This window comes from Ornithorhynchus anatinus, chromosome 8 (assembly GCF_004115215.2).
Source record: "Ornithorhynchus anatinus isolate Pmale09 chromosome 8, mOrnAna1.pri.v4, whole genome shotgun sequence".
In the NCBI taxonomy this organism is placed as follows: domain Eukaryota; kingdom Metazoa; phylum Chordata; class Mammalia; order Monotremata; family Ornithorhynchidae; genus Ornithorhynchus; species Ornithorhynchus anatinus.
The window spans coordinates 52369849-52441239 of record NC_041735.1 but is presented as its reverse complement, the minus strand read 5'-3'; the positions used below and the strand labels follow the sequence as shown (position 1 = coordinate 52441239).

General features: G+C 45.9%; 2 protein-coding genes across 5 annotated transcripts in view; both read left to right on the top strand.

Moving 5' to 3' along the window:
* Nucleotides 1–4496, top strand: part of RPL14 (ribosomal protein L14) — a 9155-nt gene extending 4659 nt beyond the window's left edge. Inside the window, exons 3-6 of the mRNA XM_001509683.6 lie at nucleotides 478–572; nucleotides 2398–2497; nucleotides 2581–2634; nucleotides 4183–4496. Of these exons, the coding sequence (XP_001509733.2) occupies nucleotides 478–572; nucleotides 2398–2497; nucleotides 2581–2634; nucleotides 4183–4455 (522 nt within the window). The 3' untranslated portion in view covers nucleotides 4456–4496. The remainder of the gene's footprint in view (nucleotides 1–477; nucleotides 573–2397; nucleotides 2498–2580; nucleotides 2635–4182) is intronic.
* A 21287-nt stretch (nucleotides 4497–25783) lies between these two features.
* On the top strand, nucleotides 25784–68699 carry GASK1A (golgi associated kinase 1A). 4 transcript variants are annotated; one of them, XM_029071103.1, is made up of 6 exons: nucleotides 45457–45532; nucleotides 49047–49153; nucleotides 50755–52212; nucleotides 63870–63992; nucleotides 64790–64893; nucleotides 67886–68699. In XM_029071103.1, exons 3-6 carry the CDS (start codon nucleotides 50818–50820, stop codon nucleotides 68094–68096), a joined length of 1833 nt encoding a protein of 610 aa, XP_028926936.1. In that variant the 5' UTR covers nucleotides 45457–45532; nucleotides 49047–49153; nucleotides 50755–50817; the 3' UTR covers nucleotides 68097–68699. The 4 variants fall into 4 exon arrangements, with proteins under 4 accessions (XP_028926935.1, XP_028926933.1, XP_028926939.1 ...); XM_029071102.2 differs by lacking the exons at nucleotides 45457–45532; nucleotides 49047–49153 and adding an exon at nucleotides 25784–26376; XM_029071100.2 differs by lacking the exon at nucleotides 49047–49153 and having other exon boundaries at nucleotides 44678–45532.
* Nucleotides 68700–71391: the final 2692 nt, after the last annotated feature.

Sequence of the window (71391 nt, the reverse complement as noted above, 5' to 3'; positions counted from 1 at the left end):
AGGCCGGTTCTTACATCGATGTTGTATTAGTGCAGTTGGTGTTGAAATGAACAAGATAAAGGGTTTTTGGGGTGCCTCCTTTTAGCTTAATCATTCAAAACTGTGCAGAGCACCATCGATTAGGTACACTCAATAGTGAGTAGAGGACCAGTGCTCTTTTGGAATGAGATGGGGTGAAATTGCTTGGGGCATTCCTAAGGTGCCTTTCAATTCAAAGTGACCCACTTACCCAGTTAATGAGCTGCTCTAATTTGAAGAGTGGGTGATAGTGCTGCACATCCACCAGCCAATCAGTGGAATAAATTGAGTGCCTGCAATATGGAGAACACTCAACTAAGCACTTGGGGGGAAGAAATGAAATGCAGAGGATATAATTTCAACTTTTATTAACATGGCAATTGCCAATATTCATTGTTAATCTTGTGAATCTGTCCTTACTGCATATGAATGAATCTTATATGTCTTTGAATGTCGTAGGCTCTGGTTGATGGCCCCTGCAGTGGTGTGAGAAGACAGGCTTTGCCCTTCAAATGCATGCAACTCACTGACTTCGTTCTCAAATTTCCACACAGGTGATTTAATCTTTCTAGTTGAGCAGTCTATGGAAAAACTGCCATGCTGATTTTCGTACTATTATCCATCTGAAGTGTATTGGTTCTCGAGAAATTATAAAATGGATAAAAAGCAGTGCTTGAGGTCCTAGAAAATTTCCAGTGTGATCATTTATCCATTGGAAAATCCAGTTAATCAAATGAGGACTTTGTGCAGAGCACTGTAGTAAGCACTCGGGAGAGTCCAATACAGTTAGTAGACACTACCCATGTCCTTGAGGAGTTTACATGTGGTAAGCAGGTGGTGCTGATGAAACTGCGCTAGAAACTGGTTATGTTGGGTATATCAGCTACATTCGAGGACTGTAGCTTGGTTTCCCAAAAAATGCTGGTATTTTTTCTATATGTCATACCTGAGGTAGCAGGGGCAGAAATGAACAATAGTTTTTGCATCTGGTTCCAATGAATACCTTTGGTTGGGATCAGTCTGTGTGGTATGTGACCTTGAGAGGCTTTAGACTGATTTTCAAAGCTGCGCTTTGGTGATCTCTCGTGGGCTGTGTGTGTGCTTCCAGGTCACAGTCCTCAGTTTTTAGCAGTTCCTGCCATCAGGACTTTAGATGATGTTTACACCCTGTTGAGTTTAATCTCCCAAGGGATCAGAAGCAGTTTAACACAAGCTTCCAGGTTTATCTGACCCTCCAGCGTGGCTGCATAAAATAGATTGACTAAGGTCTCACCTGTACACAGCCTGATTTACTCATTTAGCTAGGGGAATGGCTCTGACATGGTGTCATTGATTTTAACCTTACTGACTGAGTCAACATCAAGCAATAGTCTGGGACTCTCGATGAAGTGTGGGGGCCCAGAAGTTATCCAGTAGCATCCAAGGGCAAAGCTTAATCATGGTGTCTCATGTCACAAAGAATGCTATTCTTCAGGTTAGTGAACCAGGGTAAAACTGGCGTAGTCTTGAAATCTTTGGCTGTTTTACTTTTGAACTAGCTTTGCTTGTGTCAGTAATATTCAGCTTTGCAGCAGGTTCAGCTACACCTCCCATCTTCAGTAAGAGAAAACTGTTAAAGCTACCAAGGATGTGATCAAGGATGTGGGTGTGGATTGTCCAAGGTTTTCCCCCTTTCCTCCTGTTGCTATCTGTTGGGTCAAATTTTTGGTTGTGGCCTGTCCCAGGGAGGGAGAGCAAAAACCATCAACTATTGTGACAACAGTTCTGCCAGAGGTGTGTTGGGTGTGGATAGAAGCAGAAACCATAGACTACTAGTTTGTGGCTTTATATTTAAAAGTCCAATGCCACTAATATTATTATGTGGGGGGAGATTACTCAGTGGTATAATAATTGTGGTATTTGGTAAACACTATGTGCCAGGTACTGTACCAAGTGCTAGGGTGGATACAAGCAAATCAGGTTGGTCACAGTGCCTGTCCCACATGGGGCTCACAGTCTTAACCCCCATTTTACAGATCAGGTATCTGAGGCACAGAGAAGTGAAGTGACTTGCCATGGTCAAACAGCAGACAAGTGGTGGAGCCAGGGTTAGAACCCATGACTTTCTGACTCCTAAGTTCGTGCTCTATCTGCTATGCCATTTGTAAAGCACTGTAATAAGTATTCGGGAGAGTACAGTACAACAGAGTTAGCGGGCATGTTTCCTGCCCACAGTGAGCTCAGCTTCTAGAAGGGATGAGCCTCCATCTGCCAGTCGGGTGTGCCCATTTGGAAACCAACCATGGTCAGTTATCTCCACAGCAGTGAGAAGGCTAGCACATTGGGCTTGATGAAAACATGGGCCCATATGGATATTAATCTCTTTGGCTTAACTTTCAGTGCTCGTCAGAAGTATGTACGAGCTGCTTGGGAGAAGGAAAATATTAATGAGAAATGGACAGCTACGAGATGGGCCAAGAAGATTGAAGCCCGAGAAAGAGTATGGTTTTTTTTCTAATTTTTAAGCTGACTAGTTTCAACATTTTGAAGTTAAGGAAAACTTAGCTTTTGTTTTTTCAACAGAAAGCCAAGATGACAGACTTTGATCGTTTCAAGGTCATGAAGGCAAAGAAAATGGTAAGTGGTCAAATCTTACGCTCTTTGATCTGATAATTTCCAAAGTTGTGAATATAGTGGAATATTTTGTAGTTTCATTAGAGAAAAGCAAAGCTGTCAAACTCACTGTTACCTCATCTGGAAGACTGAAGTCAGTCAGTGGCATTATTGTTGCCCATTCACCTCTGCATCAAATAAACTCCTTACCGTTGACTTTAAAGCACTGTCACCTTGCCCCCTTCGCCTTGCTACTATCCTACAACCCAGTCAACACACTGCTCCACTAACGCCAACGTATTCACTGTACCTGTATCTCATCACCAACCTCTCGCTCACGTCCTGCTTCTGGCTTGGAACGCCTAGAACGCCTCTCCTTTTTCACCTCTGACAATTACTCTCCCTGACTGAGCCCCCATTTCCTTTGTCCCTCCTCCCTCCCCATCACCCCGACTCCTTCCCTTTGCTCTACCCCCCCACCGCCCCACAGCACTTATGTATACATGTATGTATTTATTATATTTTATTAATGAGGTGTCTATATCTATAATTCTATTTATATTGATGCCTGTGTACTGGTTTTGTTGTCTTTCTCCCCCCTTCTAGACTGCAAACCCTTTAGGTAGGGAATTTCTCTCTTTGTTGCCAAATTGTACTTTCCAAGTGCCTTGTATAGTGCTCTGCAACATTAAGCATTCAATAAATATGATTGAATGAATGAATGCCTTCAAAGCCTTGTTGAAGGCACATCTCCAGGAGGGCCTTCCCTGATTAAGCCCTTATTTCTTCTTTTCCCACTCCCTTCTGCATCGTCATAACTTGTGTTTATTCACTACCCTTGCTCCTAGCCCCACAGCGTTTATGAACATAACTGTAATTTACATTAGTCTCTCCCTCTAGACTAAGCTCATTGTGGGCAGGCAGTGTGTCTGTTATATTGTTATACTCTCCCAAACACATAGTATAGCCCCTGCACACAGTAAGCACTTAATAAATACGATTGATTGATTACTGTGATGTGGAGTACTATATTAAGTGCTTGGGAGAGTACAACAGAGTTGAACATTCCCTGCCCACAAGGAACTCACAGTCTCAGGCAAGGACAGGCATTAATATAAATAAATAAATTACAGACATAAGTGTTGCACGGCTGTGGGTGCTTAAAGGGTATAGAATGAAAAGGAATGGAAAGGAAATCACGGAATAGCTCAGTGAATCCCTAAAACTGGGTCTTACCCTATGGAACGGATCAGACACCTTAAGTCATTTATTCATAACAGACCGGTCACTTGTACCGGATCAAACTGGAAAATAGACATTTGTAATGATTCCCAATTTGAGTATTTTCACTGAATGAAATAAGAATGTTCCCCAAGCTCCACCATGTCACATACTTCTGCGGCTGGAAGAGAGAGTAGCTGCAAGCATTAGAAGCAATGGGTTCGTGATGTTTGACTGAATTTATGGGCATTTGGTGTTGGAAGGGAAAGATGAGATTCACCAGGAGCATTTGTGTCAACTTTAGTGCTGTCTTATATATAACCAGGTGCCTTTGTTTTTCCACTATTCCAGAGGAACAGAATCATCAAGCATGAAGTTAAGAAGCTCCAAAAGGGACCTTCTAAGAGAGCAGCTGCCAAGAGAGCAGCTGCCAAGAAGGCATCTGCCAAGGAGGCCCCTGTCCAGAAGGCCCCTGTCCAGAAGACACCTGTCAAGAAGGCACCTGCCCAGAAAGCACCTGCCCAGAAAGCACCTGCCCAGAAAGCACCTGCCCAGAAGGCCCCCGCCAAGAAGGCCCCTGCCAAGAAGGCCCCTGTCAAAAAGGCCCCTGTCAAGAAGGCCTAAGGAGCTTTCATGAATCAAATAAAATTCCAGTTTGATATGTAGCAAGCATCTCCCTTTTCCTTTATCTCTTCAAAAAACACTTTTCTTTGCTAGGGAACTCGATCCAAAAAATACGTCAGTCAACGGGCTGCATCCTTGTCTCTACAAGCAGTCGCTTCGATACATTTGAAATGTTCTTGGAGCTACACTAAAACCCTTCAAAGAGAATGAAGTGTTCCCTGTCGGTCTATCAGTGTCCAAGGTGTATTCAATCAGTAGCATTTATTGAACGTCATCTGTGTGCAGAGCACCGAACTAGGCACTTGGGGGACTGCAATGGTATAAATATGTTTTATATTCTGATGGAGGAGTTTATATCGGCAAGCTTACGTGATCAACCATATCCCTTGTGATCTTCCCCATCACTAGAAATCCAGAGTTATCGAGCCAGTACATGCAGAACACCACTGAGGTAGTGCTTGGAAATTAAATGCAATTCTGTTTGGAAGGAATGATCTATATTATCTAGACTGTAAGCTCGCTGTGGGCAGGGAATGTGTTTACCAACTCAACTCTCCCAAACAATTAGTATAATGCTCCACACACACAATAAGGGCTCAATAAATAACATTGGTTGACTTTAATGTGAAAGCTAGTTCCATTTTCACCGCCAAGAGACAGAACCTGAATTTGTGTAAAATGATGTGTCCGAAGTGAGCCACAAGGTGGAGGTCTTGGTCGCACTGGGTTTAATTCCTTTAAAATGAGCTTGCTCTGTGATAGTTCCAACACAGTACATTTGGAATATTCTTGGTTATTACCCTCCCCCAAATCTTGGGAAGTAATGAAGTGGAACCTCATTAATCCCGGCTCCACCACCTGCATGTTATGTGGCCTTGGGTGAGCCGCTTTACCGCTGTGCCTCAGATTCCTCATCTGTAATGGGATGAAAACAGCCCAGTATGGGACAGGGACTGTGTCCAACCCGATTTGCTTGTATCTATCTCAGCGCTTAGTCCAGTCCCTGGCACAGTGTAAGCCCTTAACAAATACCATAGTAATAACTTGGTAGTAACGATCATTTGGTGGAGAGAATGGGATTCAGGCTGAGGGAAAAAGTGGTAGGTTAATGTGCACTGTTGGATTTACCATTTGTACCATAAAGTGGTTTGGCCTCTGATAGAGTAAAATCTTAGAGACAGTGATGATTTAGTCATGGTCACATAGCGAATTCTTGCCTTGACCTTTTTTTGCTCTTAAGTGTTGGACTGGAAAAAGTGTCAAGATGAAGTAGCACTTGGAAAATGAACTGAGTCCATTTTATCCCATTATCTGTCCAACCAACCTGGAAGAAGTGTTTCTTTTTAAAATTGGGAAACTAAAATCTACCAGTTAGCCCAAGGGAGGTCTGGCAAGAATAGGGGTGGGCAGGAGGGCTTGTGTTCAAAATCAAGATTAAGTGCCAAAGTAACTGATTCTAATCCAACCATCAGTCGGTTGGTGATGAAATGAGGTTCATCTCAGAAAACATGAGTTAGACACGGGTGCTGTTTTATGTTGACAGAATAAAAGGCACCCTGACAGGAAACTTCAAAAATACAGCCAATCAGTATTTTTTCCCTACATAATACTGACCACAGAGTAGAAAAGAGCAGACGTTTGTCTAGTTTTTAAAGGCATTTATCCTAAAAATCTTGTGATTTGGGGAATCAAACAAATATACAGACGGTCCTTCAAAACCATGAGTCAAGAATGAGGCACTTGATACATTGGAATATCCCTAGTTCAATGTTTCTCTTGTTTGTGACACTAGGAGGTTAGCAACGTTCAAACTCAGTAACTGGCAGGGACATTAAATAATTTGGTTATACTTCCTATTATTTTGGTCCAGTCTTTACCTATCACTAATAATTTTTTTATGACGTTTAAATGTTTACTATGTGTCAGGCACTCTTCTAAGCTCTGGGATAGATACAAGGTGATCAGGTTGGACACAGTCCATGTCCAACATGGGGCTCAGCCTTCAGAGGGAAGCAGTGTGGCCTAGCGGACCGATCACGGGCCTGGAAGTCAGAGTACCTGGGTTCTAATTCCGAATCCACCACTTGTCTGCCGAGTAACCTTGTACACTTAACTTTTCTCTGCCTCAGTTCCCTTACCTGTAAAATGGGGATTCAATACCTATTCCCCCTTCTACTTAGACTGTGGATACCTAATTATCTTGTATCTATTCTAGTGCTTACTTAGTACAGGGTTTGATACATAAGTGCTTAAAAAATACTATTAGTATCATTATCATTCCCACTTTACAGATGAGGTAACAGGCCTAGAGAAGTGACTTGCACAAGGTCACAGAGCAGGCAAGTGGTGGAGCCGGGGTTAGAACCCAGGTCCTGACTCCCAGGTCTGTGATCTATCCATTAGGCCATGCTACTCTCTGTGGAATCAGATTGTGGAAGCGCTGTGCCAACCACTGTACTAATTGGATCAGACCCACTTCCCTGTCTCACACAGGGCCCAAAATCAAAGAAAAGGCAGGAGAAGGTATTGAATCCCCATTTTCCAGAGGGAACTGAGGCACGGAGAACTTAAGTGGCTTGCCCAAGATCACGAAGCAGGCAAGTGGCGGAGCCAGGATTAGAACCTTTATTCTCTTTCCACTAGGCCATGCTGCCTCTCGTAGGTCTAGTAGGAAGAAAGGAGACTCTTCATTAATTTGAAAAATTCACTTACTTTAATGTGTTTATGAATTACCGAAAGAAGCAGCATGGCTCAGTGGAAAGAGCACGGGCTTTGGAGTCAGAGGTCATGGGTTCGAATCCCGGCTCGGCCACTTGTCAGCTGTGTGACTTTGGGCAAGTCACTTAACTTCTCAGTGCCTCAGTTACCTCATCTGTAAAATGGGGATTAAGACTGTGAACCCCACGTGGGACCACCTGATTCCCCTGTGTCCACCCCAGCGCTTAGCACAGTGCTCGGCACATAGTAAGCGCTTAAATACCAACATTATTACCATGCCGATCTCAAAACACAAAAATGCATCTCCAACAATTGTCCGGGCCTTGAAAAACTACTTCCACTTCTCTCAAGCATCAGAGCTTCATGGAAAGCTGAACAAATTACCAGTATCTCCCATTAGGTCTGAGTATTTATCCTCAATGACATAGGTTTTAGTGAAAGTCGTAAGGTAAATTCTTTTCTCATCAGATCAAATGACCTAGTTTCTTATGGTGTGATTGTTTCCCCCAAAGTCTCGAGGCCTGAAAATATTTATTTGTGTGATTTTATTGCTGTAAGTATCTGTGTGTGTGTGTTTCACTGCTAAGTGTTGCCAGGAAAAACTGAGGTGATCATCAATCGTACTGTTTACTATGTGCAGAGCACTGTACTAAGCACTTGGGAGAGGCGGTAGTCACAGTAATGGTTCTCACCTCAGAAGCCACTGTCTCATGACTTCTGACAGAGGAGGAGTGGGGCATGGAAGGGAAGAGAGGATTTGGCACTTCACCGCTAATAATAATGCTGGCCTTGAGGAGTGTCATCTCTCTTAGAACTTCTATTTGTTTAGGAAAGGAAATGATAAGAAGGAACTATCACCGATGAGATTAAGGAGGCAAATTTACCTCCCAGCCTGACTTGACATTTCTGAGTTTACTTGACAAGAGTTGGTGAATTGAAATAGACATAATACTTCTTGGCCCCTTTGACTTGTGCTCCTTGAAGATTCAAGACCACACGTATAAAGATTTGGAGGGGTTGAAGTGCAGCAAAATGGGTTTTGTAGGCTTCTTCAGCACCGTTTCTTCTGAACCATAGTATATTCCCCACGTTCCACTCCCACGGTGCATTACAAGCAATGGTAAATCCAGCCGGCGCTGAAGAAGCAGGTCGGGGTCCTAAGCTCAGGCTTTCAGAGGCACCCCGAAATGTCCCCTCCTACACTGAGTCTATGACAGGGCCGAATCTTAGAGATTATCCATCTCGTCTTCCAGCTCTCGTGCGATGATAGCGATGTGGTTGTTGCCATGGTGATGGCCTGAGGGTGAGGTGTTTCGGGGGGCGGTTTCCCAACCTAGGCAGGCTTCGTCTTCTTTGCCAAGTTCTGGTCTGTGACCTGGGTGTGGGGAGTAGCGGAGGATCATTACCTCCAATCAATCAATCAAACAATGGTATTTATAGAGTGCTTTACTATTTGCAGAGCATTGTACTAAGCGCTAGGGAAAGTACAGTACAGCAGAATTACAGACTCATTCCCTGCCCATAATGAGTTTACAGTCTAGAGACTCTAATCTTTAACTCTCCTGGCATTCCCCAACTTTTGCACACCCCCTATTCGTGCCACTTTGAGGCCCATTTAGCAGCATGGCTCAGTGGAAAGAGCACGGGTTTGAGAGTCAGAGGTCCTGAGTTCTAATGCCGACTCCGCTGCTTGTCAGCTCTGCGACTTTGGGCAAGTCACTTCACTTCTCTGTGCCTCAGTTATCTCATCTGTAAAATGGGGATCAAGACTGTGAACCCCACATGGGACAACCTGCTCACCTTGTATCCCCCCAGCACTTGGAACAGTGCTTTGCACATAGTAAGCACTTAACAAATACCATTATTATTATTATTATTATTATTATTTAGCAGACTAGCTTCAGATGACTCTTCTGCCACAAACTGAAGTAAATGTTTTCAGTCCAGAAGATAGAGGAGTTTAAATCTTCAATGGCCGAGACTACTCTTCCCGAACCAAACCCCTCTAGAGCCTGCCAGCAGTTATGTTGCCAATAATAATAATAATAATAATAATAATACTAGTATTTGTTGAGTGCATTTCCTATGTGCCAGGCACTGAACTAAGCACTGGGGTGAACACAAGCAAACTGTGCTTTATCCAGTACATCATGTTGCTTCTCACACGAAGCTGCCAATGCTTGAAGCACATGTTAATATCCCTCCTGATACTAAAGAAAGTGTAGCTACAGTCAGTCAATGGTATTTACTGAGTGCTTTTTATGTTCTAAGCTTGGGAAAGTACAATACCGTAGAACTGGTAGACTTGATTCTTGCCCACAGGGAGCTTAGAGTCTAGAGTGGGAGACAGACATTAAAATAAATTGCAGAAATGGGAAATGGTAGGGTTTAAGAATATGTACAGAAGTGGTGTGGGGCTGAGGGTGGGGTGAATTTCAAAATGCTTAAAGGGTACAGATTGGAGTGCATAGGCGACTCAGAGAGGAGGGCAGACTTCTGAGCTCATATCTATAATTTATATGAATGTGTGTCTTCCCGTCTATACTGTAAGCTCATTGAGGGCAGGGAATGCGTCTGTTTATTGTTTTATTGTACTCTCCCAAGCTCTTAGTACAGTACTTTGCAAATAGTAAGCACTCAAAAAATATGATTGAATGCATTAATGAAGGATTGGAAACTTGAAGACCTGATGTCCAGTCTTGGCTATGATGCTAATGCGGAAGTTGGAGTGTCTCTCTCTCTGCGCTCCAGTTTTTCAAGCTGTAAAATGGAGGTGAAAACAATCCAGAGCTACTGTAGGGTCTAGTATACTGATGATATGCCAAATAGGATTATAGAATTATGCCCATTTTTGTTAGTTTGACCCAAAGCTGTAGTCTGGGCCTGCATCCCTCTAAGGTGCCTTTTCAGGACAATAGACCTACAATTCTGCTTCTGTTGAGGTGAGCAACAAGATTTATTGACCCAAGAGATAAATATGGTTAGCGCAAGGGACGATAAATCTTGATGCTCACTGAAAGCAGCAGTCAATATCTGTCTTGTTGCATGCGCTCCAAATCTTTTCTCTCGACATACTGGGCCAGGCAGGTCTAAAAATGTGACAATTACAGCTCAGGGTGTGTTTGAGTCGCATGTGGGCCTTGTATATGGGGGTGGGGGGAGAGAAAGAGAGAGAGAGAATGTGTGTTATGTGTGTGTGCACGCTCTGTCTGTGCAACAGGGACATTTGCAGCTAATTTTATAAAGTGAGCCGGAGGTCAGCACATACCCGCCGCAGCCCACTCTCCACTCCTGCAGTAGTGAGGGGCAGATGAGCTCCATGTCTAATTCTCAAACCTTATTTCAGCCAGTCGTTTCAGTCAGCCTCCCTGCCTAGGAAAATACTCCCTGCCAAACTCTTTAACAAGTAGCAATATGGACTGCTTTGTGTCTTCCCCTCCTCCATGCTACTGTCCATCCTCTGGCATAGGTTCTAGAGAGAGCAGTGACATGACCAAAAGGCTAGCATTCCTCAGGAAAATAAAGAACAAAGGTGGAAAATGTGTGATGAGGACGGCAGAAAGCAGAGTCTTTTTTCAACCTGTCCACTCCAGCCCTTTTTCCAAGACTGACATTTTTTAATGGTATTTGTTAAGCGCTTATTATGTGCCAGGCACTGAACTAAGCGCAGGGGTAGATATACGCTAATCAGGTCGGACACTGATCTAGCATGGCAGAGAATAGTGGACGGGATACCCAGATGCCTGGGTTCTGTTCTCAGTTCTGCCAGTGACTGGTAGGGTGACTGGCTTAAGGTCGTGGCTCGGTGGAAAGAGCCTGGGCTTGGGAGTCAGAGGTCATGGGTTCGAAACTCAGCTCCGCCGCTTGCCAACTGTGAGACTTTGGGCAAGTCAGTTAACTTCTCTGTGCCTCAGTCCCCTCATCTGGAAAATGGGGATTAAGACTGGGAGCCCCACGTGGGACAAGCTGATCACCTTGTCTCCCCCCCAGTGCTTAGAACAGTGCTTTGCACATAGTAAGCGCTTAACAAATACCACCATTTTTATTATTATTATTATTATTATTATTACCGTTAGCCCAGTAAGAGCAGCTGGGCAAGTACCATGGTGTAGTGAATAGAGCACAGGCCTGCGAGTCAGAAGGTCATGGGTTCTAATCCCGGCTCTGCTATTTGTCTTCTGAGTGATGTTGGGCAAGTCACTTTACTTCTCAGGGCCTCAGTTACCTCATCTGTACAATGAGGATTAAGACTGTGAGTCCCATGTGGGGCATGGACTGTGTCCAGCCTAATTAGCTAGAAGTGTCAGTGTGAGACAGGTGGTGGTCCAATGTAATTTGGATTGGCCCAGGAAGCCTGGGGTCTCTGGTTGACATCGAGAAGATTGGCAGGGAACGAGAACTACCCCCCACACCAAACCCTGCTCCCTGAGCAGCATGGCGTAGTGGATAGAGCGCAGGCCTTGAAGTCAGAAGGTCGTGGCTCTAATCCTGGCTCTGCCACTTGTCTGCTGTGTGTCCTTGGCAAGTTACTTAACTTCTCTGTGCCTCAGTTACCTCATCTGTAATAATAATAATAATTATGGTGCTTGTTAAGCACTTACTGTGTGCCAAGCAGTGTTCTAAACACTGGGGTAGGCATTCTTAATCCTCATTTTACAGATGAGTTAACAGAGGCACAGAGCAGTTGTGACTTGCCAAGTTAAGTGACTTGCCCAAGGTCACACAGCAGATATGTGGTGGAGTCAGGATTAGAACCCAGGTTCTTCTGACTCCCAGGCCTGTGCTTTATCCACTAAGCCATGGGGATCAGAACTGTGAGCCCCATGCGGGACAGGGACTGTGTCTAACCTGATTAGCTTGTATCTACCCCAGCACTTAGGACAGTGCCTGGCACATAGTAAGCACTTAACAAATACCCTAATGATTATTATTATTATCTTGTTATGGGGCTCTCTCTGGAGTTTATTAGTCTTTTTGATCAACTTCAGACATAGAGCTGAGAGATACATTGCACTCCCTCTCTTTATCCTGCCTAGAGCCATTGTATTTCTTACTCTCTTTGGAAGGAACGGGTTTGAAAATGTACTGTGCTGTATTGTACTCTCCCAAGCACTTAGTACAGTGCTCTGCACACAGTAAATGCTCAATAAATAAAATGGAATGAAAACGCCAGTCACCAAGACACTCCGTACAAGGCCCAGCTGTCTTTGGTAGGTTCTGTCTTGGAGAGCTGGAGTCAGGACACTTAGAATGCATCTGAGTGAAGATTTTCCTCAACGAGACTGCCGAAGGATGGATCGTCCCGTTTGTCAGTGTCAGGGTCTGTGTCTCCTGTCTGAGGCACAGAAAGCGTTTTTCCGAAGGAAAAGAAAAAGCGAGACAAGGCCACGTTTCAGCTCAGCAGCTGACGGGAAGCTTAGGTGGATGGCCTTCTTCCAAACCACAGTTTGGAAGAGCAACAGATAACTTAGTCATTTCACTCACATATTTTATGTAAATGCTTTGACTATTAATGTATATATATTCCCCCTTAGTTCATGCATAATCCCCCAGCTTGTATTCAGGGGGAATCCACTGTGGATTCTGATTATTAGATGACAAGCAGACCTCACATTTAGCACTGCTACTTACAAGCGAAGGGATCCAGTAGTTAGACTCCCTTGTCCTTCTCGACAACTGAAACCACACACTGAAACCACACATTCACACCCCCTACCCCCCGCCTTGCTGTGTGACCCTGGGAAGTCAGTTCCCGGTTCTCTCCCTCAGTTTCCCCCTGCTGATTAAGGTAGTGATGAAGCTGTGTACTGAGGCCTCCAGAGGCTAACTGGGGATGAATGGGCCGCTATTTGCCAAGGGTTCTGAGGATCCCAGGAGGGAGGTAGACTGAACGAGTGTCTATCCAAGCTTATGGGTCAAATCCCAGCAGTGTCGGGAGACTGGTTGGAGTTGGGGAGAGAGAGGAGGTTTCAATCTTAGCTTCAAGCCTGGTCTTGTGCACCGATAAGCATTCAAGTCAGTATCTCTGGAATTTGAGAAGCTGTTGACACTCCAAAGAGAACCGGGGAAAGAAGCCAGTGGAAAAAACTGAGCCACAATTCATATTCAAGGTTTAAAAAAGGATCCATGCACTGGTAGATGAAATCTCAAATGTGTGTGGGGGGGGGAAGGATTCTTTTAAAAATAAACCCAATGATTCTGCCTGATTATAATACTTTTTCCACTTTTTCTTTAATACTTTCTTTTCCCTCCTCCCTATCGCTCGGAGATAGATTAACCACATACCTTTCCACCCTGATGTGCCAAAGAGAGAGTGGGGATGGAGTCAGGTCTCTTCTCCTCCCCGGAAGTGGGCCTGACCAGACAGGACTGGAGGAAGGGGCGGAGGAGTTGGGGCCACGGCATTCTTGGAGTTGAGTCAGTTTGGGTGCCCTCTGTGTGCTCTGTTCTCATCTCCTTTTAACCTTGGTGTGTAGTATTGAGTACTTATTGTGTGTGGAGCACTGTACTAAGCACTTGGAAGAGGACAGTCATAATAATTGTGCTATTTTTTAAGGGCTCAATATGTTCCAGGCACTGTACTAAGTGGGGGTAGATACAAGGAAATGGGGTTGGACACAGTCCCTGTCCCATGTAGGGCTCACAGTCTCAATCCCCACTTTACGGTTGAGGTGACTGAGGCCCAGAGAAGTGAAGTGACTTGCCCAAGGTCACACAGCAGACAAGTGGTAGAACTGGGATTAGAACTCAGATCCTTCTGATTCCCAGGCCCGTGGTCTATTCACTAGGCCATGCTGTTTCTCCAATACAACAGAGTTAGTAGAAACATTCTCTGTTAAAGGAGCTTATAGTCTAGGGATTCCTGGGCCCCTGACGAATCAAAAGCACCCACCCCGACAGCTGCCTTCATTCTCATTCCCCTGGAGAGGAGGAGGAGGGCCACATGTTTGGCCTAGTTTCCAGAAGTGCAGCATGGATCAGCTAGTGACAGCCCAGCCCGCACACTCCACTCCTCTGCTGCTAATCTTCTCACTGTGCCTCGTTCTCGCTTGTCCCGCCATTGACCCCTGGCCCACATCCTACCTCTGGCCTGGAATGCCCTCCCTCCCTCCTCACTCCCACCAAACTAGCACACTTCCCCACTTCAGAGCCCTACTGAAAGCTCACCTCCTCCAGGAGGTCTTTCCAGACTGAGCCCCCTTATCCCTCCACTCCTCTTGTCCTCCCCATTGCCCCGACTCCCTCCCTCTGCTCTACCCCCCTCCCTGCCCTAAAGCACTTGTGTATACATGTACATATTTATTATTCTATTTATTTTATTAATGATATACATCTATCTATAATTCCATTTATTCATTCAATAGTATTTATTGAGTGCTTACTACATGCAGAGCACTGTACTAAGTGCTTGGAATGTACAGTTCGGCAACAGATAGAGACAATCCCTGCCCAGTGACGGGCTCACAGTCTAAACGGGGGAGCCAGACAACATATTGATGCTATTAATGCCCGTCTACTTGTTTTGTTGTCTGTCTCCCCGCTTCTAGACTGTGAGCCCGTTGTTGGGTAGGAATTGTCTCTATTGCCAAATGAATAAATGAATGAGTAGTTGGGGATGGAGTAACTGTGGCCACAGCTGGATCCTGCCAGGGAGGGCCTCTCTACGGGAGCTGTGGAAGAAGTGGAATCAGCCTGCAGTTGAGGGTCATTTCTAATGGGCTCACAGAGCTCTTTGCTCAAAGCAGAGTTACTTGGCTACCTTTGCCTCAGGGTTACTGTGTACTCTGCCCCACTAGGCTAATACTGGCAGCCTAGAGGGAGCAGGGAGCAGTGTGGCCTAGTGAATAGAGCACGGACCTGGGAGTCAGAAGGACCTGGGTTCTAATCTGCACTCTACCACTTGTCTACCGTGTGATCTTGGGCTAGTGAGTTTACTTCTTTGCGCCTCAGTTCCCTTATTTGTAAAATGGGGAGTAAGACTGTGAGCCCTATGTGGGGTAGTGACTGTGTCCAACCTGATTAGCTTGTATCTACCCCAGAACTTAGAACAGTGCCTGGCACACAGTAAGTGCTTAACAAATGCTACAATTATTATTATTATCGTTATTTTTAGAGCAGCCAGACTGTCGCAGGGCCCTAGCAGTTGGGGAGAAGGTTGGGGGGGGTGGGGTGCACCCTTAAATCCTCTCCTATCTCCCCACTATTCACAATGGGCAGTAGTGGAAATTGAAGTCACCCCTCTCCTACTAGTAGTTCTATCCCAGAGGCCCTGGTGCCCGCTTTTTTTTTTTAAATGGTATTTGTTAAGCACTTACTACATACCGAACACTGTTCTAAGCACTGGGGTAGGTACAAGTTAATTAGGATGGACACAGTCCCTGTTGCGCACGGGGCTCACAATCTAAGTAGGAGGAAGAACAGGTATTTAATCCCTATTTTACAGTTGAGGAAACTGAAAAGTTAAGTGACTTGCCCAAGGTCACGCAGCAAGCAATTGGCAGAGCTGGGATTAGAACCCAGGTCCTCTGACTCCCAAACCCGTGCTCTTTCCACCAGGCCATGCTACTTCCCATGTTGCTTCTTCTCCTCTTCTCCCTCAATCAATCAACTGGCATCTATTGAGTGCTTACCGTCCGTGCAGAGCACTGGATTAAGGGCTTGGGAGAGTATGTGACAGTTGAGTTGGCAGCCCTCAAGATGCTTACAGCCTGTCATTTCTGCAGCAACTGTCCTAGAGGGATCCCAGGTGTTTAGTACAGTGCTCTGCACACAAGTCCTCAATAAATACCACTGACTGAGGGATGAGGCCTGGTTCAGTCCAGAGTGTTTGTTCTCCTTTGGGTGGTGGGCAGTCCTAGGCTCTGCATCTCAGGGGGTCTCACCCCTCCCAGCGAGCAGGATTCCAGGTGTTACGGCTGTGTGGAACAGCATGGGAAGGAGGAAACAAGGGACACTAGGGGCCAGGATTCGGGGAAGTATCTTTTCCCACCAATTCCCTGCCCCTCCATTTGAAGACAGATGTTTGGAAGGTGTGGAGAGGACCCTCGGGTGTGTAGCTTAAGGCAATCATACTAAGTGCTGGGGTAGATATAGGATAATCAGGTCCTACTAAATGCTGGACTAGATACAGGAAAATCAGGTCCTACCTGGGGTTCACAGTCTAGGATGGGGAATAGGTAATAATAATAATAATGTTGGTATTTGTTAAGCACTTACTATGTGCAGAGCACTGTTCTAAGTGCTGGGGTAGATACAGGGTAATCAGGTTGTCCCACGTGAGGCTCACAGTCTTAATCACCATTTTACAGATTAGGTAACTGAGGCACAGAGAAGTCAAGTGACTTGCCCTCAGTCACACAGCTGACAAGTGGCGTAGCTGGGATTCGAACCCCTGACCTCTGACTCACAAGCCTGTGCTCTTTCCACTGAGCCACGCTATTTTTGATTCCCCATTTTGTACATGAGGAAACTGAGGCACGGAGAAGTTAAGTGCCTTACCCAAGGACACACAGTAGACAATGGCGGAGCAGGGATTAGAACCCAGGTCACTGCTCTTTCCACTAGGCCATGCTGCTTCTCTACTTAACAGATCATCAGAGTTGTAAAACTCTGGGAGACTGACTGCGCCTCACCTATCCCAGGGTGCTTAGCATTATGCACACTGTATCTGGATGCCCATAACAATCTCGATGATGATCTCATCTCCAAATCCCTTTGGAAACATTCAGGATGAAATGTAAAATGCCATTAGTCATTATGTGGGGAGTCTCTCCCTGAAATTTTTAAACACAATTTTCTTTACACAGCTCTGGAAAACTTCTGAAAATGCAATCCAGATGTTTGATTCACAGGAGCCAGCTGAGGGTAAGACACATGAAATGGGAAGTAGGGAGTGGGGAAGGAGAAAGCAGAAGAAACTAAGCTAGAAATGCAAAGAATAGCGACGTAATGGGGATGGGAAACAAATGCCAGAGGACTTAAAACCCTCTACACCAGTGAGTCTAGAGACCAATCTGAGCTATAGGAGGAAATCTGTCCAAAGGCACTTAGTCAAAATAATAATAATAAAAAAATAATAATAATTATGGTCCCTGTTAAGTGCTTACTATGTGCCAAGCACTGTTCTAAGCACTCAGTTAGATGCAAGTTAATTAATTTGGACACAGTCCCTGTCCTGCATGGGGTCACACTGTTCATCCCCTTTTTACAGATGAGGTAAATGAGGCCCAGAGAAGTGAAGTGATTTGCCCATGTTCACACAGCAGACATGTGGCAGAAGTGGCATGAGAACCCAAGTCCTTCTGACTTCCAGGCCTGTGCTCTATCCACGGAGGGTTACAGATCCAAGTGCATAAGATGACGTAGAGGGAGAGGGCGTAGGGGAAATGAAGATGATGATGATGGTATTTGTTAAGCACTTACTATGTGCTAAACACTTTTCTAAGTGCTGGGGAAATGAGGGCTTAGTCAGGGAAGACCTCTTGGAAGAGATGTGATTTTAGTAAGGTTTCAAAGGTGGGTCTGTGGTCTATAAAGGGGTAGGGAGACAAATGTTCCCTAATACCCCTGCAGTGTTCAAGCAGTGTGGCTCAGTGGAAAGAGCGCGGTCTTGAGAGTCAGAGGTCATGGGTTCTAATCCAGGCTCCGCCATTTGGCAGCTGTGTGGCTTTGGGCAAGTCACTTAACTTCTCTGGGCCTCAGTTACCTCATCTGTAAAATGGGGATTGAGACTGTGAGCCCCACATGGGACAGGGACTGTGTCCAACCCAATCTGCTTGTATCCACCCCAGCATTTAGTACAGTGCCTTAACAAATACCGTAATTATTAAATACCATAATCATCCAAAACGTGAAGGAAAAACCACCCTTAATTGGAGAACTGACCGGATCTGACCATTAGATTGTAAGCTTCTTTAGGGCAGGAAGCCTATCTTTTACTTCTGTTGAATGTTCCCACTTGCCTAGTGCAGGGCTCTACACCCTAGAGTCAGTCAGTAAATGAAGCTGATGACGATGAAGACTTAGTTCAACTCCGCAGGCGTTATGGAATTGTTTGAGTACTCTGGTTTTCAGACCCTCAAGCCCCTGGTTAGTCTTGGAGTAGGCATTCTGCTCAGAGATAAAAATCCCATGGCAGAATGCAGAATAATGAATGCTACAATAATAATAATAATGTTGGTATTTGTTAAGCGCTTACTATGTGCAGAGCACTGTTCTAAGCGCTGGGGTAGATAGAGGGTAGATAGAGAAGCAGCGTGGCGCAGTGAGAAGCAGCGTGGCGCAGTGGAAAGAGCACGGGCTTTGGAGTCAGGGCTCATGAGTTCAAATCCCAGCTCTGCCACTTGTCAGCTGTGTGACTGTGGGCAAGTCACTTAACTTCTCTGTGCCTCAGTTCCCTCATCTGTAAAATGGGGATTAAGACTGTGAGCCCTACGTGGGACAACCTGATTCCCCTGTGTCTACACCAGCGCTTAGAACAGTGCTCTGCACATAGTAAGCGCTTAACAAATACCAACATTATTATTATTAGGGTAATCAGGGATACAGGGTAATCAGGTTGACCCACGTGTGGCTCACAGTTAATCCCCATTTTACAGATGAGGGAACTGAGGCACAGAGAAGTGAAGTGACGCCCACAGTCACACTGCTGACAAGTGGCAGGACCGGGATTCGAACCCAAGATCTCTGACTCCCAAGCCCAGGTTCTTTCCGCTGAGCCACGTCAAAGGATTTGGGGTTCCCGGATGCATTAGTAGAGATGGAAAGTTCCTGTTTCCACAAATGAGACTCGCTCAGTTTGGATTACAGCAGAGTCAGAGCAAGAGGGCTTTTAAAGCATCACACTTTCTTTAGGGAAGACTTAGTTTGCCTCAGTGAAACACCAGGTGTCAGTTTCCAGCAGTTAATGGTCACGCGCAATTGCTGCCTTTTCCCGCTAAGTAAATTTAAACCAGAGGCAGTGGGTAGGTTGCTTGGGAACCTCCTATTCGGCTGGACTAATTCTTTCTTTTCATAAGTGTATGTGTGTTAGAATTTTAATCAGAGACAACAGCGATCGGTGGGTGTAAAATTAGCACATTTGGGGGATTTGTGGGTCTTACGGCAGATTTTATAGCATCCTCTAAAGTCTAGTCTTTCATTAAAACAACAACAACAAGGCTTAGCCCTTCGGATTGGGAATATTACAATAAGAATGTAAATGTACTAAATGTCTTCAAATGTTAAGTGTAAATTTCTTTGGTCTAGTGCCCAAAAGACTGAACTAATAGCACTAAAGGGAAATCTGAACTGTCCCCATTCATATCAATGGGGTGTTAACTCTGCCATCTAATTACAACAGTTTAGTTCTAATTTAAATCCCATTAACTCTTTTATTTCCAAGAGTCTTAAGGAGACATCTAGGAGCATTCTTATTCATGCAACTTGGTCCAGCCGATTCATTTCAAAAGCTTTTCGCCGAGAGAGAGGAAATAACGGGTGTGGATTAGAACTAGGGTCTCCTGACTCCCAGGCTTTCCATCAGATCACCCTGGATGGTCTCACTATTCTTTCTCCATTCTTTCTCCTTTACTCTATCAGGGAATTTAATCATCCAGGACATTTCCCACTTCTGAGCATCCCCAGAGGAGCCCTGGGAATTAGCCAGTCAGGGTACAGAGGGACAACCGGGAAGCCAGGGAAGCAGCATGGCCCAGTGAATAGATTACAGGGCTGGGAATCAAAAGGAAAAGGACCTGGGTTCTAATCCTGACTCCTCCTCTTGTCTGCTGTATGATCTTTGGCAAATCACTTCACTTCTCTGTGCCTCAGTTATTTCATCTATAAAATGGGGATTAAGACTGTGAGCCCCATGTGGGACAGGGACTGTGTCCAACCTGATTATCCTGTATTTCAGTGCTTAGTACAGTGCCTGGCACATAGTACGTGCTTAACAAATACCATACAAAAAAACCCAGAGTGGCCTAGGGAAAAGAGCAGGGGCCTGGGAGTCAGAGGATCTGGTTCTAATGCTGGCTCTACCACTTCAGTCAATAAATCAATATTATTTATTGAATGCTTACTATGCACATAGCACTGTACTAAGCACTAGGAGGAGCACAGTACAACATAATTGGCAGACACAGTCTCCACCCACCATGAATTTATAGTTTAGAGGGGGAGACACACATGACTATAAATACATGATTTACAACATATCATTTAAAGATTCGTATATAAGTGCTGTGGGGTTGAGGGTAGGGTGAAAGCAAATGCCCAAAGGTCACAGATCTTGTCACAGCCATTTGCTTGCTGTGTGACCTTGAGCAAGCTACTTAACTTCTCTCTGCCTCAGTTCCCTCATCTGTAAAATGGGGATTAAATCCTACTCCTTTTTAATAATAATGTTGGTATTTGTTAAGCGCTTACTATGTGCCGAGCACTGTTCTAAGCGCTGGGGTAGACACAGGGGAATCAGGTTGTCCCACGTGGGGCGCACAGTCTTAATCCCCATTTTACAGATGAGGTAACTGAGGCACCGAGAAGTTAAGTGACTTGCCCAAAGTCACACAGCTGACAAGTGGTAGAGCCGGGGTTCGAACCCATGACCTCTGACTCCAAAGCCCGTGCTCTTTCCAGTGAGCCACTCTGCTTCCCTGTAAGCCCTATGCAGAACAAGGACTTTGTTAAACCTGATAACTTTGTATCTACTCAAAGCTTAGAACAGTGCTTGGCACATAGTAAGCACTTACAAATACTCTTAACAACCATTAATAACAAATCCCCAGGGACTGTCTCTTCCAAATGATCTCTTTCTCCCGTCTCCGCATTCATTCATTCATTCATTCGTATTTATTGAGTGCTTACTGTGTGCAAAGCACTGTACTAAGCATTTGGAAAGTATAATTCGGCAACAAATAGAGACAACCCCTACCCAACAATGGGCTCACAGGTATAGCTAAGTAGAGTTTAGGCTGAAGCATCGGAATGTTGGTAACTTTTTGGCTTAGAGTCACCACTGACTTATCCAATACAGAAAGAGTGGGATCACTGTGTCATTGATATGTTCCACATACTGCCCGGAATTATTTAGCTTAAGGTCTGTATTCTTTCATTCTGTGGGAAACAGGATCTAACAACTCATTTATTTAACATCTATATTTAATACTTTTCCAGTTGTCTGCATGTCCCTGGTATATATATGTCAGGATTTGTAAACTCCGAGAAGTCAGAGCCTTTGTCCAGAATAAAAGCTGCAGACTGCATATAGCAAATTTCTCCTTTTTCACTTCAAATATTCTCTTTGCTGGCCTTGGAGACCTTAGGAAGAGAAAACAAAGCTTGGGGTTGTTTAAACCTGTCTTTTCACAATATCAAGCACACAGAGTGGTTTAATAAATGACTTTGCTTTTTATGTTCCAAAGCACTGTGTTAAGTGCTGGGATAGATCCATGATAATTAGATCAGGCTTAGTCCCTGTCCCAACCCAGGTTTACAATCTAAGAGGCTGAGAGAGCAGAGAGTATCCTTATTTTATACCTGAGGAAACTGAGGCATAGAGTAAGTGAGTAGATCAAAGTCACAGAGCAGCCTAGTGGCAAATCTGGGATTAGAACCTGGTTCTCCTAACTGCCAGTCCCATCAATGTTGTTATTTTTATGGATCTGCTTATCAACCCAGGAGAACCAGATTGCCCTCACACAGATTGGGAGGATTGGGTCTTTTTACCTTCTTTTCTTGAGATTTCAATACAGGTGACTCTAGGTTAGGAGGGCTTGGACAGTTCAGAGGAGATTCTTGGGAGTGTGAAGTGTCTTTCAGAGGACACGCTTTCTTGAATGAATCCCAGGGCCTTGCTCGGCCTTATGTAAGGTTTTAATGGGGCTCTTCCCTCGCCTCCCTTCCTGGGTCTTTTGGCAGGAAAGCTATAGATATGGCATCTTCTCCTAAGAGCTGTGCTTAGGGCACTTTTGGGCAAGCCTACTGTTCCTTGCTAGCAGCTTCCACATCTCCCAGCTGAGCAGTAGTTTTGAGGGAAAAGTAGGAAAGGGGTTTCTATTAAACAGTGGTGGAGTCACATGTTCACCCCCACCACTTTACTCCAAACATCCTGTGCTTTGCATGTGCTCAACCCGGCCTGGACAATAACAGGGTTAAGATCACCATGTCTAATCCTGCCAGTGGATGTGACATCTGTTGCAAGCACTTCACAGGGCAGGGTTGTGGGGGAAACCACACCTCAGCTCACCTACCTCCTACCTCACCTCGCTATTCTCCTACTACAACCCAGCCCTCACACTTCACTCCTCTAATGCTTACCTTCTCGCTGTACCTCCGTCTCGTCTATCTCACCTATGACTTTTCACCAACGTCCCGCATCTGGCCTGAAATGTCCTTCCTCCTCATATCCAACAAGACAATTACTCTTTCACCCTTCAAAGCCTTACTGAAGGCCCATCTCCTCCAAGCGGCCTTCCCTTTCTGAGCCCTCCTTTCCCTTCTCCCTCTCCCTTCTGTTTCACCCTGACTTGCTCCCTTTATTCATCCTCCTCCCAGCCCCTCCGCACTTATATACATAGCTGTAATTTATTTATTTACATTACGGTCTGCCTTCCCTTCTAGATTGTAAGCTTGATGTGGGCAGGGAATGTGTCTGTGATATTGTAATATTGTACTCTCCCGAGCGCTTAGTATAATGCTCTGCACACAGTAAGCACTCAGTAAATACAATTGACTGACAGACTGACCACATCCTAATAGTAAGAATGTTCCTTGTGCTGAGTCAGCGCAACCTCTACCAGTACTGAGCCAGTGGGGTTACTACCAGCAGAGCCTTCCCTTTTCTCTAGAAATAGGAGTTGAAGTTAGTGCCAGAAAGTGATCCGATCTTGCTCCCTGGGACTGGGAGACCACTCAATCAATCAATGGTATTTATTGAGAACCAGCATAGCCTAATGGATAGTGCATGGGCCTGGGATCAGAACGACCTGTGTTCTAATCTGGCTCTGCCACTTGCCTGCTATGTGACTTTGGATAAGTAACTTAACTTCTCTGTGCCTCAGTTCCCTCATCTGTAAAATGGGGATTAATTCTGTAAGCCCCATGTAGAACATAGACTCTGTACAATCTGACTAGCTTGAATCTACCCCAGAGTTTAGAACAGTGACTGGAACATAGCAAATGCTTAAGAAATATCATTAAAAAAATGAGTACTTACTGTGTGCAGAGCACTCTACTAAGTGCCTGGGAGGGTATAATACAGAGTTTTCAGACACATTCCCTGTCCATAATGAGTTTCTAGCCTGTATTTTGCTTTTCTTCTTCCTCTCTCCTTTTGAGCTTCCCCACCATCTGTTAAATTCTACCAATTGAATTGTCCATCCTTAATGCTCCTCTTCCACTGATTTCCTGTTTTTGTGTTACCATTCCTTGGTGCTGGCATCTTTTTTTCAGTGACTAATGTCAAATAAAGTGAGCTATTTGGTGAGCACGCCCAGTTAGTTGTTCCACTTGCGGGACTGGAGGCTGGATTTTTGCTAATTTGATTTTGCTGGAGATCCAGTGACCCTTTAGGTCTTAGGGATGTCCTACTTTCTGCTGCTGACTATTTTTCCAAGGGGACACATTTTCAAGATGGGGGTCCAAAGCGCTACCTGGTCCACTGGGGAACCAAAAGATCAATTTGCATATTTTTCTTCTAAAAAAGCAATTGTGCTGCTAACTGCCTTTGTCCTTGCAAATTCAAGGATATTGTTGCTCCTGCACATGGAAACACAAACTGTTCCAGTTTCAGTAGGTGAACAATGGAGTCCTGAACTCAGATGACCTAAGTACTGTCTTAAAATCTGTAAAGCCCAACAGAAGGAGTTTCTGACATATGTTCCGAACAGACCAGACAGCAGCCCCCTCAGAGCTAGGAACGGTATTTGGAATGATCTTGATCCTAATTGAATCATTATGAGTTTGCAATTTCCATATGGAATACATCCTCTTTAGATCTGAATACTAGGCAAGGCAGCCTGTGGGGAGGAAAGGAGAAAGTTTGAGCAACAAATTATTAGTCTATTAAATATTGATTGTAATAAATAGTTAATGAATGAATGATGGTAGAGCAGCTTGAAATGCAATGTGCCATATAATTGCTAAAGAATCATCATCAATATTCTATTAATAATTAACTCCTCAACTCCCCCGTTAGTGAATCGAGGAATGGTAGAAGGAGGTGGATGGAGCCCTTAGCTGTTACAGCAGTACAAGCCAGAGGCTGTTTTAATTCTTTGCCTTCACTTTGGAGGCAGCTAACCTGGCAGTTACAACCAGGCAGCTACTAAGGGGTTAAGCAATTGACTGGAAACTCAGGTTGAAGGTGGGTGGCAGGTGGGAAGGGAAGGAGTTAATGCAAAGCTAACTGCCACTACCTGGTTGTGCGGCTCTGAATAGTTTACCCTCTCTGGGCCTCAGTTTCCCCAGCTTTCATATGAGGCAGGCACAATGTCAGATTACTTAAAGACCCGCTGATGGAGGGCCAGTACTCCGAGGGGGGAGCCCACGAGAGGGGGAGAGGGTACTATGCTGACAGAGGAAAACGTCTGGCAGTAAGTAGGGAATCAGTGTTCGTCCAAGTTGGAACTTTAAAGGAGATATTGCTTGAGGGTCCGAACCACGGGCAGAGTTGAAGAATTCCTGTGTTCTGTTCCAAACTCTCCTGCTCACTAAGTGGTAAGATTTGGTGCAAAAGCGTCATTTCTCTGGGACTCTCTCTCTTCATCTGCAAAAGGGGGATGGAATGAGACAGAGGGAGAAGGTTCAGAATCACGAGTTAGTGACTCTTTTCCTTTTTAAAGTGATGGGGTAGTTATTCAGGACAAAAAAAAAAACAGCAAAAGGAGGGTTAATGAGATGATGTGTGTAAGGAACTCGGTGAGATCCTGTGATAAACAGTGCCGGTATTCAGATTAGTACTTTACACTTCAATCACTTCCAGCAAGAGAAAAGCCTCAGCTTTTATTTTTTTGGAAAGAAAAAAATGGCACATCTTCAGCTTAGTCCTTCCTAACCCAAAAATAGAGCAAAAAAAATTTTCTCCAACTTTCCCCAAAAATTCACATTTGGGCTGAGACCAGAGAGGACGTTTCAGCACAAAAGAAGAATTGTCTTACAGAAACTTTGCCAGCAACAGAGAGCAGGGAACGAGAAGAGACCATCTCCCCGCGTCAAGGCTTTTACCCATATAATGTATGAATAAACATTTTGATAATATTTTGAAAACTGGATCTATTTTTTTTTCCTGATACTTTTCAGGCTTCTGTGCTTGAGAACTGTTTGGCTCTCCTGATCTAGTCACTGACTTCTGCAATTCCTCCTGCCTTCTGGTATGTGAGACTTTCGCTACGCCAGGTCTCGACGGTGTCTTGGGGTATCGGTCAGGCGAGCTTCTAATCCCTTTTACCTGCATTATCCTGCTCTGCAACTCTCCCTGAGCAAGAGCACCAGACCGGGCTCTTATTGTGAAATGAAAGGGCTGCCCTTCCTCCTCCTCCTCTCTCCCCCCCAGCTCTCCTCACCCTCCCTATCCACCAACCCCCCCCATTACCCACAGAGTCCCTCCTCTCCCTTCTCTCTCCTTAAGGAGAGGTTGGTCTGAGCTGCTGCATTCTTTGAAAACGAGCAGCTCAACTCTGCCAGTCTCTCGCAAGTCGTGGAAATACACTCGCTCGCGTTGCATCGTTAGCCCTGAAGTGGCCGGTTGCGCTCACTGCCACGAGTTCTCCTGAACGTAGCTCACCAAGAACTCTAGGAAGGAAAAGACAGACAGACACGCACAAACACACACACACGCACTATGCGATGTTGAGGACTGTTTGGTCCAGTAGGCTGACAACTCACCTGGGAGAGTTTGTGGATGCCTCAATCCCCTTGGAAGGTGTGAACGGAACCATCTCTCTTTCTGGGAGCCAGGAGCTGCAGCAGCAGGTAATGGGGAGAATCTTTCAAGTGGGTCAAAGCACCAGTTTTTAACTGAGGAAGGACGGAAAAAGAGAGAAGGATAGAGACTGGAGAAGCTGTCAACCTCTTAAATAACTGTTGACCCCGAACTCTGAGCATGAACTCTGTTGCCTGACGCTGCCAAAGAGGTGCGGAAGCCCAGAGGACCGGGTCTCCTCAACATGTGCCCAGAAAGTGGCTGAGGAGAAAGGAGGTGTCCGATTGCTCGGCCAAGGAATGGTATGATTTATATGTCTCCTTTCTAAGACTCGGGGAAAAGAAGTGGGTTGGTCCTTTGAGTATATGCACTGGGGACCCTAATGGGTGACCAAGCATGTCAAAATGCCCCTATCTGCCTCAGGCCAGCTGAAGATTCTTCTGTCTTATAGGATATCCTCCATCTGACTTGGAACTCCCTCTCCCTTCATATCCCACAGACCGCCACTCTCCCCCTTCTTCATACCTCCTCCAAGGAGCCTTCCTTGACTAACCTCTCATCTCCTCACCCTATGGTGTAGTAGAGCATAGGCCTGGGAGTCAGAAGGTCATGGGTTCTAATCCCAGCTCTGCCACGGGTCTGCTGTGTGACCTTAGACAAGTCACTTCACTTCTCTGTGCCTCAGTTACTTCAACTGCAAAATGGGGATTGAGACTGTGAGCCCCATGTGAGACAGGGATGGTAACAAACCCAATTTGCTTGTATCCACCCCAGTGCTTAATACACTGCCTGGCACGTAGTAAGCGCTTAACAAATATCATTATTATTATTACTCCGCATCGCCTATGTCCTTATGTCAATATCCTTTGAGCACTTTGACAGTCACCCCCCAACACCCTGCCCCACCATAACCCTATACTCTGCTGCCTCCCTTTTCTATAACTTATTTTAAGTCTGTGTCCCCCACTAGATTGTAAACTCCTTCTGGGCAGGGATCATGTCTACCCGTTGTATTGTACTCTACTCTCCCAGTTCCCTGCCAATTGTAAGCACTCAGTAAATACCATAGATATACTAATTGATTGATTTGGATAGCTAACTTTGAGACAAATAAAATCCAAGTGGGAGGTGGAGTACAATCAAGAAACACTGAGGAAATGAAAATAAGATCCCAGACTTTAGTTAATGTTCTTTCTGCTGCTACTACTGAAGAATTACCATAATCATTTTTATACATTTCCACTGAGGTTGACTGTTACAACAAATATTTATGGTAGCCCATTTAAAGAGACTCCATCTTCACTAAACAGATGCTGTTTAAAATGGGCCTGCCTTTAGGTAGGAACCAGCCTGGTTGGTTTCCCCAGGGTGGAGGGTAAAACAGTGATTCATTCTGAATACTACCTCTGTATGGCTGTGCCTGTTAAAAAAAACACACAGTAATATGGCCTAGTGGATAGAGCAAGGGCCTGGTAATCAGAAGGGCCTGGGTTCTAATCCTGATTCAGCCATTTGTCTGCTGTGTGACCTCAAGCAAGTCATTTTACTTCTCTGTGTCTCAGTTACCTTACCTGTAAAATGGGGATTAAGACTGTGAGCCCCATGTGAGGACATGGACTGTGTCCAACTTGATTAACTTGTATCTACTCCACTGCTTAGTACAATGCGTGGATCTTAACAAAAACTATCTTTATTATAATTTAATCCCCATTTTACAGATGAGGGAACGGAGACATGGAGTGACTTGCCCAAGGTTGCACCACAGGCATGTGGCAGATCTGGGATTAGAACCCAGGTCCTCTGACTCTTAGGGCCATTCTCTTTCCACTAGGGCACGCTCCTTCTCCCAGAGAAGAAAAAAAATAAACCAGCAAAGCCGGGGAAAGAGTTGGTTAGGCTGCTTGTTTATCTGTCTTTATCCGTTCCTCTCCCCAGAGCTACTTTATCTTCCTTCAGAACTGCTAAGGAGAAAGAAGCGGGGGTGAAGAGGACCAGATGGGGAATAGCAAAGCCAGTCAGGTTTACAATGAGCGTTTCCTTGCGCCGGAGCTGGAGCCTAAGCAGCGCCAATAGAGAGCTGGAGATATGGCAGGTAGCCCAGGCCTGAGCTTTTTAAAGGTGAGTTGGAAAGGACCTAAGTTCTCAACCGAGAGTGTGTTGGTAAGCAGCTATGCCTCTGAGGCTTGCAGAGAGAGGGGCTATAACCCAGTCACAGCAAGCAGATAGATGATGCTGTTCGTGGCCCAGATTTAGAAGTGCTATTGGCAACAAAAGCGTTTTCTTAGCATCAGCCAGGCAGGGCTTCCAGCAGGAAACTCTCCGAGTTCTAGTCTGCTTTGAGAGGGAAAAAAAGAGTGAGGCACTTCAAAATGATAGGATTTTCTGGCCATCCAGAAGGACTCAATGGATCCATGTTGGTTTAGTTTTCAGAGAAATGGTCAGTGGGAGACAACAATGCTTGATGTGATGGAGTGAGGTTTCTGAGAGTCAATAAATCCCGAGTCCTATCCTCTTCTTTCACATGGATATCTTCCTAGGATGGAACGTGGGCAGGGGACAAGGCAGGGTCATGGGTGAACCCCACAAAACGGCGTCTCTGGAACACACTTGGAAGAGCCTTTCAAAGGCCAGAGCAGCTCATCCCATCAGCCCCACTCATTACTTACTTTTTGGAAATCAATAATCATAGTAATAATGTTGGTATTTGTTAAGCTCTTACTATGTGCAGAGCACTGTTCTAAGCACTAGGGTAGATACAGGATAATCAGGTTGTCCCATATGAGGCTCGCAGTCTTAATCCCCATTTTACAGATGAGGTAACTGAGGCACAGAGAAGTGAAGTGACTTGCCCACAGTCACACAGCTGACAAGTGGCAGAGCCAGGATTCGAACCCCTGACCTCTGACTCCCAAGCCCATGCTCTTTCCATTGAGCCACACTGCAATTGATCTGTTCCACTCATTTACACCCTCCTTTCCTCTCCTCCCTTCCTCTCCCCCATAATTTGTCAGGTCATTTGCCAATGAAGTAGCTAAAGACAGCATGCTTAGTAAAGCCATCGTTACTGGGGTGTGGTCTCCATACCTCTAGCCTTGTATGAGGACAGCTGTGTTTGTGTGTGGGGGATTTAAAGAGGAAATCTTCACCTCAGGGCTTAGCACAGTGCCTGGCACATAGTAAGCACTTAATAAATACCACAATTAGTCCAATGTATGTGTTTTGTGCAGAGCACTGTGCTAAGTGCCGGGGTGAGTCCAATACAATAGCATTGGTAGACACTTTCCATGCCCACAAGGAGCTTAGAGAAGGAAACAGACATTAAAATAAAGTGCAGATAGGTACCTATGTCCTGTGGGGCTGAGGGTGGGGTGAATAAAGCATGCCAATTAAAGTGAAAATCCAAGTGAAAATCGTAATAACAGTGATAAGAAGCTCTATTCTTAAATTTCTCCATCTCCCAGCCCCGGTTGACATTCCCCATTGTCGTGCAGGGGAGAGCCTCCCAGGACACCCAGCCCCTTCTGCCGACCTCTGATGCCACCTTCTCCCTGCCCTTCCTGGCTTGACCCGAGACTCTGTCACCAGGCGAGCCGGGCCCTCTATGAGTGATTGCAGGACACGGAAATGTAAAGCTGCAATTTCCCCTCCTACTTCCCTCTGGAGTTCAGACAGATTTACTTCTACCTACTCCAGCACTTGGAACAGTGCTTGACACATAGTAAGAGCTTAAAAATACCATAAGAAAAAAAGAGAGTGATATTTGGTAGTATTCCAGCAAGCACTAGATATGGCTGATAATCTCAGAATGAAACTCTGGATGCTTTTTGGTAGACAGCACTCTGCTCACTCCCAGGTATCCCCTAGTTTGTTAGCCATTCTGGAAATCTGGGCCTTTGGGAGGCTTTGGCCTATTGTGGGTAATATTTTGATCTGATTATTAAAACATTTCTGCCCTCATTCATTCAATAGTATTTATTCATTCATTCAGTAGTATTTATTGATGCCTTACTATGTGCAGAGCACTGTACTAAGCGCTTGGAATGAACAAGTCGGCAACAGATAGAGACAGTCCCTGCCGTTTGATGGGCTTACAGTCTAATCGGGGGAGACGGACAGACAAGAACAATGGCAGTAAATAGAGTCAAGGGGAAGAACATCTCATAAAAACAATGGCAACTAAATAGAATCAAGAGGTAACTGAGGCACAGAGAAGTTAAGTGACTTGCCCACAGTCACACAGCTGACCAGTGGCAGAGGCGGGATTCGAACCCATGACCTCTGACTCCGAAGCCCAGGCTCTTTCCATTGAGCTACGCTGCTTCTCTATAACATGAGTGTAACATTCAGACTCTGCCCCTCAAGACTCCAGACCCAGAAGAGTAAATAAGTTATTTTAATCTGAAAGTCCAGATGGGTGGGAAGGTCTAGTGGACTGTGGGGATGTGAATAAGGTTTGTTTTCTGGTCCAGGTCAGGAAGGAAGCCTGGAATCTGTGTGTTCCCCATGGTTGTGGGAAATAATAATAATAATTATGGTATTTGTTAAGCGCTTACTATGTGCAGAGCACTGTTCTAAGTGCTGGGGTAGATACAGGGTAGTCAGATTGTCCCATGTGGGGCTCACATTTTTTAATTCCCATTTTTACAGATGAGGTAACTGAGGCACAGAGAAGTTAAGTGACTTGCCCAAGGTCACAGAGCAGACAAGTGGCGGAGTCGGGATTAGAACCCTCGACCTTTGACTCCCAAGCCCGTGCTCTTTCCACTAAGCCACTCTGGGAAAGAACCCCCCACTTCCTGCACTCTCTTGCTGGAGTACATTACTGTTTTTAAAGTGCTTTCCAGTTGCTCTCTAGGGCTGAGATTTGGGATGGATAAAAAAGCAGAATCTATTTTCTTTGGAGAATCTTAGGGATGGAAGTGTAGGGTCTAAATCTGTAACCAGGGTGATGTATGCACTGCCATCAGCTGTGGGGACGCCCCTATGGTAGAGGGACTGGCTTTCTGCCCAAATCCATAGGTCTGCCTGTGCATCCTAGTTCAGCCTTGACTACCTTTTGGTTCCCGCCCCTCCCGGCCCTTCCCCTCAGTTGATCTGGACTGATACCGGGGCTGAGGACATTTCTGGAAAAAGCCCATCCAAGGTTGAAAGTTCTGAAAGTCCCATTGAGAGTTTGATTGCTGGATTGGTGCAAGAGTGGGAAAGAATTTGACTTTAGCAGGTGGCCAGGGAAGAGGCATGTTTGCTCACTGGAAGCAAAAGCCTTCAGAAGGAAAACAGCAACAGCCCACAAGTAAACAGCTTCGGCCCAGCCCCAGGCCTTTTCTACCTAGAAGGAGTCCAGGCTCTCCTGTTGGCTTCCTCAAGTAGGAACCCTCATTCCTGGATGTTTAATACCCTCCTTTCCTCTCTACCCTCCTCCCCCCAACCCCACAACCCTCATGGCTTCCTCTTCTCTTCACTGCTCCCATCAGCCAGGACGAAGTATAGTCACACACACACAAACAGCCAGCCTCCACTTGTCAGGCCTTTCTCCTTACACAAACCCTGAGCTGGACAGGATCTTCAGAGGTCATTCAGTTCCACCTCCTGTCTTCAGGCAGCATTTACCACCAAAAGGACTGTGAGCCTCACGTGAGACATAGGTGAGTTCAACCCTATTAGCTTGTATCTGCCCCAGCACTCAGTATAATGCCTGGCACACAGTAAGGGCTTAACAGATACCATTAAAAAGAATTCCAAAACCTTCTTCTAATGGGCAGAAAATTGTTTTGTTGATGGTTTGTTCCATTTTCCAGCAGCAGATAGTTAGCTACAGACCTCCATTTGGAAAAGAACCCAATTCTTCAAGAATTTTCTAAGATAAATTCCTTTGAAATTCCTTAGATTGCTAATTCCCTAAAAACCCTAGATGCAAGTAAACAGGATCTATAAATTTCAACTTATCTGTCATATTCTACTTGGCTGTTCGTCCTCTTGTGCCCACTCTTGTACTGCTAGTTCTAGTTTTGAGAGCACAGCTGACAGTTTTATCTTGCAGTTTTCGGTTAAAAAAACATTAGAAGCCTCTCCCTTTTAATACCATTTGTTATTAGGTTGCCCCCTTCAACCTAATAAAAGAAAGCATTTTTCTTTATCCTCCCCTTGCGCTTGACATATGTGAAGAATGTTTTTCTATTTTCCTTATGTCCTCATGTCTCATGCACTTAGCCTCTCTCTTTCTCTCTTTTGTTTTAATGGCATTTGTTAAGTGCTTATTATGTGCCAGGCACTGTACTAAGAGCTGTGATAGTTACAAGCAAATCAGGTTGGACACAATCCATGTCCCACATGGGGCTCCCAGTCTTTATCCCCATTTTATAGATGCAGTAACTGAGTCATAGAGAAATTAAGTGACTTGCCCTAGGTCATCAGCAGACAAGTGGTGGAGCTGGAGTTAGAACCCAGGCCCTTCTGACTATTAGTCCCATGCTCTATTCACACTGCTTCTCTCTCTCTCTCTCCCCACCTGCTTTTCCCAAGGTGATCCTCAGCCAGAACTTAGGTTTAGAGGTCCTTCATCAAATCAGCCCTGAGTTTTTTCTGCAGTTCTATCCTCCCACTCCCTTATTCTCTTAGGGGACAGGAATTTCTGTCCCCTGTGGCAGGAGAAGGATTCCGGTAGATGGAAGGCGTCTCTACCTTTTGTCTTCCAATAATAAGAAACAGCACCTTGTGACTAAAGAGAGTGAGACAGTCTTGTGGGAGCTGGTCATGCTACACAGTCAGCCAGACAGATAGTCAGAGGGCTAGTCAATCAGCTAGCCAGAGGGCCAGCTACCCAGCCAGCCAGTGAACTAGTCAGCCAGCCGACCACTGGGCCAGTCAACCAGCTAGTCAGCGGGCCAGTCAATCAAATGGGGATTAAGACTGTGAGCCCCATGTGGGACAACCTGATCACCTTGTAACCCCCCCCAGCACTTAGAACAGTGCTTTGCACATAGTAAATGCTTAACAAATACCATTATTATTATTATTATTATTATTATGTCTTCGAGTTTTAGATTTCAAGGTGCGGATGGGAATACATGAGGATGACTGTTAGGGTAAGAAAGCCACACTGGCTTCTGGGATTGATGCTGTAGTATGCAAGCGCCGGCCATATAATGTCTGGATGAATTTTTTTTTCTTCTATGAATCACCCATTTGAATATTCATTCCCCAAAGGCTGCAAAATTTATGAGAGCATTAAGTTTTGGGGGAGGGGAGGGAGAGCCATACAAGTCTCCCTTTCCAGGACAAAGTCACTAAATTTCTTGGTCAACAGAGGCAGCACAGTGTGGAGTTTCCTCATGGGACAGCTTCCACCTCCTCAGGGCTACCTGTGGTCAGGCAACTGAATAGTCCTCTCATGACAAGGTCAGGATGTGGTTCTGGGGTCACACATTCAACGATTTTTCTGTGTAATTCCAAAGTGCATTTTTTCATCCAGTTGCAACCCTATTCTCCTTCTACAGTCTTGCCCTGGTGCTTTGCTTACATTTATGATTTGCTGGGATCCCTGAAGACTTTAAACTCTTTGTTATCAGGGATCGGGTATACCAACTCTTTTGTACTGTATGTTCTCAAGTGCTTAGTACAGTGCTCTGCACACAGTAAGCGCTCAATAAATCCCATTGATTGAGTGGTAACTGCAGCTTGCTCTACGTACTATCATTGCTTATAATAGTGATTCTTGAAACTTGGGATTGATTTTTCTCGGAAATTTTGTGGCCCTGCTCACTCAAGATGATTTTGCCAACCGGATGATTTCACCCTGCCAGGGCTGTCCTCTTGGACTGGTTCAAATCAAGTGGCAGGGACTTCCACTCTTCATTCACATTTCCTCTACTCCTTTTGTAAACCCGTGGTGGGCAGAGAGAGTTTTGGGATGGGGATAGAGAACTTTGCCCATTGTCCACTGTTCTACTCTTTTTAAAAAAATGGTATTTGATTAACAATAATTATAGTACTTTTTAAGCATTTACTACCAGTAGATACAAGGTAATCAGGTTAGACAAAGTCCATGTCCCACATGAGGCTCATAGTCTTAATCCGCATTTTACAGATGAGGAAACTGAGACACAAAGAGGTTAGGTGATTTACCCAACATCACACAGCAGACAAGTGGAAGAACTGGGATTAGAATCCAAATCCTTCTGACTCACAGGCCTGTGCTCTGTCCACTAGGTTATGCTGCTTCTCTGTAAATGCTTACTATGTGCCAAGCAATGTATTAAGTGCTGGGGTAGATACAAGCTAATCAGGTTGGATACAGTCCATGTCCCACATGAGACTCACAATCTAATCCCCATTTTGCAGATCAATCAATCATATTTGTTGAGTGCTTACTATGTGCTTAACAAGGTACTAAGAGGTTAGGAGAGTACAATACAACAGAATTAGCAGAAATGTTCCCTGCCCATAATGAGCTTAGAGTCTAGAAGGGGAGGTAGACATTAACATGAATAAATTAGTAATTTATAATATATAATTTAAAGACATGTACATAAGTGCTCCCCTCTTAGGATTGCACCTAGTGTGTTTGCAATACTCTGCCAGTCTCCCCTATGGAGTCAAGCAGGGGCATATCCATTCCATTCTTAGCTTGGGCAGTGGTTAGCGAATTGAAGGCAATCTGTTACAAGTCAAAATTCACCTGTGCTGGGCAGTAGCAGCAAGGGAGAGAGTTGAGGGCGGAAACTTAAATTTAATGTGTGGAAGAAGGTAATGGTAAACCACTTCCATATTTTTACCAAGAAAACTCTGGATATACTACCAGAATGATTGTGGATAGAGAGTGGGGTGTTCTGGGAAAGATGTGTCCATGGACTCACTAAGAGTCAGAGACAGCACCATAAGAGAAGATGTAAGTGTTATGGGGTTGGGGCTGGGGCGAATATAAAATATAAAATGTCACCGATTGAAGTACATAAAGGGAGACTGAACTGGGGAAAAGAGGGCTTAATCGAAGCGGATCTCTTAGAGAAGATGTGACCTTAATAACGCTTTGAAGGTGAAGAGAGTGGTGGTCTGGCTCATATGGAAAAGGAGGGAGTTCCAGACTAGGGGGAGGATGTGGGAAAGGGGTTGGCAGTGAGGTAGATGCAATCAGGGCACAGTGAATAAATTGGCACTAGAGGAGTGGAGTGTGCAGGCAGGGCTGTAGTAGATTAATGAGGTGAAGTAGGATGGGGCAAGCTGATTGAGTGCTTTAAAGATGAGGGAACTGAGGCACAGAGAAGTAAAATGACTTCCCCCAAGGTCACAGAGCAGGCAAGCTACAGAGCTGGGATTAGAACCCATGTCCTCTGACTCCCAGGCCTGTGATCTTTCCACATGCTGCTTCTCTAGAGAAATGGAACACAGTCTCCCTGAGAGGAAAGGCAGGTGGCTGACTTCGAATCCCCCTTGGATGGACAGAAAAATAGTGTTGTTGTGCAACCTTGGGCAAGTCACTTAGCTTCTCTCTGCCTCAGTTTCCTCATATGTAAAATGGAAATTCCATGTCTGTTCCCCCCCTACTTAGTCTGTGAGCCCCATGTGGGACAGAGACTGTTCCAACCTAATTAATGTCTATCTATCCCAGAGCTTAAAACAGTGTTGGACACATAGTAGGAACTTAACAAATACAATAATAATATTAATAATAACAATAATAATAATAAGGAGCTTAGATGCCTGGGTAGATGGCAGTAGAGTCTATTAAAGTTAGAAAAGAAATGTTTTCTTTGCTCGCCAGCACTAGGCAGGGGATCATCACTTTCAACATCTGCTGCTTCAGGGCCAGACGGGCTCAGAAATCATTTCTGGGGAATCAGTAGACTGGCCCCTTAAAACACTTCAAGGGATGTGGGGAGGGAGAAAGGACTTCAGAAGCAGCGTGATCTAGTGGCTAGAGCACCGGCCTGGATTCTAATTCTGGCTCCGCCACTTGTCTGCTGTGTGACTTTGGGCAAGTCACTTCACTTCTCGGGGCTTCAGTTACCTCATCTGTAAAACAGGGATTAACTACAGTGCCTGGCACATACTAAGCACTTAACAAATATCATTGAAAATGAAAAAGGAGGGGAAGCTCCCCAGGTCTGGATACCACTCACCTGCCACTTTACTGGCTTGGAGTGATCCCTTAGCTTGAGCTATGACTTGTGGAAGCTTCATAATAACTCTGTCCTCCCCATCCTTCCTATCACTATAGATAATTAGATAATACCACCATCATCCCTATCTCACTAGCCCAAAACCTTGTTGTAATCCTCCCTTCATACAGCTCTCCCATATAACTCACATATTCAATCTGTCACCAAATCTGGTGGTTCTATCTTCCCAACCGCTAAAATCCACCCTTTCCTCTCTACCCAAACTGCTACTATGCTGATCCAAACTTACCCTATTCCGCCTTGATTACCACATCAGCCTTCTGGCTGACCTCCGTGCCTCCTGTCTCTCCCCACTTCAGTCCATACTTCACTCTGTTGCCCCGATCGTTTTTCCAAAAAAAATATTCGGTCCATGTCTCCCTACTCCTCAATTACCTCTGGTGCTTGCCCATCCACCCATCTGCATCAGATACTCCTTACCATTGGCTTTAAAGCACTCAATCAGCTTGGCCCCCCCTACCTAACTTCACTAATTTCCTACTATAACCAGGCAGCACACTTCGTTCCTCTAGCACCCGCTTGCTCACTGTTCCTCCATCTCATCTATCTTGCTGCCGACCTCTTCCCCAAGTCCTCCCTCTAGCTGGGAACTCCCTCCCCTGCCATATATGCCAAACCACTCTTTTCCCACCTTCCAAACCTTATTAAGGTCACATCTAGAGAAGCAGCGTGATACAGTGGAAAGAGCCCGGGCTTGGGAGTCAGAGTTCATAGGTTTGAATCCCGGCTCTGCCGCTTGCCAGTTGTGTGACTTTGGGCAAGTCACTTAATTTCTCTGTGCCTCAGTTACCTCATCTGTAAAATGGGGATTAAAAAACTGTGAGCCCCACGGGGGACAACCTGATCACCTTGTATCCCCCAGCGCTTAGAACAGTGCTTTGCACATAGTAAGCACTTAACAAATACCACCATTTATTTTATTTTTATCTCCAAGAGACTTTCCCCGATTAAGTCCTCTTCTCCCTGACTCCCTCTGTCTTCTATGTGGTCTGTGCACTTAGATCTGTACCCTCTGAGCACTTGATATTCAGCCCACCTTTATCCCCTGAGCACTTGATATTCAGCCCACCTTTATCCCCTGAGCACTTATTAACATATCTATAATTTATTTATATTAATGTCTGTTCCTCCCTCTAGACTGTAAGCTCATCGTGGGCAGGGAATGTGTCTACCAACTCTATTGTACTCCCCCAAGCTCTTAATACCATGATCCACACACAGTAAGCACTTAATAAATACTATCACTTGCTTGATTGATTGATTGATAAGCTATGCTGCTTCTCTATCAGTGAGAACCATTGCACATTCACTTCTGACCTTCATAACCAGAAGCTGCTTCGTCAAGAAGGTTCTCGCTGGTCTTCAACTCAGATTAGTCCTTTCAGCCACTGGTCCTCTGGGATCTTCTGGCTGCTCTGAAATCAACCAGCCAGTCAATCAGTGGTATTTATTGAGTGCTTAGTGGGTGAAGAGTACCGTACTAAGCGCCGGTCCCGTCTGACCCTAAGACGAAATAGCTCCAAGATCAGAGGTGTGCAAATGAGAAGCTGGGATGTCTCTGAGGTTGGTAGTCAGGGAGCCCTCGAACACTCCAAGTCACTGTCGCTGTGGAGAACGCAGGCAACCCAACAGAGCACTGTGGGCGAGTCAGCTGTTTTCCCGGAGTGCCACTCAACCCAGATTATGTGTCTGCAGCCAGCCTGGTGTGCCTTGGGAGGCTGAGTGGGTGGGAATGGAACTGAATGATGGGAATTGAACCATTTGGTTATGAAATATAGATATGTACTCCATATGTGCCTGCCCCCAGGCGGGGGTTTGCACCAATAGATACTCACATACATTATTTATGAATTAATGAAAACAAAGCTGCCAGCACAGAGCTGGGAGAAGCTTCAGATGATTTCATACCCTCAAAACTCAGAGTGTCAGGGCAGGCGTATGAAAAGCCCCAGATGCAAGGTTCAAGTTCTGCCCCAACCCACTCCATAATTAGAGGAGCTCTTTCCTCAGGTTTAAAGAATGAGTTGCAAGCTCACAAGAACATTTACTGGAACACGTGGTGGCTATTATTGAATATACAGTTCCGGGAATTGGGTTCTAGGCGGAACCCACTCCCGAGGTAACCCCTGCCCTCTGGGCCAAAGCGCTTGTTCTAAGGCTGCAGGAAATTATCTCTCTGTTCAGGGTGAAAATGCAGGGCTACATGGCCCACAGATTAGCTCACTTTCAGGCATATATGGAGTGGGAAGAATGGAGGATGAGTTTTTCCTCTCACCAAGCTCCAAAAGACTGTGGGGCCTAGTGGACAAAATACAGAACTGAGAGTTAGGAGACCTGGGTTCGAGTCCTGACTCGAGCTCTTGCCCACTGTGTGACCTTGAACATGTCTCTTAATGTTTCTGGGCCTCAGTTTCTTTTTCTGTAAAATGAGGTTAGATTGTGAGCTCCAGGTGGGATGGGGTCTGTATTAGAACAGATTCTCTAGTATTCACCCCAGCGCTTGGAACATAGTAAGCACTTAATAAGTTCCACTGCTGCTTTTTCACTTAGCACCATCATGCTCTGCCTGGAGGAGAGAATCACGTCAGGAAGAGGAGCCTAGAAAGCAGAGACTTGTGGGGTCTTTCCCAGGGGCAGGTTTGTCTTCCTCGCTAAGCCTTTCCCCGGGTTGTGGCCACAGTAGAGGCTAAGCAGCGGGTTGAAAACCGAGGGCCCAAGGAAAATGCTTCCAACTCTGTGCCTGACTCTCTGGTGAACCCCTGAGAGGGAGAGGGTAAAGCAACACAGTCAGAGCGGGGCAGCAGCAGCCACTGCAGTGGACGGTGCCCAATCTTGCTTTATTTTCAAGTAGAATTTGTTAAGCATTTACTCTGTGCCAGACACTGTACTAAGTGCTAGGGTAGATGCAAGCTTAGCAGGTTGGACACAGTCCCTGTCCCACATGGGCTCACAGTCTTATTCCCCTTTTTACAAATGAAGTAACTGAGGCAAAATCAATCAAATAATCATTTGTATTTAATAATGTTGGCATTTGTTAAGCGCTTACTAGGTGCCGAGCACTGTTCTAAGCGCTGGGGGAGAAACAGGGTAATCAGGTTGTCCCACGTGGGGCTCACACATTTTTAATCCCCATTTTACAGATGAGGGAACTGAGGCACAGAGAAGTTAAGTGACATGCCCACAGTCACACAGCTGACAAGTGGCAGAGCCGGGAGTCGAACTCATGACCTCTGACTCCGAAGCCCAGGCTCTTTCCACTGAGCCGTGCTGCTTCTCCATTTTATTTATTGAGAATTTATTTATTTATTTATTGAGTGCTTACTGTGTGCATGCAGAGCACTGTACTAAGCACTTGGGAGAGTACACTATAACAATATAACAGAGTTGATAGACACATTCCCTGCCCACAGTGAGTTTACAGTCTAGAGGCACAGAAAAGTGAAGTGACTTGCCCAAGGTTACACAGCAGACAAGGGGTGGAGCTGGGATTAGAACCCAGGCCCTTCTCACTCCCAGGCCCATGCTCTATCCACTAGGCCATGCTGCTTCTCCATCTGATTATCCCTCCTTTAACCCGCTGTTTAGCACATTACTTTGCACATAGTAAGCACTTAAAAAACACCAACACCGGAGTTGGGGGATCTGGGAAGCAGTGTTCCTTCTTAGGCTGTGTCCACTCTGGAGGGGTTTCCAGGGGATTTCAGAAGGCCAAGAGACCCTAGGAGCCCTTCCCCTCTGCCCTCACCCCTCTGCTTTTAAGATGTAGAGGCTTTGAGACTGTGAAAAGTGTAATTGTAGCCTTTTTGCATGATTGCAATAATGTCAGCCAGGTTCTGCAAGTTACCTTTTTTTTTCCCCAGTGGTATTTGTTAAGCATTTACTATGAGCTAGACACTGCATTAAGCGCTGGGGAACAAACAAGCTAATCAGGTTGGACACAGTCCATATCCCATATGGAGTCCATAGTCTTAATCCCTATTTTAAAGATGAGGTAAATGAGCCACAGATAAGGTTTTTTTATGGTATTGTTAAGCAATTACTATGTGTCAGGCACTAAACTAAGAGCTGGAGAAGATACAAGCTAATCAGGTTGGACACAGTCTCAAATGGGACTCACAGTCTTAATCCCCATTTTACAGAAGAGGTAGCTGAGGCACAGAGAAGTGAAGTGACTTGCCCAAGTTTACACAGCAGACAAGTGACAGAGCTGGGATTAGAATCTAGGTCCTTCTGGCTCCCAGGCCTGTGTTCTTTCCGCTAGGCCATGCTGCTTATTCCGAATACCCCTTCGTGAGACCTCTGGTCATCTGACCACAATAGGCCATTTGCCCAATCATTTCCATTAAACTTTTAGTGCTTAGGCTGTTATATTCCTTTTATTTCCCATTACACAGCGAGGCAGCCTGTTTGATAAACTCACTTAGAACAAAATTGAAAATCTACTCTTTCCATCTTGGTTTTCCAGCCCAGCCTTGTTTTAAGGATCCCAGGGGCAAATTTTCAGAGCATTTTATGGCTCCAACCCTCCACCCCACACTTGGCAAGTGTCTCCCTGATGTAACTTAATCGCTACCAGTCCTCCACGATGCTTTCAGAGCCTGATGGATAAATTTGAGCTGCACTATATATGCTCAGGAAGAAGGTGATGCGGGCTCTTGGCTGGATAAGCAAGTTTTGAGGTAAAACCATTTGGAGTCTGCCGCCTCAGGAGGCCTGCCCAAATGGCCAGCTCTTGCTGGCCTCTCCTCACGTCACCTTGATTAGGGTGACTGTAGTGTTACTACCAACCCCATTTCGCAGATGGAGAAGTGGAGGCCCAAATGGCTTCCTTTCAGAAGGGTGAGCGATACTGATCTTCTCCACCCGAATCTCTGGCAGCATGGCCTAATGGAAAGAGCAGGGGCCTGGAGTCAGAAGATCTGGGTTCTAATCCCAGCTCTGCCGGATGTCTGCTGTGTGACTTTGGGCAAGTCGCTTAACTTCTCTGTGCCTCAGTTACCTAATCAGTAAAATGGGAATTAAGACTGTGAACTTTATATGGGACAGGGACTGTGTTCAACCCATTTATCTTGTATCTACTTCAGTGCTTAGTACAGTGCCTGGCACATAGTAAGTGCTTAACAAATGTCACAACTTTATTATCGTTATTAGTGGTATTCTAAAAACAGCAGAATTGCATTGTGCGACGTAGCATTCCATTTTCTCTCCTGGCACTTTCCCACAGGCCTGACACCTGTCCCTCTCCTCCGACTTCTCTCCCACTTCGGGCCCTACGCTCTCAGCCGCCCTCCACCATTAGCCTTCAACTGGAGCCGTTAAGCTTGGCTGGATGCAGTCAAATATGGACCTTTTTCTGAAGCCAGTTGGGCTGGGCAATGAGACTTGCTCATTATTATTGTTGTTGTCAGTTAGCCAGTTGTCAGAACTCCAGGCTCTCTCTCACCTGCTTTCTGGGCTCACCCCCCAAAACTCCCCCAAAGCCTATCCTGCTCTCCCAGTGCCTCACTGCTGCTTGCTCTGAACCCAAATGCGCTTAAAGCAGATGGGCTGGGCCCAAAACACATTTCTCATGCATTTGTCATCCCGGCCGAACAACGTCACAGGGAGCGACCTCCTTTCTCAGGCCGGTCACCGTCTTCGGCAAATGAGCAGCAGATGGGCAACTTTAGTTCCAGCCCGTGGTCTGATGCCTTTACCATCTCTCCTTGAAATTTACAATGTGGAAGGGCAGTTTAGCCAAGAATAACATGGAGGAAACTTCTGTAATGCATTTGACACTGCTGATGTGGACGGCAAAACCCAAATTTCCCAAATCCAGCTGGAAAAGCGACCCTTGGAGAAATTGTTTTGGAGACAGGAGGCCTGGTTTGGGGCCCATGGTGGGAGCCAAGTCGGCTCCAAAGACTCCAGGGCTAAAACCGATCATGCTGACACAGTCAAAACGATTCTGGGGACTGTCCACTGAGATGCTTCAGTCGGATGCCCTAAAAGCATTTTGATCCCTGTCTGTACTCAACAGTCTATCTTAAACAGCTCTGGGCCTGCACTGTGTAATGTTCCTCTAAATCCTCGGCATAATAAAGCCCAGCTGGATAACAGACTGTTAACAGGGTTACACACAGAGGGTGATGAAATATGGACTTGAGCCTGTCCTTTTGAATGTTCCTCATTTGTTAGTATTAGCCTGCCATGTGATTTTTTGTTATTAAAAGCATTTAATCCAGTTTGCCCAAAAGGAACAGAAATTTGACCAGAATGAACCAAAAAAAACCCCTTCTATCCACTCCTTAATCATGTGCTCAACTCCAGGATGGACCCTAGCTGAATCACAGCACCAGGCAATGGCACCCTTTCCCTTCCCTTTCTGATGTCCCCTGGAAAGGGGAGAACTGGACCGTGAAGTCCCAGACGTGGTTTGGAGTGATCGGCACCACGACAAAATGGCAGCTGCAACTGGAGAGTTAGTGGCAACTAACTCCCAATCCTCAACTCCCACCCAACGCCACTCCTTTCTCACCTTCTGCTTCCTGGATCGTTGCAGTTAGGTGGTTGTAACTAGAAGATCAGCATGGCTTAGTGTCAAGAGCACGGATTTGGGAGTCAGAGGATGTGGGTTCTAATCCCGACTCCACCATTTGTCTGCTGTGTAAACTTAGGCAAGTCACTTCACTTCTCTGGGCCTCAGTTACCTCATCTGGCAAATGGGGATTAAGACTGTGAGCCCCATGTGGGACAGGGACAGTGTCCAACCTGATTAGCTTGGATCTATCCCGGCACTTTCTACAGCACCTGGTGTGCAGTAAGCGCTTAACAAATACCATAACAAAATCCCCTCCTCCTTGACCTCAAATGCTTCTTATGTTGTAGGTTGGAAGGAAAATTTTTCTTATTTTAAGGATGTTCCTTCTCTCAACCATTGTTTTTTAAGGGTTCAAGAAATCTTTTGAGAACGAGAAATTTATCCTCTTTATATCTGTGGAAGTACAGATTTGCTGGATGGGCCTACTCTGAGAGATTCTAAATAGAATGTTTAACATTCTGTTAAACAGAATGTCTAAACAGAATGGCTAACGTTACCATTACAGTAGAACAAAGCTTTCTGGGAAAAGTCATCCTGCACATTCAAGGAGTGTCCAGGATGTAGGCAAGTCCTTGACTGAATTTTCCCAGCATCCAAGTGCAATCCCTCAAATCTCTGTGATCCCTTTTAATACAAGAGAAAAAAAAACTCCCAGCTTTTTTATAATACCAGCTTAAAACCAATCCTCTATTAACTCAAGAAGGGTCCCCTTTGTTTAAGTATCTTATTGGATAGAGCACAGACCTGGGAGTCAGAAGGACATGGGTTCTAATCCTGGCTCCACCACATATCTGCTGTGTGACCTTGGGCAAGTCACTTCATTTCTCTGTGCCTCAGTTACCTCATTTGGAAAATGGGGGTTAAAGACTTGGAGCCCTATGTGGGACAGGGACTGTGTCCAGTGATCTTATATTTACCCCAGATTTTAGTACAGTGTCTGGCGCATAATAAGCGCTTAACAAATACCTCAATTATTATTATTCAAGGAATCTCTAAATTGGGGGTATCAGGGCATCCCCATATTTTCAGGATAATCTTTCCCTCCTGGACCCGCTAACTGCAGAATCCTGGCCCAGGTTCTGTTCTGAGAGTGGGGAGGGGAGAAAGGAGGTTGGAGGAAGAGTGTGGGGTTGGGGCAGGGGTGGGAGTGGGACAGTGGAGAATGAGGTGAGTCGGGAGCAGGGAGGTTAATCCTTTGGATTTCGGCCTCATCCAAGTGGCCCGTGGTCTGAGCATCTTTAAGAAGTCCGGTTGAAAGTTAGATTATCCCACCTTCCCTGAGGAGTGCAGGGCAGAGTCAGGGCAGGCTCAGGGCAACGGTGGGATGTGAGGGTTTTGGGGAGCTGCTCAGTTGGAAGGCAGAGCAGACAAACACTTCAGTAATCCTTCAGGAGAAGCAGCGTTGCTCAGTGGAAAGAGCACGGGCTTTGGAGTCAGGGCTCATGAGTTCGAATCCCAGCTCTGCCACTTGTCGGCTGTGTGACTGTGGGCAAGTCACTTAACTTCTCCGTGCCTCAGTTCCCTCATCTGTAAAATGGGGATTAAGACTGTGAGCCCCACGTGGGACAACCTGATTCCCCTATGTCTACCCCAGCGCTTAGAACAGTGCTCGGCACATAGTAAGCGCTTAACAAATACCAACATTATTATTATTATTAATCCCTGATGTCACATCCAGGAGGTTTTGCTTCTCCAGCACAGTTTGGCATTTTTTATTCCTACCATATTAAATGTCAGCCCCTTTCCTTTTCAAGTTTAATTTTAAACAAGTTTTGAACTGAGTATTTCCCTGCAGAGTGTGTTGTGCCAAGTAGAGAGAGGTTGCTTTTCTTTCTCAGGAACATCACTAGAGTGAACCTGCTGAGCAAGATCTGCTGTTTTGAATCCTGTCTCTCTGGGTAGACCTCAAGGCTGCCAACATTCCCTTGGTTGTCTGATCCTGAGTGAGAGTGAAAGGAAGATCACAAAAAGCTGTTCTTTAAACTGAGATGATGAATTTTTTCCTGCAGTGGGATTCACGTCTTGGACCCAAGTCTTGAAAAAACATTTTCCTTGTGAAAAAAATGAATTTTCCAAGCTCAACTATTCTCTGATTCGTTTTAGATTCCTACAGTGGCAGAGAAGGGCAGGGAGAACAGGGCTGCTTCCATGGGACAGCTGAGAAGATGCAAGAGGAGTGACTTCTTCTCCCTCACCAGCCCTGTCATCGCTCTGAGCTTCCCCCCGCATCCCTAGGGCTGCCAAAGGGAAGCAACTTTGTTGTCCCAGGGTGAGGAGGGAGGAAAGGAAAGGCAGATCTATGACTCTCCAAGAAAACAGCCACCAACTAGTGCCTCTATGTACATTTTTTTTAGGCACGACCAGCCAGTGAGTGCTCCCTGCTTTCATGAGGGAAGAGGGTGCTAAACTAATCAGAACCCTCACCTGAAGGACCCTGGGCTCCAAATTCAGCTCCTTGAATTGCACTTAAAGGCAAACGAAGAACGAGCCCAGAGGCTGGAGCAGAGGGGTATCAGGCTCCCTTCAATTCAAACCTTTGAGCAGCTGAGTCACACCGAGTAAAACTTCTGGATGGCCTTCAAAGGTGGTCCCATTGACAGCGCATTCCAATAGTCTATTTGGAGGATGTATTCGATTCACACAAAAGCCAGGCTTTGTTACCTGTGGGATCTCCTCTTGGAAATCTCTTCAGGATTAAAGGTAGGTTTTGAAATGAGAATTTAGAGTTGACACAAATCGAACAATTCTGACTTTGGAAGTCTGGGAATCTGGCTACGTGGCGAGGGCTCTGACTGAGGAGGAATCCAGACCTGTTCTGTGATCAGTGACAGAGTCACCGTGTGGCCTGGGACCTCAATGTCCTTACCTGTAAAATGGTGGGATATCTGGCATCTGGCTTTATTTAAGCCATTCTTCTAGCCACCCCAGAAGGCAGGTGATGCCTTTCTGAGAGCTAGGTAAAGAGTAACCTGGAGAAGATGCTTTATAAATCTAGTCCATTGTTCTTCTGGTTTGGGCAGCAAGAATTCTCCTGGTTGCAAAGGGTTAGTGGAGGAGTGGCAGACTATGAATATCAACGCTCCCTCCCTGGCCCTTGGAGTCCCTGGTGGGCCCTGTTTAGGGGTGTCCAGGATTCTCTGCTCTGCTCAGAAGCACATATAGGTTGTTCTGGAGACCCAAATGCTGAGGTAACTGGGGAGACCCACACTGCCATGCTGCATCTGGAACACCCGATCCCAGGGTGATCCACAAGGCTAGGCTGGGTCAGCTCCTTTCTTGTGGGCCGTGGGGAGCCAGATTGCTCCTTCCCATGAAACGTTTTGAAAACCCACTCTGGGACACACTGTGTACAAATGCAAAGGCTAAGGAGAGGGGAGATGGGGATGAGGGGGAGTGGAAGGGAATGGGGAAAATAGAGAGGAGGAGAGGACAGTTGAAAGGTGCAGAGAGAGAAAGAGTGTGTGTACTCATCATACTGCAGCATTTTTATTCTTTTGATCTAAAATGTTGAGGTTTCAGGTTTGAGGTTCTTTTTTTTTTTAGTATTTATTGAGTGCCAGTGCCAGATACTGTACTAAGCTCTGGGGTAGGTAAAAACTAATCAGGTTGGACACAGTCCCTGACCCACCTGGGGCTCATAGTCTTAATCCCCATTTTACAGATGAGGTAACTGAGACATAGAGAAGTTGTGATATGCCCAAGGTCACACAGCAGACAATTGGCAGAGCCAACATTAAACCCAGGTCTTTCTGACACCTGGACCCGTGTTCTATCCACCAGGCCACACTGCTTCTCATTTGGCACTAGTGAGGGGGGAGCTGACTAAACAAATGATTTCCCTCCACCACCCCCGACACACCTCTGTGAGTTTCCTCCTTCAAAGTGCCCACGTAGGCTGCTTCAGGCCAGCCTGAGGACAGGGCAGGGGACCAATCCTCCTGGCCTCTCCATTTCCTTCTGGAGTTCTACAGGGAGGCTCTTGGGCTACAAGACATTGTATCTGACCTGGATCCAGGTCAGGAGTAAGGTTTAGCTTCATGTAGACATCCCTGGGCAGGCTCCTCCACATCCCTAGACAACTTGGGCCTTAAAAGCTGGGCCCAGCTTCACCTGGGATGTCAGGACTCTCCAGCTGTTGCCATGGAGATGGCCCAGGATCCTGGATGCATCCCCTTTGCTGTTGTCCAGGGCAACCTGAACAAAAGGACATAACCCCACTGAATGAAGCCATTTCATGAATACTTACAGCCGTGGTACTTGGAAGACCGGGGACCTCACAAAAAAACTGGGACCATCTTTTAGCAGATCCAGTGAAAGCTGTAGCCCAGGTACAAGTAGACTCTCCTTAGCTTTGCTCAGTTTTCCTATCTAATCTTCATTCTCAGGTATCCTCCCCAGCTCCCATTTCTAGAAAGAAGTGTCACTGAAGAATCCCAAACTCTAGGAGGCTCCAGCCTCCTTCCTACTCCAGACCCTAGGACCAGGGCCTCAGTGCTGTATATAAGAGAACAGATTATCTGGCCAGTTCCTATTTCATATTTCACAAGATGCTTAAAAGGCTCCTGTGAGATTATTTCCATTTATTTCCATGTGCAATCGTACCACGCTACGTGCTTGGAAGCCAAATGGAGCAGAGAGAGAGACAGAGAGAGAGTGTGGTGGGTGCAGGCTAGGAAATCTGAAACCACAATTCTGCTTACTTGCCTTCTTCTGATTTCTGATTTCTCTTAAATGCTTATTAAGCTCAATAATCATAGACAGAGCAGGGATCTAATTGCTTCGGAGCTGGACAGTATAACTATTTCTCAGCCTCGGACGTTTATGGGGTGTAGGAGCTGGAATATGGAATTACTAGTTGGCCTTATAAAGGAGTTGCTCTGTTTTGCAGCAATGTAAATAAAAGATCATCTCTCAGAAATTCAGCAAGTCGGCTATAGAGGATGTAAGGAGTCAATGTAGAGATTTTCTTCCCAGTCATTGTAATAAGAGGGCAGGTGACATCAGGTGACTGTTTTCAGCACCTAGAACTTAAACTAGATTATACTACTTAGGATGCATATCTAGAAGTCAGAGAAATGATTATGGGTCAATTAAATGTTCTTTATATTTTGGGGAGTTAGCTGTTGGACAACAGCCGGGAACAAATATCGGAGTGGAGGTGGGTAGGGCATGTTACTGATCACTGTCTCGGGTGGGAAGAGCTAGCCTTCCGTCAGTCAATCAGTCAGTCAGTCATATTTATTGAGTGTTTACTGTGTGCAGCGCACTGTACTAAGTGCTTAGGGGAATACAGTATAACAATAAACAGACACATTCCCTGCCCACAACGAGCTTACAGTCTAGAGAAGAGCATATTCAATCAACCAAGTATTTGTTAAGTATTTGGTCTGTGCAGAGCACTATATTAAGCACTTGGAAGGGCACAATACAGTTGTTAGACACAATCCCTGGCTTAAATGGTACCATCAAATTTCCCTAGCCTTGAAATTCCCAAGGACTACTGCAGATTTCCCCAAAAGCTATACCAGATGGCAAACCTGACAGTGGAAGAGGAAGTTCCACAGGATTAGCTGTAGGCTTAGGCTGCCTGCAGGAAATTCAGGCCTGGCGAAGCCACTTTACATGGCTAGGAGGGTTCTGGGGTCGTAGTACTAAATCGTAGAGAAATAAAATTTATCCAATATTCGGAAGAATATGGTGCCACCAGAACCTGGGACCATAGGAAACTGGATCCAACTTGATCAGCATGGGAATCCTGATAGTTCAAAATACCCATTCTTTACCCCAGACCCTATCTACACAATGGATTTGGTTCAGTATGTAGGTGCAGTGATCTCCTCTTCTTCAGGAGATGACAATACTTTTCCTCTCTGTCCACAATATGCTGTTGTTGGGAGGGGCCAGTAGGCTCGGAATCAACAGAAGGCTGGAGTGGTACAAAACGGAATATAGTAATAATGGTACTGATTAAGTATCTACTGAGAAAGTGAGGCAGAAACCTAAGACGCATTCCCGGTCCTCAAGAAGCTTACACCCTAACCCAACAATCAACAAGACACTCTCCAAAATGATGCTCTGATGGCCACCATGTCAAATATTCACAGTAGCCAAAGTTCCCTCCCTCACTGAGCTCACAGACCCTACATACGAAAACTCATTTGTTTGCTTTTTTGGGGGTTTGGTTTCTTTTTGTCTTTCTGTACCTAATTCTCAGATCACAATTTCCTGAAGGCTTTGATACTGACAACCCTGGCCTCCTTGCAAGACCAGAAAATGGAGTTTGTCATGAGGCAGCTGTGTCTCTGAAGCAATAGAGACAAGGTAGAGTTGGGGAAATGGTGGAATAGAGCAATACAGCAAGGAGTCAGAAGGGAAGCCAGATGGATTTCTCAGTAAAGTGTTTTCAACTTCTTTTGATTTGCTGTTCAGTTAGTTGCAAGGGACAGATGCCCAAAGCTCACCAAAACCACAGGTGTTCTGGACCTGCACTCTTTCAGAGAGTAAGTGTTCTATAGAGACACAATGCTGGGAAGTGATTAAAGGTGGGGAAGGGAAGAGAAAGGAACAAGATTTCAGTGAAGAAGAGAGTTACCTGCTCTCCTTTTTTAGAATAGACCTCCTCACTCAGAAGAGAAATCTGCCTCAGCCAGGGGAAGGGTCTAACTGATTTTCCTGATAAACTGGCTTTCACCATCATCATCATCAATGGCATTTATTGTTAACTGTATACAGAGGACTGTACTAAGTGCTTGGGAGAATACTATACAACAGAGTTGGTAGACATGTTTCCTGCCCACTACAAGCTTACTGTCTGGGTAGTGGAATTTTTAAAACCCCCGTTCATCTGCCTGGGTAGCTCTTCCTCTCCTATTGCACCTTCTCTTGGGGTTCTTTATTGTTCTAAGTTAACAGACACTTCCTTCTGAGCCTTTACAGGATAAACTTGATACTTTTTAGAATCTCTGGATAATAGGGTCTATAGCTAGCTGAGTCATTTATTTCCCTCACCTAGGTGTAATCCATAAAAAAACACACCCTGTGAACCTGAGAAGCTGCATGGTATAGAGGGCAAAGTGTGGGCCTGGGAGTCAGAGGTCATAGGTTCTAATCCCGGCTTCACTACTTGCCTTCTGTGTGACCTTGGGCAAGTCACTTCACTTCTCTGGATCTCAGTTACCTCATCTGTAAAAAATGGGGACTAAGAATGTGAGCCCAATCTGGGACAGGGACTGTGTCCAACCTGATTAACTTGTATCTACCTCAGTATTTAGAATAGTGCTTGGCTCTTAGTAAGTCCTTATCAAGTACCGTTACTATTATTATAATCCCTGCTGCCCTCATCCTCCTTTATTAGCGATCAATTAGTTAATCATATTTCTGGAGCACTTCATGCAGTGGTTGAGAAGGTGCAATAGAGTTAGTAAACACAGTTCCTGCCCTCAAGGAGTTTACATTCTAGCAGGGGAGATAGACACTACAGTACATTACAGGTAGGGGTTGCATTAGCATGTAAATATATGTATGTAGGGTGTATGAATATGAAGGGTGAAAGCTTTCAAGGCAGGAAGGAGGGCGTGATCAAGAAGTCATTGATGAGACAGATGAGAATGAAGCACAGTGAATAGGTTGCTATTAGAGGAGCAAAGTGTACCGGCTGGGTTGTAGTGGGAGAGGACCGAAGGATAATGAGAGGGGAGAGAGCTGATCGAGTGCCTTAAATCCAAAGGTAGATATGAAGATTTCCAGTGCTACCAGTGGGAGCAGTTTGACTCCCAGGGAGCTGCCCAAGTTGGCCAATTCCTCTTGAGCAGTCCCACATTTCGCTTTTAGGCCTGAGGAAATCTCTGCCTGCTTCAGGTTGGAGCATTCGGTTTTCGCTTGGGGGCCAGCATTAGTCGGGTTTCCTCTCTGTGCCTCTGCAGGCTCCACAGTTCCGGAGGAGGTTCTGCAGGAAGAGGAAGCCGGTGACTGGATTCTGCTTCCTGATGGCCCTGTCTATGATGGCCCTGAACCGGTTCCCTCTGCTGCTCCAAGAATGGGGAGGGGACTGGTGGGAGCTGGATCCGGCCGATCCGAGTGGACAGGGCGGTCAGCCCCTCTGTTTTGACACCACCAACTCTGTCCTCCAACCAGCTCTGCGCTCCAGCCACAAGCAGCCATCCCTGCCGGGACAGCCAGGGGAAGAGAGATCCTCATCCAACTCCAGCATTGTCTGGAAACGGAAAGACCAGCTGGGCCATCGAGGCAGAGGGGGCGGTCGCTCCCTCAGGTCTGAGAGGAAGCCTCGGAGACGGACCAGGAGGGCAGTGGTTGCTGTGTCTGCCGCTCCTGATGCTGGCTTGGCAAACTCCAGAGATGTTCGAAAACCGATGGAGGGGAATCTTTCTCTGGGGACTAGTGGTGCTCGGGACAGAAGAACCCAAATCCACTTGGCTGTGAAGAACACTCAGAGAGACAGTCACTTTCAGGGACCAGGAAGGAAGGAAGCGGTGCGAGAAAGCCAGATAGAGGACAACGGACTTCTCACTCAGCCTTCCAGAAGACACAGGATCGGGAAATCTGTGGCCCTCTCCCTCTCCAAGGGTCCCAGAGGGGGTTGGCCCCCCCGGCTCAGAATCCAGCGGCAGCCGGTTGTTCAGACTGCTCAGATGGACCTGCCGCTTCAGACTGAGGGCAAAGCCATGCCCGGAGCAGAGGCCAGAATCAAAGGCAGAGGAGGGCAGGTGGACGCCTCCGACCAGGACTGGGAGGAGCACATCAGGCTGGCTGGGGCTGAGGGGTTGAGGAGGTCTCCCTGGTGTGCCCCTGGGGACCCCGGGTCTGCCCTCTCTGTCCACCGGCAGACCCCGCCGTGGTTTACCGAGGATGATCTGAGGAAGCTGAGGCTGCTGGCCCACGGACAGGTGATCAGCAAAGTTCGGGTGCCCGCCCACGGGCAGGTCCTCCGGGTGGGGCTCTCTGATGGCGAGGTCCAGAGTGCGATCTCCGTCGACCCCGACTGGCTCTGCTCAGAGGGGTCCTGCGGGCTGATCAAGCGGCCCGGCGACCTGTACGAGGTCCTGGCCTTCCACCTGGACCGGGTGTTGGGACTGCAGCGGAGCCTGCCTGCTGTGGCACGACGATTCCACAGCGCCCTGCTCCCCTACCGCTACACCGACGGGACGGCCCGGCCCATCATCTGGTGGGCGCCTGACGTCCGGCATCTGGACGACAGGGACAATGACCAGAACTCCTTCGTGCTCGGCTGGCTGCAGTATCAGGCCCTTCTCCAGCTCCGCTGTGGGATGCCTGGCTCCCGGGCCCCGCTTGACAGGGCCCCTTGCCTGGGCATCCAGCACGGAGAATGGGCCCGGCTGGCACTCTTTGATTTCCTCCTTCAGGTAGGTGGGGCAGAAGATTGAGAGGTGGGATGAGTCGGTGATTGGTTTCCTTCTCCCTTTGCCCCTTGCCTTTTCTCCTTTCTCCATCTTCAGCAGTCCCATCCCTGGAACTTATTCCTAAGCAGAGGGATGCAAACTGCCCTGTTGTCCGGGGGTACACTGAACACCCAGAACAAAACAGAACATGTCTATGACTGGGGATGGTCAGAGGGACCCTGGGAAGAGATTGCCTAGTGTCCAGCATGATGGACTTTCTTGAGACCCGGGACCCAGGTGAGGGAAGCTGAGATGGGGTGGATGATCTCACGAGGGAGTCGGCCCCCAGCCTCTTGTCCGTGGCCATCTTCAACGATGGAGCTCCTCAGACCTGATCCTGGAACATTCTCCGTGGCTCTCCTCTGGTACAAAACCCCAGTGTCTTCTGGCTGGGTCCATGACAGCAAAACCTTCCAAGCTACCAAACCCCAGCTTGTTGGCAGTACGAACAGCTCTTCAAACAGTGCTGTGCTGCAGCAGCCGGAGCCAATGCCAGGGCAGCTCCCTGGGCTCTTGCCACCCATTTCCCAGGGAGCTGGTCATTAACCAAGTCAAACAGCCCATGCCCAGAGGACGCCGGCCTTCCTCGAAAACCGCTGGCAAGGGGTAAAGGTAGGGGTGGGGGGAATTCAGCTTCCCTGAAGGGGAAGTGCAAAGCAGAGAAGCTTAGGGCTGGGTAAATACAGCAGTCTGCATACCTAATGGGAGAATCATCCAGCAGAGTGGAGTTTCTTTATATAAGACTCATGTTGTCCTCCAAGACAGTAACCCTATTCTCTTCAGGGAACGCTCTGGTGAGCGTTGTACAAATGAGTCGTAGGTAGCTGGCCCCCTTTCTCTCCATTCGATCCCTACCTCCTCCATCCCTTCATCTACTATGGTACAACCTCCTTTTCTCCTCCTTGGGAACTGAATGGAGGCAACCCTTTTCATTAAAGCTCTTCTGTATCCCATTCCGAAGACAGGACCGGCTTTGTGGCAAGAGAGCAAATGAACTGTGCAAGCAATTAAGGGTGTTCAGTAAACATACAAATCCATCCCCAAATCTTTAGAAAACAGTACGATATCATCATTATCTACATCTCTGGCACTAATTGTTTTATTAATCCGAAGGGTTGATGAGGAACAATATTTCATTGAGTTTTGGGATTGTTAGATGTATTACTGGGTGATTCTCTGAAGCATGACTTTACCATGGCCAAGTTCCTAATGCTTGAATGTTCTCCTCCCTCTTCACTCTCCTCGACAATGGCCTGCTAAAGAGAAATCTCAGTTCTCAATGTATCCCAAAGAGAGATGGTCCATCTCACACCAATTTAGATTTAAAAAATGGGTTTAAAGGATTTCAGAATTTTAGACACAGGCTTACTACCACATATCCCACATATCTAGGTTACTAGAGCGGAAAGCTGAATGCAACCAACATCTCCTGGCCCGCAAAGGGCACCATGCAGACAGGATGGATCTCCCTCTGAGCAGAGTAATAATAATAATAATGATAATAATGTTGGTATTTGTTATGCGCTTACTATGTGCAGAGCACTGTTCTAAGCGCTGGGGTAGACAACAGGGTAATCAGGTTGTCCCACGTGAGGCTCACAGTTAATCCCCATTTTACAGATGAGGTAACTGAGGCACAGAGAAGTTAAGTGACTTGCCCACACAGCTGACAAAGGGCAGAGCAGGAATTCGAACCCATGACCTCTGACTCCCAACCCCGGGCTCTTTCCACTGAGCCACGCTTCTTACAGTCTGTCCCTCCAAAGAATGATATTTCTTTGGCAACAAGTTGGGGTGCCGAGTGCAGGTTCTGCCATATGCCAAGGATACAAATCATGGGAACATGGAAGACCAGAGAAGGTAGAGGGGAAAGAGGAAATAATAATTGTATTATCTGGTAAGCACTTACCATGTGCTAAGCACTGCACTAAGCAGTGGTTCAAATACAATACAATCAGGTCATCCACAATCCCTGGCCCATACAGGGCTCACAGTCTAAGAGGGAGGGAGAACAGATATTTAATCTTCTCCTAAAGAGGAGGGTACTGTAGCACAGAGAAGTGAATTGACTTGCCCAAGGTCACGCAGCAAGCAAGTAGTGGATGCAGGATCAGAACATCCAGGATTAGAATCCTGACCCCCAGACTCCCTGCTACTTCTCAAGCTTAGAGACTCACTGGGCCTGGAATTTTTTTTATCAATCAATGAATGGTATTTATTGAGGGCTTACTATGTGCAGAGCACTGTCCTAGGGGCTTGGGAGAGTACAACACGACAATAGAATTAGCAGACGTTCCCTGCCCACAGTGACTATACATTCTAGAGGGGGAGACAGACATTAATATAAATAATTTATAAGTCATTTTTAGGTCCTATATCTTGTCCAGGTGGCTGGAAGTATACCGCTTTTAGGTTTTGAAATCTCCCTAGTGGGTTTGCCACTGTGATATGACACAAAGTAACATCTAACAAGAGATAAATGCTTCTGGTTTTATTCACTATAACATTTTAGGAGCGAAGTCTTTAGGAGCCATCCTTTCTCCACTTTGCAAGCGTGGAGGAAAATAGATGGTTCTCTTCTAGACTGAAAGCTCATTGTAGGGAAGGAATGTATCTATTGTTATATTGTACTCTCCAAAGGACTTAGTATAGTGCTCTGTGCACAGTAAGTGCTCAAAAAATATGATTGAAGGAATGGACTTCAACAACCTTCACATCCAGACTAAAATTCCATTGGTACCAGCCTTAAGAGAGGAGAATTGGCCCTGGCCCCCAATGGTGGGGAACAATAGTAGTAATGTTGGTATATCCCATCAGGTACAGCAAGGAGCCTTGGTCCTGAGCCTTCAAGATGGAGTGCAATGAGGGAAGAGATAAACGAGGTGCAGCACATTGCAAAGTGCCTGCAAAGGGAGTCCGTGGGCGGGACTCATTTGTGACCAAAGCACCTCCCCATAGTGTAAATGCTGGGTCATAGCGCTAGGACCCAGCAGGTGTTTGCCTTGGTGGCCACTATGGTCTTTTTCGGGATTCCTGCTGGGCCTGTCTACCTTGTAGAACATCCTAGGCAGTTCTCGGTCAGACGTCTTCACCACCGATGACATGGCCCCAGCAGGCTGAACTGGAACGAGAAGCCAGGTCCCCCACTTCCCAAAGCAGCTTGCTTTCCGCTGGACCAACAGCAGAGCTAAAGTTATAGCAGCATCGATGTGCTGGAAAGGACCTCAAAAGATCATCTAGTCTAGTCTTTTGCCTCTAGGTGCGCCTACATCAGTTAATCCTGCAGCCTATCGTATCATCCAGTTCCTACGTGCTGCCCCTCTCAGCCGTGCATTATTACATCTCAATCAGTTGTGAACAGGAAAGGAGATCTGTGTCCAAGCCTGCCTGATCCCCGCAAAGCCCAGAGGGTCTTGTTAGCAGTCAAACCTAAATCTTCCCTTTTGAGCTCGAGGCCAACACAAAGAACCATCGCATTTCCGAGTCCCGGAGTTTAATAACTGCCAAAGAAGACCAAATCCACAGGCCCCGTGCCTCTTGTAGTTTGAATTTTCAGCTCCCTCCCCATCACAATAACCAGCTCAGTCTCCCTTCCTGAGCCTCTCTCAAGGCTTGCCACCATCTTAGTCATTCCTTTTGATCTCCGGCTCCTGCTCCAACTTTCCCAGCGAATGAAGAGGCCCCTCCTTTCCCCCCCCCAAAAGCCAGCTGGAGCATTTCCTCTTTCTGCTTTTGGTCAGGACTCCACTGGCTAAGCAAAGTGAAAAATGAGTCCATTAGCTGAGTTAATTGTCTCAGCAGCCTAGATATGTGCAGCTGAGGCAGCGCTGTTCTGATCCTGAATTACCCAGATAGCTGCCATCCTATGGTCTTCTACTTGTCCAGGCAATGGGGACCAGGCCGTGGTTTGAAGCCAGCCAGTCCCAGGGTGAAATCAACCCCCACAGGTCATGGACTGCTTTAGCTTCTAGCTCCCTCTTCCCTGGTTGACACCCTCTTAGGGTCCTCTGGCCTGATCCAGGAGTAAGCACTCAGTAAATACCACTGATAGATTGATTGTTGATCCTTTCCCCTCTCGCCACATCATTATGGGCGGGGAACGGGTCTGCAAATTCTCTGGTATTGTAGTCTCTTGTATTGTATTCTCTCAAATGCTTAGAAAAGAGCTCTGCACATAGGAAGTACTCAATAAATACCATTGATCTGAAGTGTGGAGATGAGAACCAAGTGGCCTCTCCTGGAAACTTCGGGAAGCTTGAATGTACTTGGAGTCCCTAGTGATTGGTTCTCTGTGAGTGACCCAAAATCAGCTTTTTCTAAACAGAATTCCTCCCCCTCATGGATTGTTTCTTTCTCCTCCTTGTTCAGATTAAGAACACTTAATCTTCTGTCTGGCAAATCATAACCTGCTGCTATGGGGGATTATTACCATGTCACCCGTGGAGAATGATGATTTAGTAGCAGAGGCTGACAGGAGCAGGCAATAGTAGTTTGCAAGGGAGTTGGAACCATGTTTATTTGCCTAGGAATTTGCCCAAGCTTTTAGGGACAGGAACTAAGAAAACCTACAAGAAAGGTGAAAACAAAACGCTCTATTAAAATGTATGTTCTCATTACCGGTTTTGGCAGAAAATGACCATTAATCTTTATAAACTACACCGGGAAAAGCCAAAGGAACTAAATGGAAGTCTGAGCCTAGAATTTTTTTTAGATAATAATGAAAATTAAAAAAACCCAGATGTATGTCAAATACCCAGAATAAACCAATCCCAAACCAGAGAAGGTCTTCAGGTTTTTATGAGCTCAGAAGAGGCAGGTAAGCGACGAAAGTGTTAGACTGTTAGATGTTGACTGGGTGATCCCAAAAAAGAATAGCCCTTTGCTTCTCTGCTCTTGAGGGTTTCTGCCAATTAATAATGTTGGTATTTGTTAAGCGCTTACTATGTGCCGAGCACTGTTCTAAGCGCTGGGGTAGATACAGGGTAATCAGGTTGTCCCACGTGGGGCTCACAGTCTTAATCCCCATTTTACAGATGAGGTAACTGAGGCACAGAGAAGTTAAGTGACTTGCCCACAGTCACACAGCTGACAAGTGGCCGAGCCGGGATTCGAACCCATGAACTCTGACTCCACGCAGCCGAGAAGGGTGGAAGGGAGGCAGTGGCCTGGACTCTGGCATTCCTAGATGGAGGAGAATCTGAGTTTGTGTGTGTGTGTGTGTGTGTGTGTGTGTGTGTAGTGGTGGGTATAAAGTAATTTCTCAGGGATTTTCCCCAAGGAATCACCATATCAATAAAAATCCACGGGGAATGGCCTTGAAAAACAACTCTTGCTTTACAAACCATCCTCTGAAAAAGCCACACTCCAACACGTTCACACCCACCTCCTAACCAAGACACCTCAATTCTGCCCAGGGAAATCTTAAAGAGAATCGAGACCCTTGCCATAGTGGGAGGAGAATTTTCTTGTTTCCAAAAAATGGTGGCTTCAGTTCTCGGTCATTTGTCCCTTGGGAACCCTCCAGATTTCCCTACATCATTCATCCTCAGGACAGTCAACATACAAATGCAATCATTTAAATGATTAATCATCCTTATAATAGAGCAACAAGAAGAGTAATATCCTCATTCATCGTAAGCCCTGCTGTCACCAAACTACAACCAGACCATGGTCATGGGCACCTACTGCCATTTTCACCCCATGCCCTTCAGCTATCATCATCATCATCATCATCATCAATGGTATTCACTGAGTACTTACTGTGTGCAGAGCACTGTACTAATTGCTTGGGAGAGTAGAATACAACAGAGTTGATAGAAACATTCCCTACCCTCAATAAGCTTACAGTCTAGAGGGAGAGACAGACATCAGTCAATCAATGGTACTTATTGAGTGCTTACTATGCACAGAACACTATGCTTAGCAGTTGGGAGATTACAATATGATAGAATTAGTGGACGTGTTCCCTGCACATAACAAGTTTACAGTCTAGAAGGTGCAGTAGCTCTGGTCACAAGCCTGAAGCGAGGGTTCCATAGGAGTCTCTCCTCATGATGTACATAACTCCTCTCCACTCTCTTTTGGATCAGGCTACCATCTCAGAGCTACCAGTACATATCACATCATGTGAGATGGCAGGGCAGATTATGAAGGAGGTAGGGGCTGAGCCTAGCCGGTGCCATCATATAAGATACAAATGAATATTGCTATCATGTGACTAACCTACAGCTCAAATGTCCATTTCCTAGGTGAGTGGCTCTAAGAGCTTTTGTGCTCCACTGTTTTTCCCTGTTTGCACATTCACCAAGTCAGTCAGTCAGCCAGTCAACTGTATTTATTGAGCGCTTACTGTATGTAGAGCACTTGGCACTTAAGCATTTGGAAGAGTACAATATAACAATACAATGGACACATTCCCTGCCCACAATGAGCTTACAGTTTAGAGGGGGATACAGACATTTATATAAATAAATTCCCGATATGTGCATAAGTGCTGTGGGGCTGGGACGGGGGATGAATGAAGGGAACAAATCAGATCACGCAGAAGGGAGAGGGAAAAAAGGGAAGGAGGGCTTAGTCAGGAAAGGCCTCTTAGAAGAGATGTGCCTTCAATAAGACTTTGAAGTCAGGGAAAGTAAATCGTCTTTTGGATTTGAGGAGGGAGGGCGTTCCAGGCCAGAGACAGGATGTGGATGAGAGGTTGGCAGCGAGATAGACAAGATCGAGGAACAGTGAGAAGGTTAGTGGGTTGGGTTGGGTTGTCTTCTAGACTGTGAGCCTGTTGTTGGGTAGGGATTGTCTCTGTCTGTTGCTGAATCATACTTCCCAAGCACTTAGTACAGTCCTGTGCACACAGTAAGTGCTCAATAAATACTATTAAATGAATGCATGAATGTAGTAGGAGAGAAATGAGGTGGGGTAGGAGGGGGCAGAGTGATTGAGTCCAATCTGTCTCTTGACCATCATGGTGCCCTCTGATGCCTGATGGGCCATGAGGGGCTGGGATTCAGTCCAGAAAAGATTTGGGAGGAAGCAGCTTTCTCTGCAGGCACTTCTGGACTAAAGCTCTCTAAGCCAGGCTCCTCCAGCCTGAAGGGAACCAACATCTCCCCTTCAGCCTCATCAGTTGCCAAGCTGAAGCACCTCATAGTCCCAAAGGGAAAATAGGCTTTCAGCCTTGGCTCTTGTCACTTGGAAGAGGTCAATGGCCAGATATGAAGGCGTCCAAGGGAGAACTTGAGGGAGAAGAAGCTACCTTCTTCACATGGCTACCAACATCTCTTGACTGGGTTGGAATTTTTCAATGAAGGGCCCAGCTGGGCTGTTTCAGTTGGGCCTCTCGGTGGAATGAAATCCCCTGTGATCACTTTCCTCTTCACAGACAAAAGAGTTGGAGAAGAGAGAGAGAGAGACTGATGGACCACTGACCACCTGACCTCTCATGCTTCAAACCATCCCCCTGGCCTCTCTTTGCAGACAAGAGAGCCTGGTACCAAGATCAACCTCTTGAAGATGGAGAGATGAAGGGAGCTCACTTGCCCCCGACCATTCCTGGTAGTCTCTTTCAGACTACCTGGGTTCACTCACCTCTGTGGCTTTAGAGAAGTCTGGCCAAATCTCTTGACCTAGAAAACTCAAATCAAGGTGTCCTACTTGGAGGATTGGCCAAACCAAAATTTGTGGGGAGTCTATGGTTAATAAATGGCTACTGGAAGATTCTGCTTGTCCCCCATTCTCTTATCCCTAATTTCCAGCTTATCTGGCTGCTTTCCCCCTCCTCCCCATCCCCCTAGGGAAACTTCTAAGCCAGCTGCTAGGGGAGTAGGGTGAGCAGAAGGGGGAACAAATCCAGGAGCTGCATAGACCTTGTATAAGAAAAAGTTTCTGCTCTCCCAAGCTCCCTTTGGGTGATGGATTTTTAAAAAAAATGAATATTTGGAACAAGTTGTAGGATCCTTGGGAACCAGAGAAATAATCCAGGAGTTCAAGGTGGAATTTTTTCTGTGAATTTGGGATAAATGAAATCCCAGTGCTTTCTTTTCCTCCTCCAAACCTTGCTTCTCACTTTCAAAAAAGAGGGTGCAGCAATCTATTCTAGCCCTGAGCCTCCTCTTCCTGCAACTTCAATCCCTTATTTTGTGATTGAAATGCAGGAAAGACACACACCCACACACACACAAACTCTTTAATGTACAGTGGCAGAATGTTTTTATAAAGCCCTCCTTTCTTGTAGAAAGAAGCAGCCAAATCAAAACCAAATCCCAGCTTGTGGTTCATCAGTTATTCATCTTTATATAGGAAGAGCAGAGAGAGCCAAATCCTGAGGGGATGGAGGGCTTAAACTTCGACTGCAAAGCACTTTTCTTTGCTCCTCTTTCCTATCTAAATTGAACTTCTTGGATGGGGGTGAAAAACAGATGGCCAGACCGAAATAATCAAATGGACAGCTGCATCAAGTCAGATTCTTACCACTGGCATTCAAGTCTCCCAAATTGAATGTTGTGTTTATAAAGTTAAGTGTTGCATCCAATTTATGGACTAAAATGCATTTTAACATTCATTGGAAATAAATAAGCTGGGGCTAAATCTCTTGAAAAGAATGACAGTGAATATATGAATATCAGTAAGAGGTTGCTTACCTGCTATTCATCAGGATGAAAGCAAAACCTACCAACATATTTACTATATGTTAGGTTAGGACTGTATTAGCATTGAACTTCCCCAAGTCAGCATGGTAGTGAAATGATGGAAACTGGAAAGATGCTGAACACAGTTTTTGTTTAGGAGCTGTGTCTGGGTTCAGAGAACCAGAGAAGTTAGGCAGAAATAAGAGAGGATGGATAGACTGTAAGCCAGTCAGTGGGCAGGGATTGTATCTGTTGTCGAATTGTACATTCCAAGCACTTAGTACAGTGCTCTGCACATAGTAAGTCCTCAATAAATACTATCCAATGAATGAATGGGTCAGATAGAATGAGCAGGGTCTCCATCTCAGAAAAGCTAGAGGAGGATCCATATTCTTGATTCCCACAGTGATCTTGTAGCTGTGTCCTGAGGCCACTGCTTATTAAATCAAGAGAAATAATGCTGGCTTTCAGGGAATGGTCCTTCAGATGAATAACAATTTATTCCAGGGAAGAAATAAAACAGCCTTGCAAACAAAATGGCCAACAGTAGGATACCCCAAAAGCTGCTGTATGCAGTGCTGAACAGAGAAAACTTGAACAGAAATATTTAAAAGACACAGTTATTATTGTAGTATTTTTAAAACACTTATGTGCCCTACGCCTACATCTTCAAAGCCCTACTAAAATCGTATTTCTTCCAGGAAACTTTCCCTGACTAATCTCTTTTCTCTCCAACCCATTTCCCTCCCTACTGTGTCACTTATGTCCTTAGGTACTCGCCCCTCACACCCACTTATGTACACATTTTTATACTTAGTTGCTTCCTGTACCTGTAATATATTTGAATGTCTGTCTTCCTCACTAGACTTTAAGTTCCTTGAAGGCAGGTGTCTTATCTACTAACTCCACTGTACTCCTCAAAGTGCTTATGCCTGGCCCCTCTGCTTTTCTGTGCCCTGCCCTCACTTGCCTTGTGGGGGAAGGGGTTGGGGAGAACGCTGCCTCAGCTTTTGGAAATGGTTTAGAGGAGTATGGGGGCCAGCACCCTGCTCACCTAAAGGCCATCCCACCACAAACATACTCCTCCCTGGAGCAGGAGGAGAGGGTTGTCACAGCTCTGACCAGATCATACCATCATCAGGGTTTCAGGTGGCACTTGCTCCTTCCCTCTTCTTTGCCTGCTTTTTTTGGGAAGAGAATAAGAATCTCGACTTTTCTCTGGAGACTGGTTTGGATCAGATGGAAAGGTCACTGACTTTCTGGTGCAAACTCCTGCCTGGCTGATTCCAGAGCGTGACTGGTGTCTGGTAGACAAAGACCTTTCTCTCTGGTTGAGAGAGTGGCAATCTTCGAAACCCAAAAACTCCTGCAAAGAGGCTAATTCACAACCAGTTTGTTGGTAGGTGGCCTTCTTCACTGTAGCTCAATCTGGCCCGATTTTAGGCTAGGGAAATTTTCAGTCCCGAACCTTCTGTAGGACTTCAGCAAAGACTCTCTCCCAGAGAAGAGAGGAATCACTGGACACAGTAGTTTACTACTTAAAGATGTTTCTCTCTGTCTCCTTTTCTCCCTGACACCCATCTCACTGAGGCACCAAGGTCTAACACATCTCCTCCAAGAGATCTTCCCTGACTAGGCCATCATTTTCTCTTCTCCCATACTCTCCTGCATCACCATTGCACTTGGACTTGCTGGCATCAACATAACATAGTGGAGAGAGCAAGGGCCTGGAGTCAGAAAGTCTTTTGCACTGTCTGCTGTGTGTCCTTGGGCAAATCACTTCACTTCTCTGCACCTCCGTTATTTCATCTGTAAAATGGGGATTAAGACTGGGAGCCCCATGTGGAACAGGGACTGAGTCCAACCCGATTTGCTGTATCCACCCCAGTGCTTGGTACAGTGCCTAGCACATAGTAAGCACTTAATAAATACCACAGTTATTATTATTATTATCATTTATTCACCCCTCCCTCAACCCCACAGCACTTATGTACATATCGGGCAAGTCACTTCACTTCTCTGTGCCTCAGTTCCCTCATCTGTAAAATGAGGATTAAGACTGTGAGCCCCACGTGGGACAACCTGATTCCCCTGTGTCTACCCCAGCGCTTAGAACAGTGCTCGGCACATAGTAAGCGCTTAACAAATACCAACATTATTATTATTATATCGGTAATTTATTTATATTAATGTCTGTCTCCCCCTCTAAACTGTAAGGTCACTGTAGGCAGAGAACATGTCTACCAACTCTGTTGTATTGTACTCTGCCAAGCCCTAGTACACTGCTCTGCACACAGTAAGCTCTCAATAATAATAATAATAATAATCAATATTATTATGGTATTTGTAAAGTGCTTGCTATGTGGCAGACACTGTACTAAGCTCTAGGGTGGATACAAGCAAATGAGGTTGGACACAGTCCATGTCCCAGCTGGGGCTCATAGTCTTAATTCCCATTTTACAGATGAGGTACCTGAGGCCCAGGAAAGTGAAGCGACTTACACAAGGCCACACAGTAGACAAGTGGAGGAGCTGGGGTTAGAACCCATGACCTTCTGACTACCAGGCCTGTGCTCTATCCACTACACCATGCTGCATATGATTGATTGATTGACTGATTAATTAAAGCAAACTAATCTCTGCCACTGGTCTACTGTGTGACCTTGAGTAAGTCAGTTAACTTCTCTGGGTCTCAGTCTCAGTATCTCTAATACTGTGAGTCCTCTGTGGGATAGGGACTGCCTGATCGGAGTTTTCTGTATCTGCCACAAAGCTTGGTATGTGGTGAGTCCTCGGTAAACACTATACATCGTTAAGAAAATCTTACCAGCCCACATGAAAGTTTCACCATTCACCCTCCCCTCTGCCCATTAAAATCATAGAGAAATGAACGGAGCCTTCCTTTCTGTCACCGGCATAAAGGGAACAGCCAAGAGGGAACAGCTTTTTCCAAGCCCTCTCAAAACCCTCAAAGGCTGCAATTTGTCTCCCAAGGTCCATGACCGCCTGGACCGCTGCTGCTGTGGTTTCCAGCCCGAACCCTCAGATCCCTGCTTGGAGGAAATGCTCCGGGAGAAATGCAGGAATCCTGCTGAGCTGAAACTCGTCCACATCTTGGTATGTTCCCTCCACCTTCTGGGCTCTGACTCTGCCACTGCCTTCCCACAAGATGCTAGAGGGGAGCTGAGTTTTCTCTACTTTGGGCTGAGTGGGGGGAAAATAACGAGCTGCAGCCGTCACCTGGAGAGGAGCCAACCCCGAGAGAATGGCTGTGTTCTCTGGCCAGGATAAACCGGCAGTGAACCATCCCAACTGGCCTCTCGGCTCGACATTCCAACCTTAGGCCTGACATCCAACCACCCCAGGCGCAGTTGGCTGTACCCGCCATGGACAGCAAATGAATGAGGCCAAGGCCCTTTGACCTTGAGACAGAGCGAGGGATGAGGGTGGTGCCATTCAAGTGTAGGCCTGTCCTCAGCAGAGGGTTGCAAATGGTAGCCCGGTGCTGGAGGACAGGAAGATGGAAGGCAGTACGGGGTCCTGCCAAGTTTGTGGGGATGAAAACAGGGGCTTGACTCCAGCCTTCCTTCTCCCATAATCCTTCTGGGAAAAATTCCCTCCTTTCCCTTGCCCACTCTACTTTGTTGGGACATTTCTTCCAAACCATCAAATCTACATTTGGTCATGTTTTGGGGATGTGAAGATGGGGCAATTAATTTCCTATCTAAAACCTTTTAGCCAAGAGCATGAAACAGTGGGCCTGGATCCCCCGGAAGGGAAATATAGCCATCCGCAAATGAGGTTGCAGGCAGGGTCCGGAGGCTTGAGATGCAGCCCCTGAATATAGACAGCTTTGAGGTGAATCATCTGGATGAAGAAGAAAAGGCTCAACCTCTCTGTTTCTTCTCCATAAGGTCCGAGGGAGTGATCCATCCCACCTCGTATTCATCGATAATGCTGGCAAGCCTGGACACCCAGAAGGAGAGCTCAACTTCAGGCTCCTGCAGGGCATAGATGGGTAAGGACCTCACCTCCCGGAATGACGTAGGTAGGCCCGTCGGGGACAGGCTGCAGACTAGGAGAGCTGCTGACCACCTCAATATGCATTATCATTTCCTGTAATTCATAGGACACAGAGTTGGTGTGATGGTGCTCTATACCACAAGCCTGTTTCTGAGGTACAAAAGACCAAATGTCTTGCCTCACACATAATCTGCACTCATCAAATAAACAACACTGGTAAAAACTCCTTGAACATTCAAATACGCCCTCCTGCTTCCTGTAAACCCAGTTGAGAGAAAAAGAAAGCAGATTCGATCCACCTCAGAAAGGTAAATGTTCTTGGAGGCTTTGAAAGTTGCTTTTCATGGTTTTTCAAACAGGGGCATAATGCTATAAGAAAGGAGAGGAGAAGGGCTTTTGCCATCACAAACACCAAAAAAGTCTGGTCCTGCGATTAGTAGCAGGAATAATAGTAGTGCTTAGTACAGTGCTTTGCACACAGTAAGAGTGCAATAAATATGATTGAATGAATAATAGTGTAGTAGTATTTATTAAGTGCTTCCTGTGAAGTGAAGTGAGGTTCAACTAAAGGGGGATACCTAATTGTTTATCCCTGTGAGGTAAATCTACTCTTCTAGGCCACTCACTGAGTGTTTAACAATAAACAGCCTCTACCAGAGCTCTCCCACTCCCTTCTGCATTGCTCTTATGCTAGGATTTGCCCTTTATTCACCCTTCCTTCAGCCCCACAGCACTTATGTATCCGTAATTTATGATTTCTATTAATAACTGCCTCCCCCTCTAGACTGTAAGCTCACTGTGGACAAAGAACATGCCTACCAACTCTGTTACATTGTACTCCCCCAATCGCTTAGTATAGTGCTCTGTACCCAGTAGGAGCTCAATAACTATGACTGATTGGTTGACTGATTGCCTGACAGGCCCACCCAGGCCACTGCAACTTCTTTGCTGAGCTCAATTCTACTAGTTTTCACTTTCCCCCTCACCGCCTTCTCTCTTCCTATCATTTTCTGCTTGTCACTCTTCTCCTCCTCTCCTGCTGTGTTTTTCATCTCTTCCAGCCCAACTGTTATTTCTCCCACTCTTTAGTTGCCTCTGTACTAATTCACCCTTCTCTCTGGCTCTGTAATTATTTGTCCTTCTCTGTATCCTTCTCCCCTTAGGTTAACAGCCTCTTCCCCAACTTTCTGCCCCTCATCCTCTTTTCCTCCATCCGTCTTTTACCAATATATCACTAAATCTTGCCCATTCAACCTTTACAACATCCCTAAAATCCACCCTTTCCTTTCCATTCAAACTGCTTTCATGTTAATCCAAGCACTTATTCTATCCCTCTTTGATTACCGTATGAGCCTCCTGGCTGACCTCCCTGCCTTCTGTCTCTCCCCATTCCCGTCCATACTTCACTCTGCTGCACGGATCATTTTTCTATAAAAACATTCAGTCCGTGTTTCTCCACTCCTCAAGAAACTCCAGTGGTTTCCATCCACCTTCACATCAAACAGAAACTCCTTATCATTGGCTTTAGAGTACTCAATCACCTTGCCCCCTCCTATCACCTCTCTGCTCTCCTACTAAAACTCAGCCTGAGCACTTTGCTCCTCTAATGCCAACCTCCTCTCTGGACCTCGATCCAGCGCTTAGAACAGTGCTTGCCACATAGTAAGCACTTAACAAATACCATCATCATTATCTATTTGCTGCCGACCTTTCGCCCATGTCCTGACTCTGGCCTGGAATGTCCTCCCTCTTCATATCTGACTGACAATTACTCTCCACCCTTTCAAAGCCTTAATAAAGGTACATCTCCTCCAAGAGACCTTTCCTGACCAAGCCCTCACTGCCTCTTTTCCCACAACTTTATGCGTCACTCTGATTTGTTCCCTTTACTCACCCTGCCCTCTGCCCCATGGCATTCATGTACATATCTGTTATTTATTTATTTATTTTAATGACTGTCTCCCCCTCTAGACTGTGATCTAGTTGTGGACAGGGAATGTGACTACCAACTCTGTATTGTACTCTCTCAAGTGCTGAATACAGTGCTCTGCACACAGTAAGCACTCAATAAGTATGATTGATTGATAGATTTTCCCACATTTTTCTTTTTCCAGTTGTCCTACCTTCCTTCTTTTAAAATGGTATTTGTTAAGTGCTTACTCTGTGTATTTGTGTGCTGGGGTAAATACAAGATAATCAGGTGGACATCACTAAATGGGGATCAACTAAATGACCTGTCCCACATAGGACTCCCTGCTTAATCCCCATTTTACAGATGATGTAACTGAGGCACAGAGAAGTGAAGTGACTTGCCCAAGGTTACCCAGCAGACAAGTGAAAAAGCTGGGATTAGAACCCAGGTCCTCTGACTCCCAGGCCAGTGTTCTTTCCATTTTGCATGCTGGTAATCTAAGTTACTTTCAATCACTCATATTTACTGACTGCTTACTGTTTGCATAACGCTGTACTAAGAGCTCGAGAGAGTACACATGACAGAGTTGATAGGCACGTTCCCTGCCCACAACGACTTTCTTTTCCCTTTTCCTCTCCCTCTCCCACAAGTTAAAGAGACTTCAGATTTGGTGCTGCTCCAATCCTGTGCTGAAGAGGAGGAAGGGGAGACGCTGCTTTCTCTCAGCACTGGGTTCTCAGTTCTAGTGCCATGCAGTTTCCTCAGGCCCAGTTCAGTGGAAGAATCCACTGGCTTCCTACTGGATCAACACTTCCCACAGACGGAGAGGCTCCCTCCCTCACTCGACCACAAGCTCAGATCCACTAAGAAGTACTAGTGACATGACTATTATACCTGAATAAAATGCATAGTAGTTTTAACACCAAAGTCTTATGTGATTGAATCTTCCAGAAAATTTAGTTAGCAGTTTGAAAGTACTCTATTGCTATGAAAGCACTAGCAATGTCGCTTCATAACTATCTTGTTTTCTGGGTGTCATTTTTGGGGGGCTGGGGCGTGTCGTTTTCTGTTTCAGGTTTCCCAAGTCGGCTGTGAGTGTGCTGGCATCTGGATGCTTACAGAACATGCTCCTGAAGTCACTGTGGGGGGACCAGGAATTCTGGGAAAGCCAAGGTGGATACCAAGGTCTGAAAGATCTGCTTCAAACCATTGACAGGAGAGGGCAGATCCTATTGGAATACATCCGGAATCAGAACCTAACCACTGTTAAGGATGAATCACTGTGAAGCCTTCTTGAGTTTTGGTGCCCGGTGGTTTTAACGGGGCAGTGTTCTTGGCCCTTTGAAGCTTATGACAAGGCACCGGACTTGAGGCCCTATCTGACATAAGAGTCAGATTCCCACCACATTGAAAGGAACTATGCTGAATGGAGGCTGAACACCATGTATGGGAGAAATGGAAATCAAAGCTAAAGATGGCAGCTTTTTGCTCTGCTCAAAATGGGTTGAGAGGTAGCTAGTTGCTGGACTGCTGTGTTCCGAATGGATCACACACCCAAAATATTTCAAGGCACAATATTTTTCAAAGGATCATATCAGCCCTTCCAGTTCTATGCCTCTGAAATGAAAAACCAGCAGATAAAATTGGGAATTTCATGTGATCTAATTTTAGTAACATAAGTTGCACATCTCGTGGACGTGGATGTGAACAGGAGTGTACCTGGATGCCTCTGTGTGCTGTTAAATGGTAATTTCATTTTGTAATTGTCCTTGTCTGCTTCATCCTAGTTTCGCCTGGGATTGTGTCCTACTATCCTGGGGTAATCAGTCGGGCTCTCTCTGGCAGATGAATGCCCAAATCCATTGAATAAAAAGCTGAGATACTATTTATTTTTTGGATTTAATTTTTTATCTACACAAGTATGTATCCAGAGAGAAAACTGCTCCATTTTCTACTACAATTTTAAACTGATGGGTGGCAGGAGAGGAAAAGGCTTGGTTTTCTCTGCTGTGAGATCATAACCCTCCAGAGATATTCTAATTTCTAGCAGCCACACAACACTTTCAATTTCTTGATGGATTGCTTACTAGGTGCCAAGTACTGTACTAAGCACTAGGGTAGATACAAGATAATCAGGTCGGATTACCTGGGGCTCACAGTCTTAATAGGAGGGAGAATATATATTTAATGCCCATTTTACAGATGAAGAAACTGTGGCAAACAAAAGTTGACTTAGTTAAGGTCATAGAGCAGGCAAGTGGCAGAGCCAGTATTAGAACACAGGTCATCTGATTCCCAGGCCTATGATCTTGCTATTAGGCAACGGTGCTTCCCTTTACCCCTGTTATACTGCTCTTGACATAAGGAATGGATTAACCAATCAATCAGTGGTATTTATTGAGCACTTATTGAGAGGGGAGAAATGGACAGAAGCTTTTTTTAGAAAAATGATCCAAGAAACAAAGTGAAGCATGGACTGGAGCGGGGAGAGACAGGAGGCAGGAAGGTCAATGAGGAGACTGATGCAGTAGTCAAGATTACACAGAGTAACCCCTAGCTCTGACTCAACCAGCCAAACTATCCAGAAGCAGTTTCTAAATCTTTAAGAACTCCTCATAACACAAACCAATCTGTAACTAAAGGGATTTTTGCATAATAATGATTGAGGCATATTAATCAAACAACTGGAAAACACCAGGAGTCATGAGAGGCCCGGGCCCCCATTCTCTGCATATCCAGGACTCAAATGACCTTTTCAACCCACTCCTCCAACCCATTTTTAGTTTACTGCTTGAGTTCTCTGCCAAGGGACAAAAATAATTTCTCAACTAAATCCTCAGCCATTGTGACATCAACAGTGGTCCCGATCCAATTTTAAAGAGGTCACCTGATGTCTGGTTTTTTAAAATATTAATTTGGAGTTCAATATTGCCACTGCCAAAGATGGAGAAAATTCCGTCTCACAGTATGGTGCAGCCCAGAGACAAATAGAAGTTAATTTTCCTGACAATTTATTGGCATTCAGGTGAGAACAGGAATGTGTTTTCCTGGGATGAATTCTCCTCATTATCTTGAAGAAGAACTGAAGCAGGACACACACACCCCCACACTCTCTCCCTCTCCCTCTCCGAGAAGAAGTTCAAAGCCCAATACTGGGTTGGCTGATAGCATTAGGATGAAAAAATCCTGTGTAAAAACCAATGACTTGTTTAAGAAGAGATGACATAAACAACCCGCTCAGCATCTTCCTAAGGAGTCTTTCCCTCAACCTGCCAGTGCCCATCAGAGATCTATATGCAGTAGTGGATTTATGAATAGGCCACTTAAACTAAGACTTAAGGCAGCAAATTTTAGGGAGAGGGAGAGTTTCAACAAGCTCAGGCCTTCTTCATAACGTGGTCTAACCACAGTAAGTGCTCAGTAAATACCACTGATTGATTTTTCCAACTCCTCCCATCCAAAGAGGAATCCTCCCTCCCTCTAGGCCTGCAGCCTCATGATGAGACCCCTCCCATCCCCACCGCAACCAAGAGCAAACTTCTCAACCTCTAGAATATTGAGAACCTGCCCTCTCTCAGGACAGGGACCAGAAGCTGTGGAAACTCAGGATGGGGTACCAAAAGCCATGGTCACTCAGGACTGAGGTCCAGAAGCCATGGTCACTCAGGACTGAGGACCAGAAGCCACGGCCACTCAGAACAGGGACCAGGAACCACAGTCACTCGGGACCAGAGACCAGAAGCCATGCCACTTGGGACTGGAGAAAGGAAACTGAGGTCCTTGAGGACCCGGGACCTCACCATGACCTCCCCACCCTCTGCTAACCTAAGCACCTTGTTCAATCATTTAATTATATTTATTCAGCACTTACTATGTGCAGAGCACTGTACTAAGTGCTTGAGAGAGTACTGAGTATACTCAGCCTCAGCTGAAGAATTTACATATCTTTATACTCTATTGCTACCTCCTACCTTTAATTTATTTTAGTGTCTGTCTCCCCCACTAGATTTTAAACTCCTTGAGGCAGCGGTCATGTCTACTAATTCTATTGTACTCTCCCAAGTGATCAGTATAGTTTTCAATATATGGGATGGATTGATTGAACTGGTTGCAGAAGTGCCCCCTGAATGATCTACAAAGAGATGATTCTGCAGGTCAGAAACCAAAACGTAGGAGTCAAGCCCTAGGCAGGTAAATTTTTAATCCTTCATTTGCCTATATGTACCTAAGGGTGTTAGACCTGGAATTTATTTCAGGGAGTCCCCCAGACAGAAGGGGGTGCTGGTGGAGGTGTGTGAACAGCGATGTTATGGGAGAAGCCGCGTGGCCTAAGGGAAAGAGCACGGGCTTGGGGATCAGATTACCTGAGTTCCGATCCTGGCTCCACTACTTTTCTGCTGTGTTTCCTTGGGAAAGTCGCTTCACTTCTCGGTTCCTCAGCTCATCTATAAAATGAGGATTAAGATTGTGAACACTATGTGAGACGGGGACTGTTTCTAATCTGATTATCTGGTATCTACTCTTGTGCTCAGTCTAGTTCCTGGCACAAAATAAGCCCTTAACAAATACCATAAAAACATA

What these genes read in the sequence shown, in the direction of transcription:
- GASK1A (XM_029071100.2), top strand. Translation starts at nt 45,458, where the DNA reads ATGTATTCGATTCACACAAAAGCCAGGCTTTGTTACCTGTGGGATCTC. An exon ending in TGAAACTCGTCCACATCTTG is followed by an intron (nt 63,993 to 64,789) that starts GTATGTTCCCTC and finishes CTTCTCCATAAG; the next exon opens with GTCCGAGGGAGTGATCCATC. An exon ending in CTCCTGCAGGGCATAGATGG is followed by an intron (nt 64,894 to 67,885) that starts GTAAGGACCTCA and finishes TTTCTGTTTCAG; the next exon opens with GTTTCCCAAGTCGGCTGTGA.